Below are 69,371 nucleotides of genomic sequence, written 5' to 3'. Positions count from 1 at the left end.
CCTGGTGGAGCCATGGTTGGTGGTGATGGCTTGTGCATCACTTCCAGTGGGCACTCGCACCCAGGAGATCATATGGTCCTCCAGCCAAAGGGAAAGAGGGGGCAAGGTCCGATCCATCTCTGTGCCCTTCCTGGAACTCCCAGTGCTGATAGACTTCACTCCTATTTCAGGCCCAAAGAGGGGTCCCCAACCGCATGGTGTGAAATGTCACAAGTCTCCATATCAGGACTTCTCCAAGTCCCATCTAACAAGGAAGCTTCAGCTGAGTGAACTCCTGGGCCACATCTCTGCACTGAAACCCCTTCCAAGCCCCAAACACCGTGAGTGGTGTCACATCTGCTGGCTCGCCCCGCCAGCCGGTGCTTGGCGCCATGTGAGGATGAAGTCCCCTCTGAGGCCACCACTGGCTACCAACCCCCTGGCCCCCACCTTCCCTGCACACCACTGCCCCTAAAAAGCAAAAGCCACACGCCTTGCTCCCAGCTGCTGGAGAACAGCCAGGAACCACTTCCAGACTGCGTCACCGCGTTTGCGGCCTCTCTCGGGCTATATATAGTTGCGTGACTGCAGGTTTTTCTGGACGTTGAGTTGCTAAAGAACTAGCATTCCCCAGTCAAAGCAGAGCACGTCCCAAAGGGGAGCTGAGCTGGGAGGAGGGCGGTGCGAGCCGGAGCAATCCTGAGCATCCCCAAGGTGAGGTTTGCCTTGCTGGCAGGTATGTGCCCTGCAAAAGGCCAGCACAGGATCTCAGACCTCTCTGTCTCCTCAGTGGTGAATTGCGTGTGAGGCTGGGGAGTTTTTGCAGACCCAGTTTGGTTTTGACATAGCCAGCAGATCCGGAGAGGATGTGAACCTTGGTGCCAAAAGCTGCCTCGCAAAGAGGTCACAGCAAACAGAGAGGGAGAAACCGCACAGCGCAACCCCAGCCTTTCCAGCCACTGTGGTCTGCAGGTTTTTTATGAGAGTCTGAGCTCAGAGAAACACTGACTCAACCACTACAACGTCCCTCTCTTCCTCTGGAAGCCCTGAGCGCTCCAGACTGGCCTGCAGCACGGCAGGGGACGGCATGATTACGTCTCTGTGCATCCCACTGGGTCCATTTGGCTCAGGCACAGCAGTGGGCTGCTAGACCTTGTGAGGCTCCTTCTGCTTCTCTCCGACACCTAGGAAGATCCTGAGATGGGACACATGTCCAGGAAATACCACGGATAGGATATGGGCTCTACCAAATCCAATGTCCTAGCTCAAAAGAGGACCACTCTCGGACATTTGTGGGAAGGTAGAAGAGATCCTATGAATCTCCTCTTTCCCAGAGACATTGTGAGCACTTCCTCTCCAGGCATTGCTTTATCTGTAAGCTCTATGCAGTTCCAGCAAGGAATCCAAAAGCAACACACACTGTGTAACCCATTGCTCTTTAGGCCATAGTGTCCTGGTGCACCAGCTCCTGCAGCAGCCATTGGTCAAGCCTACCCTCTACCAGACCTGTTCCTCACACTGCTGTGTGTTTACTCCACCCGTGATCGTACCCACTGCTTCGTAAGGCCATGCTGTGAGCAGCTCAGTGAAATGACCCAGACTAAAAAGCAACTCCAAAAAGCGCAAGAACAGAAGAAGCCAGTGTGGTGATCCATGGCCTTAGACACAGCTCAGCCACCTACTTCCAGCCTTCTGGAACTCAAATAGCTGCTTGTTGGAGTTACTCATGTGAGAAGGTGCAGCAGTCCTGGAGTGTTGCCCGAGTGAGCTCGGTCATGTTGACCTCAACATGGTGTTGCAGAATACTTCAGATTGGAAAGGACCTCAGGAGATCTCCACTACAACCTTCTGCTCGAAGCAAGGTCACCTATGAGATCACATTGTCTGCTGGGGAGCTCGCAAACCTCAGAGGATGAAGACTGCATGGCTTCTCTGGGCAACCTGCTGATGTTTGGCTGCCTTCATGGAGAAAAAAGGGTATCTTTGTCACCAATCTGGACTTCTCTTGATTAACCTTATGCCCACTGTTTCTCCTCCTGTCACCGTACACCGCTCCAAAGAGTCTGGCTCCATCTTGTCAATCAGCTCCTCATAGGTACTAGAAGGCTGCTGTTAGATCCCCCTGAGCTCTTCACTTCTCAAGGATACATCTTCCACCGCTGCCTTCCTTTCCAGCTGAGAGGAAGCAACAGTCCTCTCCAGCTGTCCTGAGCTCTTGTGACCCTCTTCATCCCAATCCCACTAAACATGAAGGTGGATGAGCGGATCACATCCTATCGCACTCTGGACTGCTCTAAGAATCGGGAACGATAAATCAACAGAATTAGCTCAGTCCAAGATGTTCCCATCCCTCTGCTAACACGTGATAGCACAGGGCTATGAATACTGCTAGCCTGTGACACCTCTGAAGCCCAAAAAAAGCCACTTTCTGTAAGAACTCAAATTTCTTTAGGGAAGCAGAGATATTTTGTAGTTAAAACAATGGACAAGGAGGCTCGATAGGTCTCAGGTAAATCCCTGAATCCCACCGTGCCTTAATTTTCAATGCTGCTTCTACAGGAGCCAAAGCTGAATGACCCAAGCATCTGCACAGAAATGCAAGTGCTACCCAACCAGCCCTTTCCCCAGCTGAGTTGTCTGCCCCATGCTCTGATCTCATAGTCCCTCAGCACAAGCCAAAGCCAAGAGTTAGTCCTTGCATAGTTAAGCCTCTTCAGAAGGTGAGCTGCATTTTTTTCCAGGTTGAACTCAGGATTAAGAGGGGTTGGAGACACCAGGAGTTAGTTACCTGGATCAGAAGAAAACCCGTGCATCGCCATTGTCAACCATCAGTCCCTATGCCTACAATAGTGTCCCTACGATGCCTCCTCAACAAGTGTTGACCAAGGCCAACCCTGGTTCACAGCGACAGCAGTACTAGAGATGACAGCTGTGGACAGGTAGGTGGGAGACTATAAGTGAGCAGGGACACAGAAGGTGTGATGGAAACAGGCTGAGAGCAGTGAGGAGAACAGGCAGCGTGAGGAGGAATAGGAGAAAACCAGAGCTGACTGGGCAAGGACCATGAGCTCTGGATCTGCTGGAGAGGACCAACTTCCACAACAGAAGGCCATTTGTAAGCCTGCATAAAGGTGAGAGCAAGCCAGGAAGTCTTTGGAAGTCACCAGCAAGACTTAAAGAGGGTCAGAAGATCGTAGGTCTCATCTCGAGCTACTCATTAGCCACAAGGACTCTGGCCTTTCAGCCAGGCTAATTACTGATTGCTCAAAGGAGAATGCTTCCCACAGCTGCTAAACCTGCTGACGCTGGGCCTGGATGTCTTCTATTCTGGGAAGGGGGAGTGGAGTCTCCTAGTGTGAACTTGTGGAGCTGGGCAAAGCCACACTGGAGCAGAGATAAAGTCAAGGACAGCTGCAGCTGCTTGGCAATCGTTCAAAATGAGCCACGAGTCAGCGACTTGGCTATTCTGGGACGAGCTGAGGAGCCAGCACTGGGGAGGACAAATCCATAGCCTGCTAGCACATAAGTGGACTGCAGCAAGCTCAGATTTGAGCAACGCCCAGCACGGAGGCAGAGCAGATACACGTTTGTTGGAGACCTGATCAGGGACCTACAAAACCCTGTCCCTGGTGACTGGCGAGGAGCCATGGCTGCATATCTGACCGGGAATTTGTCTACAACATGGGCCACAGAGGGTCCTCAAAAGTCACAGGGAGAAACAGGTTCTTCAAGGACTTTGTAACGTCCCCAGTTACCTGAAATTGGATCAAAGCCTTATCCCAGGGCTGGTGCACGCGAGCTCAACTGCTGCCAAAGCTTGTTGTGAACCTGGTGGAGGTCTCCCAAGTGGAAGTGTTATTGGGGATGGGTTGTTTCACCGGATGAAGCCTGTGAGATTCCCTGGGTCTGAAACCACTGACCCAGAGAAATTATCTCAACTCTTTGCCTAAACCAGGAGCCTGAAAGGTTTATGTGCTGCAGTTCCCAGGTTTTGGATGGATGCTCTGATGCGTCCCAGTGAAGTTCTGTTCCCTGCCTCCAGTATTCACATTCTGACCCAGGACAGCATGGCTGGGGCTGACCTGACCCCACTGCACAAGCCCAGTGCAGCTCACCTCCAGAGATGCAAGACTCAGCCAGACAATTAAGCTCTTTGCAAGCTCACCCAAAGGACACCAGACCTTTTGAGGTCACTCTTTGCATATGCTGGAAAGCAGATATTATCTCATTAGGCAAATATTTATGATCAATATTGTCCACTCCCTGGCAATGAAGAGCATCACTTGGAGCAAGAAGCTCTCCAGGGATGGTTAGAAAGGACGCGAGTTGACAGAAGAGCCTGGGCTGAGCATGAACCTCTGCTCACCTGGCTTGAAAACATCTACATTTATTCTAAAATTTTTTTTCACGATTCACCAAGAGATTAATTAGCTGCTTGGAAACCAAAGACATTAATTATTGATTATGCAAAAGATTTTGTTCATCACAGTTGCTGAGCTTGTCAGTGCTGGGATACCAGACGACTGAGGACATCAGGATGGTGAGGACCTCTGGATGAGCCCTGGAGAGTAAATTTGCCTCCTGCTTCCCATGGTGAGCCAGTATGGTAGCACGCCTCGAAAAAAGGAGCCAGTGTGCCAGCGAGAGCCCAACGCAATGCACCATTCACTCACCTGGAGGGGACAGGGGGCCGAGGCAGAGGACAATGTGACCCAAACAGCGACAGATCTGGGACCCCCTGTGAGCCACGGCACCCTAGCTGATGGATGGGGCTGTCCTCAGGATGTGCAGAGGGGAAACCATTCGCCATTGCCTCGCCCTCACAGCCACGCGCCAGTTTGGCCGCTGCACCTAACACACGCCGGGTGGAGAAGGGTGCCGGTGGGCTCCTCCTCGCCGCAGCTCCTCAAGCAGCGCGCTGGCAGGCAGAGCGAGCCGGCAGCCGCAGCGAGAGGTGAGACGCGATGAGCTGCGGGTGGCAGTGATAAACCTCCTGCAACGCCTGGCAATTAATCTTGCTAGCAGTGAGTCAGAGTCACCCAGAGCTTCCTCCCCTCGCCCAGAACCAGCCGCCGCCATCTCCAGATGCTCTCGGCTCGCAGGACCTGCAAATGCCGCCGGGCACGGTGGTTTTTTTGTGCTGTGCCATCACTTGAGAGCCCTGCCTGCAGAAAGGTGCCGGCCCCTCCTCCAGATCGTTCTGCCGCATCTGAGGGGACCGAGACCACCGATATGCGTGTGCACCGGCATACCTCAGCAGAGGAGCAGGGTGTTTTAATCCCGGCTTCTCTGGCCATCAGGAAAGTGAAAGCAAGGTGCCATCCTCGTGATAAAGCTTCATATAAAAAGGTGTCAAAAGCGAGTTGGCGGGAGGAGGTGGGGAGGACTGTAGGCATTTAAATAAAGACCCCAGGAAGAAGCAGGCAGGTCACCAGGAAAATGCCTGCGCCGACTGACCCCCCCAAACCTGTGGGGCTCCCCAAAGTTTGCCAAGCTTTCCCAGGGAAAAGCCTCTTCCCACCTTGCCCTAGGCATGAATGCAGTTTGCAGTTTTAACAGCAGATGTCTCTCCTATTATGATTTATAAAAATGCTTAAAATAAATAATGCAAACATATTTACAGGAATGAATTCCCGCTTCTGAGTGCGTTTGTCACTCGGAGGCTGTGGAGCAGGAGGGACTGGCCGCCTGAGCGCCTCCCGCTCCACTTCCCCACTGCCCCCACGCCAACCCCCCTCCCGCCGACAGCCAGGCGGCTGCCAGGAGCCCAGGGTAGGGCAGCCAAACCCCAAATCCCCCCCATCCCAAGCCGCGGGTCTGGGCCCACACCAGCGTTTCAATACAAATGTTGTATAATCAACGTGTTAAATATTTAAAATGGTCGTGCGGGAGAGCTGCCCGGCGGTGCCTGATTTCACACATCCTGACAATTTCACGGACCTCTGGGCTTACGTTTCTTGGCAAATAATGAAAGGCTGCTGAGCCCCCTTCCTCGAAGGGCACGTTGGGGAGGTTTGCCCTGGCCGCAACTCCTTCAAACGCGATGCGACTTCTGCAGCGCCTTTCCCACCTCTGCGCCCAGCCATGTCCAATGCTTTTAAGCGTGACCTTCGCGCGGGGCGGATGCAGCCGTCACGCTGCCGAGGTGACTCAAAGGCAGAGCGGGGGGCCGGGGAGGGGGGGACGGCCAGGGGCAGCTGCCAGCAGAGCCGCTGCTTCCAACAGAGCAACTTTCGCATAGCCGTTCCTGCAGCCCCAGCGCTGCGTGCACACAAAGAGCCAGGCGTACCTGCCTGCGTGGCGGTGATGCGAGCGGCCCAATTACAGCTCCGCACCCAGCCTGGCCGTTTCCATAGCTTCACAGCGCAGCACTTCTCTCTCCCGAGGCCATCGGAGCAGGACCCAGCATCTTATCAGCGATCATCCTGCGACGCAGCTCTCCTCCGGGCCCTACCTGCCGACGGCTGGGCTCGCTAGCAACGCAGGATAATCTCTTTTCCCACCAGAGCCGCACCATGATTTCTTCCCGCTGTAATTTTGTCTTGCATCCAAAGCCACTTGCATAACCAGTGCTGAGGAAGCAGAGCACAAGGCAGGGCATCCACGCAAGCTCCCTGGGGCAGGGGATGGGGCACGAGGCTGTCCCAGCCCGGAGGACACCCCAAGCAGCTCTGGTGCTCTGGTCCTGCCTAAGGACGGGCAAGAGGAGCTGTCCAAAAGGACTCGTGGGTCTCCCTGGCCAAACCCCACCTCAGAGAGAGGAGACAATCCTGTGGCCTGCAACGCTGAGCCGGGAGGATGGGGAGACAGGGGGCAGGAGCTTCCCCTGAGGTGGGCCAGATCCACAGAACCATACCCTGACAGAACGGGCACAGAAATTTGGCTGAAAGCCTGTTCCAGAAGGACATGGGCTGTCTGGGGCCTCCTGAGCTGGTGACGTGCTCAGGGTCCTGTTTGCTCACAGGTTCCTTCTGCTGGGAGCAGGAGGGCTGGGCATGCAGGGCCATGGGGTGTCTCCGCTGGGACCCATGAGCAGAGAGGACAAGCAGGGGTAGCATCAGCTGCGTGCACAAACACGTTCCCAGTGGGGGCCCTACGCCCTGCCCTGCCTCAGCCACAGCCAGTGCTGTCGGTCGATAAGCGACCCTGCCTGTAGTTAGCTCCAGAACCGGATCCGCAGGCCAAGCCGGCAGGGTGACCCACCCGGCACGAGCAAGTCGAGCCCCCGTCCTGGCCAGAGGACCATGGCCACACTGCCAGCCGTCCCACCAAGCACAGCCCCGCAGGGTGGTAGCAGCACACAAAACAAAGGTTGCTCGGTGCCCTGTACCCTCTGGGTGATGATGTAGGAAAAGCAGATCCTGTCATGGGTCTGTCCCCGGCTTCCCAACCAGGCGGCCGGGCTGGAATTGTTCACACTAATAGTTTATCCACTGAAATCTCTGGTTTCAGAGAGATTGTAATAAGTTGTGAGTTTGGACTCCATTTGAAAGACAAGGAGCATCTGTTATCTGGAACAAGCAAAGTGCTCCTTTTTGACTTCCGTGGTTTTAGAGGAACTTTTCACTTGTAATTAATCTAGAAATGTAGTTACCATCAGCAGTGGGTAAAACCAAGGGCCTCCTCCTGTCCCAGCAACACTTTTTTGTTTCAGAAAGAATATCTAGAACAGGTCATTCTGTGTTGACCCAAAGTGATTTCTTTCTCCTAGGTTTTTGATTTAGCAGCCAAAACAATACAACCCCACTGATTCTCACAGCCCAAGTACACTTCTTGCCACACATCAACTGCCAGCTTGAAATTTTCCATGCTTTGCGGCTGAGTCAGACTACATTTTTCTTTCCAAAATTTCAGCAAAAACTCATTTCTGAGAATACAGTTTGCCTGACCAGCAGGACCACGAAGCTTTCCCACTGCCGCACCTGAAATCAGGAATGAGACAAGTGCACGGTGCCTAAATGGGGCTGCCCCGTTTCCTGAGGAGCTGCACGCACGTTTGGGTGAATGATCAGCCTCTGGAAACGGTTGTTTGCAGATGAGTTTTGCAGACTGCTGATGCCACAGAATATGCTCAGCCTCTGGAAAACAGCTCCTCCGGCAGAGTAGGCTGCAGGGACCAGAGGTGCCAGCTGTGCCGGGGCGGACGAAGGTCCGAGCATCACCATGCCTGGCAGCCGATGTTTAGGAAGGGCACACAGGGCGAGTGGGTACGAGATGCTCCCAGCCCTGGGGATGCGTGGCCCAAGGACGTGGCAAGATGGAGTTGGGATGTTTGTGTTTTCTCTGCTTTCTTGCTTTTATTTCCTCTCATTTCTCTGTGCCAGCTTTGAAAGCTGTACGTGTAAGAATTCCAAGCCTAGTGCTAATTCACCCGCTTCACCCCTAGCCACCAAAACACCCACACCAGTGCACACTCCTGGCTCCCTCCTTGGGGCAAACAGAGGTGATGATGGCCCTTCACACACGGATGCTGCAGAGGACAGCTTCCTCCAGGTCCTCCTGCCCTCGGAAGGACTTCATCTCCCAGCAGAGCCCAACAAGCAGGTGGAGGAAGAGGCAGGGGCTGCCCGCTGCAGGTGAGCGATGGCTCATCACGACCAAACGAATCCTCAGGACCCTGCAGGAGGAACAGGACAAGGCTGACAAACTCAGGCATGCTCACGCCCTAACACAGTCGTGGATGCCGCGGGAGAGACGGCCACGGTGTTTTTCTGAGCTGTATCCCCAAATTGCCCTGTGCAGCATGCCAGCCCTGCGCCTGACCTTTGGGAGGGCCACAGAGGGCAGGACTCGGGGCAGGCCTCCCGCTCCCCACTCCCCGCTGCTGGGCTGGCAGCCCTCTCACGCCGGGCAGCACAGGCACGTCTACCCCTGCCTGGGCCGGCTGCGCTCGCCTAGCCAAGGCGGGACGGGCTGTGACCCGATTTCTCTTCAGTGGGAGGAACAAACCGGCTCCCAGGCAGCAAACGCAACAGCGCAGGCTGTGCTGGGTGTCAGCTCGGCTCTGCTCGGCTCAGACACAGCTCGGGACAACCAGTGAACTCCTCTGAGACAGCCAGAGCAGCAGAGATGGCAAGTTAGGTCCGTTTCCCTCTCCTCCTGGAGCTCTGCCACCTCCGAAGAAGGGAAAAGTTGCCAAAAAAATGCGACTGGAATACGAATATGATGTTCAGACTGCGGCAGCGGCTGTAACCCAGCTTGAACTCTCCAGCCGCAAAGGTCCACCTCGCGCTGCAGGCGGAGGGGATGACGGCCAGCCCTGGCTGACAAACCCTCACTGCAGCCCCGGCCCTCTGCCACCAGCCCACAGACCTCCCTCCAGCCCCCCGCTCCCCTGCCCGCAGAGCTCTCCTACTGCCCTGTGCGCACGCCCGCGTAGCGGCCAAGGCCCTTGGCGTCCCCGTGGCACCGCAGAGGTTGCTGGCAGAGTCCGTCCCAGCAGACGCTGAAGGAGAGGGAGTATCCCACGTGTGGTCATGCCTGGGAGTGGTCCAGGCCCTCGGGTTTGGTGTGGTCTCGCATCCGTAATGAGGTGTGCAGGGTGTAGCAGCCACACGCATCACGATGGAGAGCAGAGCCAGGGATGCAGATGTGAGAAATCTATTGCCTCCAAGGACAGGGCACTGCCCCAGCTGGGGAGCACGAGCATGGAGACTGGATGGGACACTCCTGCCCAGGGAGCTGTGTCTGGACACTCCTGCCTCCTGCATTTCGGCTCTGAAGGGGGCCAGAATCCCCAGGAAAGGCTTCGGCAAGGCTGCCATGCGCCATGTCCAGTGGAGAAGGACCAGCTTGCTCTCCTCACGCTTGGCTGCCTTTGCGTGGGCATTACCACCCCGCGCTTACCCAGCCCAGGTACTGCAGAGCCCGGCTGAAGAGCTTCCTCTGGTCTGCTAACCTCAACACACCAGAGTAGCAATTTGGGATGAGGCCAAAGAGCTGCACTGGGTGCATGGCATCCGCAGAGCAAGACCGAGGTCCCTGGGATGCAGCGTCCATGTGTTGCACCTACACATGAGCCAGACCTTGCTTGTAGGGGCTGCACCTGTTCTAGTCACATTTTGGGGGGCATCTTTCCCCTCTTTGGCGATGACTGGGCTGGGACTTGTCCATGGCTAGAAGGATGCTCTGTGGTGCTGTGGGCAGCAGGGGCTTTGCCCAGGTCTAGGTGGTGCCTGTTCCTGGTGTGGGAGGTGGGACTGAGCAGGGCTTTGCTCTCCAACCTGGGAAAGTCAGCAATGGCGAGGGAAAAGAAGAAAAACAGGCACAAAGAAAAGCTGGTGCAGATCTGCTCAGCCAGGGCTGTGGCAGCATCAGGATCCATGTACAGAGCTGGCTTCCCCAAGTTTAGGAGGCTGAGAGATGCATGGAATAAATTACTTGTGACACTGACTCCTACACTTCCAGACTCACGCGGGATTTAGCCACAGACTCCCCGTTAAGTCAGCTCCAGTTATTAAGGTCAGAAGAAGTCGGGTGGCTAAATCCTATCTGGGGGCTGTGGCAGGACGGGGTTGTGCCAGCCCACGGAGGCATCCCCACGCTCCCGCTCTGTTTTGCTGCCCGTTTCTGAGCGGTTTCACTTATCTCTTTCCTCCTCTACTACCTGAGGTTTAAGATGCTGCGGGGAGATGTCTCCACTAACCACAGTTATATTTCTGGCAGTTATATTTCATTACCGTCTCTCTTCCCACTAATCCTCCCCAGCTTTCGTCGCTGTTATTTTTATTATGATTATTTTCTCAACCCCTTTGTTTCCAGTTGTGCTTAACCTGGCCATGTCCCTTTAAATACCAGGGCCCGGGCAGGACGGGGATCAGTCCTTTGACAGGAGCTAAAGTCCTGTTTGATCTGGATTAGATGCTGATTTTGCTTACCAGACTAAAGAGCGCAGGGACCACGCAGCGCCTGTGTTTGCACAAACCTGCCCGGTTGCATTCCTCCTCCTCCCCGCGTCCAGCCGAAGGGGCGAGCACCCGGCTGTGCACACAGCTTGAAATCCAAGCGGATAAACGGTCACTTTGTCTGGAGATGTGAGAAAATGGAGGTGGGACGACGGAGTCGGCAGCTCTGCACGGGGCTGGAGAGACGCCCGTGGGCATCCCACAGCCCTCGGCAGACACCGGGTCGCTCATCCCGGAGGGCCCAGCTCTGCTCTTGCTGCCCACAACACAGACCAGGGCTTAATTGTGGTGTCCGGGGTCCCTAAGGACCCATCTCATGATGGGACCGGACAGGATGTGGGGGCACCGCGACTTCCGCTGTGCCCCATACCCAGCAGATTGTGTGTTCTCCAAGGGCTCCCATCGCTGTCGTGTCCCTTCTTCACTCCCACCTCCTGCATCTTCTCCTGCCCTTTTCTCTCATCTCTGCATGAAGGACAAGGGTTTTCTCTTTCCCTGCAGTCTCTCATCCCTCATGTCCTGCCCTGCCCTGGCCCCTTCTCCCAGTTTCATCTCCCCCAGGCTCTCAGGAGCGGCTCAGCCCTGGCTGCCATGCTCCTGCTTCTCCTGCAAGGGGCCACAGCCGAACCGGGCTCCAGGAGAGAAGTCAGGGGCCACCAGTCAGCTCGGGCGTTTCATGGACCAGAGCTGGGGAGGGCCATGGAGCCCCCATTACACATGCACGTCCTGGCAGCAAAGCCAATTTGTACCTCTCCCCACAGCTGTCTCGGTGGAGAAATGTCAGGACACACCGCAAGGCAGCGACCCACGCTCCGGTGGGAGCCCTCAGGCCAAGCAGAGCAGGCGGGAGCCGGGGCGGGGTGCGGCCTAGCAAGGCAAGGTGGAAGGGTGTTGGTGGTTGTGGGCATCCGGAGGGTCACAGCTGAGACGTGCTGAGCTGTGCTGAGCGCTCTGGCTCGCTGCCGGGGTCCAGCTCTGTGGGAGAGACGTGCGGGACCTGCGAGTCTGTCACGGGCTCTGGTCTCCTGGCTGGTCCACTCCCGAAGCTGGAAAACAAAATCTGCTGGAGGTGGGCCTGCTCCATGGCCGTGCCACTGCTGGAGGTATCATTACCCACAACAGATGGAGCTTTAAAAACAACAGGGCCAGCAAGTGAGATAAAATGCAGAAATTAATGACTGTAAAGGTCAAGCCGGATGTACTCGTGGAGGCCCCGATCCTCGGCTCCTGGAGCTCCTCGGAAGGCAAGAGGGCACTGGCATGTTCCCCAGGACAAGAGGGTCCCCCCCCGCCATGGCAAGGGCAGATGAGGAGATGCAGGAACCCAGGGCTGTCCAGGGCTCTGCCAGGGCAAAATGATGCTGTGTTACGGTTCATGCAGGTAAGAGAGAGGGAGATATTTCCCATGGTTTTGTTCCTGTCCATGGGGAACCCTCATGGCGGAAGGTGGCCTTGTGAAACACCCTGGGCATCATTTCTCTTCCACTAGCAGGAGAATAGGCAAACCCAGCACGTAGGTGGCACCAGTTGGCACACTGAGGAAAAGGGACTGAATAATTTGAGAGATCTCATCCATGCTTGCCCTGTTCTCCTATCCTTCCTGGGTTTGGTATAACCTGCTCTACGCACTCGTTGGCTCATGGGTTTGACCATGAGACACAGGTCAGCATCTCCTCCAGCCCCAGGAGGCCGACCCTAGGCTCACTTGGGCTCAGGGCAAGGGGGCTGTGTGATGGGACAGGCTTGGGGCGTGGTGTCCAGCCAGGTCACCTGCAGGAGAAACCAACTGAAGGGGCGCAAAGACTTAGGACATGCTGTCTAGCCAAGGCCAGCCGCAGGAGAAGCCAGCCCAAGTGTCTGAAAGGCAAGGCAGGACAGGGCAGGGCACCCTTCCTGCCCCGTGGGCATCTCCTCCTCCAGCCCTGGGTCAGAAGCGCGAGAGGGGCTGCAGGACTGGCTGGGGGGCAAGGACAGGGCAGCCTGGTCTTGTGTTCTGGATACCGATGGTACCAGCCCCACAGCTTCATGAGCACTACGTCTCCATTTCAGTGGGGGCAGACATAACACCCCAGAGAGATGCTTCACCAGGGCTGTCAACACAAGTGCCTGGCCAAGGGGGAAGCAGGTTCCAGGCTGCAAACGCCTTCCTGTTTGGACTGGTACCTGTCCCTGCTGCTAAGCCCCTGCTCAGCGCCATCATTCACCCATCGGCTGAAGGCTAACGCCGCGCCAGCCGCTCTCTCCCTTGCCTGATAACACAGTGTCTTGCACTGCGTAGCCTCCTTCTGCTGCCACAGGCCGACCTATTTCTCACAAATCCTGACTGCTCTGGCCTTAAAACATCTTGACGCAGTGCTGAAACCAGCCTTGGCACAGCAGCAAGTTCCCGATTAAGTGGGAGCTGCCGCGGCTTGGCGTGGGCTTTGCAGCCAGCAGACACTGACTGGAAGAGCAGAGCAACTGCGGTGTGGCTCAGATTGGGGGGCACTCATCAGGAATGTTCAGGCCTTGTTCTTGGTTAAAAGGAAACACGCCATGGCTCAGCCAGGTAGTCCTTGTTTCCCACAGCCATGGGGTGCTGGAAGTTGAGGCTGAAGGAGCTGAGGATGGCAGAGGTGTCCTCCTTCATGCAAGCAAAACCAGCACATCCCAAGTACCCATTCACTCTATGGGATGCGGGAATGGGAGCTGAGACCCCAGACCGAGACAGCTTCCTCCTCAGCGTCGCTGAGCTGCAGGCGGGCTGCCATGTCCAGTGGCACACAGGTCTGCAGGGCAGGAGGATGTCGGGCGGTTTCTGTGCAGCCCCAGCTACAGAAACCACCCGGTGATGCCTGCAGCAATGTCCCCAGCCTCCCGCAGAGCCGCAGCAGGGCGGCCAGCCAGGGCACCGGGCCAGCGGAGCCACAGCTTTGCCTCGCTGGGGACACAGCGCATCCCAGGGTGGGCTGGCGGGATGCAGGAATGGGTGTTGGCTCCCACCTTCGAGATCCTTTCCAAGGATGCTGCTGGGCAAACATCCTCCTGCCCTGGCTCAGGCGCAGGGAGATCTCAGCACACGGTGGTAGGTCAGGAAGTCCAGACATCCCAGAGGTGAAGTGATGTGGACGTCAAGCCTTTGGATGACCCCTCCCATGGTTCCTCTTCCATGAGAAAAGCCGTTTTCAGGCTTGATCTGGTACAGACACAGCAACAGCACAGCATCCCGGAGTCCTGGTGGGACCTTCCTGCCCCCTGTCCCACACCTTAGCACGGGAAGTTTCTGGTGCTTGTTTCCAGCGGAGAAGCTACGAAGAGACGAGGAATCCCTAGCCTGAATTTGAAAAATGCACAACTATTCAGAAGAACTTCAGCCAGGGATGAAAATTGGGTCGGAAAGCTCCCAGGAGCCGTGTGACATGGGGAAGGTCACCTGGCCGGCTGCAGGGAGCTGAACTGGGGAGATTTCTTTGGATTAATGCTCCCAAGCAGGCCACCCAGCAGCCCCAGGCTCCAGCCATGAAAACGATCAGACAGCTCGAGCAAAGCCAGCCATGCAGCAGTGAGCATCGCCCACAGCTGCCAGTGCCTGGTGAGGGACGGTTCCCCTCGGTGGGCCTGTGCTGGTCTCGTCCAGCTGTGGTGGGGCTGCCAAAACCCCCAACCAAGCTGGTGTCAGCACAGCACCAGGACATGCTGGGGAGCATCCGCAGATGGCCCAGCCTTGCAGGATGTGCTTAGACATCTCTGTGCCTGGCGTGGGGGCTGGCCAGACCCCGCCTTGGCCCCACAGTCCCCGGGCTGTGCAGTGTCTCCACCAAGCAAGCCTGAGCTGATCCCACCACCCCAACCCTCTGCCACCCTCTTGCCTCAGGGTGAACCACTTTGTCACCCAGCAGCACCCAGGACTGATGGCCATTCCCGTCCCACCACCAAGGCTCTCACAGCCCCCTTTGCCAAGACCCCAGCCCCTTGTTGTCCCTCCAACCCCCTCCCCGCAGCTCCGAGCCCCTGCGGGGACCGTGGCTGGCCCCAGCAGCGGGAGCAGGCTGTTGGCCGGGAGGTCACGCCTGGCTGGCGGCACTCGCAGCAAGCCCGCCATCCGGCTCAGCTGAAGCACATTTTGTTCAGCACTTCCTGCATCCTGCCCCATGCTCGCGCCGGGGGGGGGGGCAGGTCAGCCTGGGGTCAGGCCGCTAATTACAGCCTGAGAGACAGCGGGACGGGGCGGCCGCCAGCCCACCACGCCGGGCTGCACCCCAGCACAGGGGAAGTGGTGGGTCCCACTGTGGAGAGGGATGAGAGATACCCCACTGCTGAGCCCGGCACCCCGCAAAGGTGCTGGGGTGCCCCTACGGCAGGACAGGACACGCCTCTGGCACCAGCACAGAGGTTGCAGCTCCTGCTGCCAGCTCTGCTGCAGCTCACCCAGGACCCAGGGCCGCGGACGCAGTCTTCTCAAGCCAGGCCAGCTCCAATCACCGCTGCCATCGCCGCTGCGTCAGCCCCTCACCGGCATCTGTCCTCTCCTGGCATCGCTTCCAGGTGTTTTCCCCCATGGGGCTGCCGAGGGCAAGGAGGGGCTCGGACACGGCCGTGCCCTCTGGGACAGCACACCATAGGGCAGCAGCAGGTTTCCTTGCCCTTCTGCTAACTCTGTTTAACAAAGATGTTAATTAAAAGCGACCCTAGGCCAGCCCTTGCGGTAGCGCCCAAAGCTCTCCCTCAGCACCGTGCTGAGCTCCTCATCGTCATCCCATGCTCCCTGTGCCGCCTGGCTGCCCTGGGGATGGGCGGATGCTCCATCCCCATCACCATCAGCTCTGGTTGCCCCACCAGCAGCTGGGCAGGCGGTGGGGCCAGCAGCATCGTGGCAGCTGAGCGTGGTGAAGAGGATGGGCTTCAACCTCAGGGGATGCCTGAGGTCCTGCCTGCCTGGGCAGGAGCTCGTTAGGCAAAGCTCGTTGGTGAGCACAGGGCCATCCACCTCCACGCACACCTGGGAGGCACGGGTGCAGCCCAGCATGGGAGTGAGGTGGAAGTGGGATGGAGGGGCCACTCCACAGCCCCAGCACCCCATCTCCCACCTCCCCACTATCCCACCCTCCCACCCCACTCATAGGCAAGGTTTTAATCCCACCCTCTACCTGGCTTCTTCCTTTCTCCCAAACCTGTTTTCCCTCATCCCTCGTGGGAAGCCCCTGGTCTCCTAATCCCCTGCTCAGGCGCTGTAACAGGCTGATGGTGGGGTCACCATCCCTGGAGGTGTTCAAAGAACGTGTAGACATGGCACTCCAGGACATGGTTTAGTGGACATGGTGGTGTTGGGTTCATGGTTGGACTTGGTGATCTTGGAGATCTCTTCCAACCTTAAAGATTCTACTATTCTATAACGCCCACATCCTCCCTGCAAGCACCATGTGCCCCGCTGTCGCTCTCCTCCCTGCCAGTGCTCACCTCCCCTGCGAATGCCCATGGTCCCTGCAAAAGCCCAGGGTCCCTGCAAATGCCCACTTCCCTGGCCAACGCCCTGGCTGGAGGTGCACGCAGGCGCTGGCAGCGTTGCCACGGTGCGGCAGCAACGGTGAGGGCTCTGGCAGGGCGTCGGTCCCAAATCCACCCACCTGCACGGTTCCCCTCCATGCTCCCTGCCCATGGGGACTGGGGGCTGCCCTGTGCCTCCTTGGAGCTCTCGGGCTGCCACCATGCGCCACGTCGGTGTGGTGCCCATGGAGTGATGCCCTGCGGCTCCCTGGGGCGTTCACACAGCCCCAGTCAGCAGCCACAGCCGTAAAACCCCGCCAGCCTCCTTTTTCCCAGAACACCCCTCCACCACCGCCGTGTTCCTGCTCGGCGATTTTGGCTGTTGCCCCAGCAGCGTGAACTGGGAACCAGCTCACAGCAGCCCCTTGCCAGTGCTGCCCCAGTTGCTGCATGGGCTGGGCACCCCACGCCACGCCAGCCCACGCCATGCCACACCACCCCACGCCACCCCACACCACCCCATGCCATACCATGCAGCACCACGCCACCCCATGCCATGCCATGCCATGCCACACGCCGCAGCACTCCTGGAGCGTGAGCAGGCTCCGTCTGTCCCCTCAGGCCTTCAGCTGGCCTGGCTCCATCGTCATTACCGTCAGCTCCGGTTGTCCCCTCCAAAAACCCCAGGCGTGACCTGGGTGCCCAGGGCCCGGCTCCAGCCCCCAGGAGCTGCTGGCGCGGCGGGGCGGAAGGCGGCTGGAGAGGGCATTTGGGGCAGTTTCCCCAAGGACTTTCTGCTGAGTCCCGGCAGGGATGAAGCCCACGCATCGCCGGCACCCCCCCTGCTCCTCTGGGCACACATCTGGTCAGCAGATGCTGGCCCAAATGCTGGCTGGAGCCAGGGACAAAGGCCACGGCCACCTCCTCCCAGCCAGCACTGCTGGGTCCAGGCAAATCTGCCTCTTCCCCGAGGCTGGGACGCTCCCGGGGGCTGGAAGGGGACACGCAGCCCACCTGCCCGGCATGATGCCAAGCACAGCATCCCAAGCGCCGGCAGCGACCCGGTCCTCGGCCGAGCCCATCCGACATCCCCTCCACCCCAGCCAGCTCCTGCTGACCACGCGCCGGCGCCGGGCCAGCCTGGAAAACCCGCACCAGATGCTCAGCCTCCCGAGCTCGCTCGCCTTTGGGAGCGGGTTTTGGACTCGTCATGACAAAACGAGCCCCACCGCGGTTCTCCGCGGCACGTTAACGGCAGTGTCCTACCAGAACAAATGGCGCCATGCAGCCCAGTAAAACTCCAGGCAGGTCAAGCTGGGAAATATCCCCAGCAGGAGCCAGAGCTGGCTCAGCCCAGCCACGGCTACGATTAACCGCGTGGATTTAGCAGCCAGGACGATTCCAGCTCGGCTCTTCGCACTGTCCTTCCCGGGCCGGCCGTCGACGCACTCCGGCATCACCACCGGCAAGGTCCCCCCGGCAGCACCGCGGCCAGCAAGACTGTCCCGCCAGCGGCACTGGGGGCCCGGGCGGCTGGCAGGAGGGGTGGGAGAAATAACAAAGCTGTAAATCATGACACAAAACATGCATTCATTTTATTCACAAAAACAGCCTGGATCGCTAAAACATTACAAACAGCATTTCAATTTAATGATGTAGAGCTGGAGAGACGGGGATGCGAACAGAAGAGAAATATCACTTTTCGTAACTGCTTCAGCACAGCTCCTGCAATATTATTTTTATTTTGATTTTAACTTCAGTTAAGTTTACAAAAATTACTTCTAGGAGTAAACCGTTGCAATTAGGAGGATTTTTTCTGTACGCAGTGTTTCTCGTTCTATATTAATAAACTAACAATGACTTTTTTTTTCTTTTTTTTTTTTAATTCTTTTTTCTGTTTTCAAAGACCGCCAGTTGTGTAGCAATTGTTTTCTTCCACCTTTGATACTGAACCTCTTGCGGGTTGAACGTACGAAGGTGAACGGCTAGGAAAAGGGATACTACATCGCTTCAAACATATTCTCATTTATAAACATGAAGTTGAGGCATTCTAGAAACTATCCACTCTATGGTATGATGGGAAAGAATCAAATAAAAAGTATAAATGAGGGTGCAATTAAACAACTGTGCTAAATTACAGTAGTGCTTATTAGTAACTAGATTTTAAAAGGTTACTGTAAATTTACATTCCCTACACAAGTACTGCATCTTTCACACATAAACAACATCAACACCAAAACACAGAAAGAAACTGATTGTCCATACTCTGCCTAGTAAGTCTTGGTACTTTACAGATCCGTTGTTTTTTTCTTTTAATTATTTTTTATTTGAAAAGCAGTTAAATGTCTGACTAGGACTAGAAGATGTTAAAACGAACGCAAAAAAAAAAAATTATAAAAACAGGAATGAGATTTGCGAGAAAATATTTTTGGTTCTAAAGAGACACAGGTGCATCCATTCATTTCAGCCAAAAATCCCTTGCCTGAGACAACACAAGCAAGCAGTGACATTGCACTTGGATGACAAAGCTTTGGGATTCCCGTTCCTACTGGAACCATCGGAACGCGGCTCCTGTAGGAAGCATCACCTTCTGGAAAGGAAGAGAGACAGGGAGGGGAGACAGAAGAAGGGACAAGGCGTTAGGTCGGGTCCGGCGCCAGGGTTGTGCCCCACGTTCGGCCATCCCCGTCCCGCTCACCGGCCTCCACGCCGACCCAGCCCGGGTGCAGCATCCCCCGGGCGCAACCGCGCATCCCAAGGTTTCCAGCCCACCGGCAAATGCCGGGATGCCAGCCAGAGGGAGATCGGGGTCCGCCGCCGCCGGCCTCCCCCTCCCCGGCAGGGCAGCCGGTGCAGCAGCTCGGCCATTGTTCCCACGTCCCCACGCCACGGCCCGCACAATGGTGTGGCCCCGACTTCCCCTCCGGCCGATAGCGAGCACAATGGCTGGGCTGCGGTGAGCCAGCATGGCCCCCTCGCCGCCAGCCCCCGCCTCCCCTGCCACGGACGGACACCCGGCAGACAGGAGCCCAGGCGACAGATGGGTTTCGGAGGGCATTTGGAGGGAAACTGAGGCAGGCAGTGAGCTGGTTGGGCTTGGGGCCACTAGACCCCGGAGCCGCCCAGGGCACAAGGGACATCGTCCCGCTGCCACCCAGCCACAATGTCCCCAACAGAGAAGCCCTAGGCACCACCGGGGACTTCTCGGCATCTCTCAGGGGAAGTGGGATGAGTCCCACCAGGCTCAATCCCACACGGAACAAAGCACAGAACGAGACCTCTTTGAAGCCACCTCCAGGAAAGGCAATTTGGCGCAACAGCCCCAAGGCTCTGTGGTCCTCCGGAAGGAGAACCTGGGACATTTCCCAGCTAGATGGGCTGGGAAGCCCATGCAACGCTCACGAGACCATGGGTGGAGTATGGAAGGACCACAATGTCTCTCAATGAAAGCCTCCAAGCTAACACAGCCAAGCCATGTTAGCCATCAGATAGGGCCACATGGTCACCAAGAGGACATGCCTCAGAGGGCACTTCGGTTCCTGTATCTCCAAACAAGCAAGAGACACCAACGGGAAACAAGCCACAGGCTGTGGGAACGAGCGCGGGGCAGCAGGTTGGGCTGCCATGGGGCAATGTAGGGGACCGGCAGCCCCAGCACCAGCTGGCGTTGAGCTCGTGTGCAGGGCTAAGGTATCTTATGTGTTGTCCCAAGAGCCAAGACCGTACCACACTCAGGTCCCCAACCCCACACAGGAGCCAGTCGACTCTCATTGGGTCCTCCTCTCGGATCAAGGCACCCACCGAGCCTCAATGAGTAACCAGGGCAACATCTCCCACCACTCCTGAGGGAGGGACACCAAAGTGCTCACTTCCACAAGCACCATGACCCAAACATGGGGCCAGGGGAGCAGGAAGAAGGGTGAGAATGGGCAAGAGATGGTGGTGCCCAGTTAGGCTGCTGACAGACCGCACCTTCTCCTGCTCCCAGCCTGTGTGGGGTCCTCGCGGCACATTGAGCTGGGGCAGTCAACGAGCAGAGAGCTGCAGGCATCACCACTTCCCCAAAGATCTTTGCAATATGGCATCAGGCATCTGGGACAGACACAAGTGCCTCCAGCCAGCACTGCGAGGGGCTGTGGCACAGTATGTTGGCCATGATGGATCCCACCCAAGATGCCGGATGCAGAACCAGCGGGGCAGAGCATGGCAGACTCACCAGCAAGGGCCATCTACTCAGATATGTCATCCCAGGAGAGAGGAACGAGGAGTGAGGGGCCTCCTAATGGGTCTGCAAAGAAATGTCTGAAACCAGTCACCTTAAACACCTCTGCCTCTTCTTTCTTTAAGGAAGATGGACAACCAGCTCTGATGTGGATGCGCAAGACAGATAGCCCCTCATCCCCACAATCCCAGAATCATTTGAGTTGGAAGGGATCTTCAAACACCATCCAGTCAAACCCCCCTTGCTCTGGGCAGGGACATCTTCACCAGATCAGGTTCCTCAAAGCCCCATCCAACCTGACTTGAACCCCTCCAGTGATGGGGCATCCACAACTTCTCTGGGTGACCTATTCAGTGTTTCACCACCCTCATCACAAAACATTTCCTCCTTACGTCCAATCTAACCTCTTCCAGTTTAACACCGCTGCCCTTGTCCTGTCACAACAGGCCTCGGTGAAAAGTCTCTGTCCATGACACGTGCATGAGGGTGCAGTGACCCTCACACCAGCTCTAGCTGGGGCACCAAGGCCCTTCACCAACACTTCTCCAGAGGGAGGACAGCTCTTTTGAGTCAAATCCCGACTATTCATGGCCTTCATGTGCCATGTGCCACCTACAGCTCTGGGGACAAGCGCAGGTTGACCTGTCCAGGGCTGGCCACTAGCCCCCACAGCGTTACCCGGGGTTGCTGGGGCTGGCAGAACCCGGAGGAGCCTGGTTGGTGCAGGGATGTGCTACTGCCTGCTCCGAGCATCCAACCTGCCTCATCAATCCTAGAGCTTCAGTGGCCACCACTGCAGTGGGACACCAGTGGCGACCAGTTGTTCGGGCTCCATAGATGTGCAGATAAAGCTTAACAGTGGCAGAGGGATGTAGCCCATTTTTCTATGCCGTCATAAAGGTTTAATACTATTTTTTTTTTACTGCTTGATTTTAGATCAATGTTTAATCACAGCTGTGGCGCCTATCCGGACTCTCTGAAGATGCTCCTCCGGACGCACCAGGCTGGCAGACCACGGTCACTGCCAGCTGCTCCCATCCCAGGCAACGGCGCAGCTCCTCGCAGAGGGGCACGCTGCTTCGCAAAGCCCTGTGAATTATTCAGCCCCATATAAAGCACCATCGAATGGCCCGTCCTGTCCCGGTACCACCACGGTGTGATGGGACACCACCAGGATCAGTGGTCTATGGAGCTGCCGAGCTGGCAGCAGCTCTGCGTCCTGGCCACCACCACCTCCAGACGGGTCTCCACCACAAGGCAGGTGCGGGCAGTTGCTCTAGGGTTGGCCCAACACAACGCATTACCAAGGCTGGTTGACACAGGGCGAGGTTTAACGACCCAGTCACTGACCTCGGGACATCAGTCGGGGTCCGAGCATCCCTGTCTCAGCCACATATGGCCACATATAGCCTTGTTCAACCCCACCAAGGTCAACCCATAGCGCAAGTGGATATCCTGAGAGAGGGAAGGATCTGCTCTGAAAAGGGGATGGTGATGCCCTGGAGCGACCCACATCTGCCCAGGCGTCCACCACCACCAGCACAACATCTCCTTTCAGCCTCAACACACCTATGGTTGAGCCCAGGAGGGAAGGGGACCTATCTTTGGTGGGGCCCAACTCTGTCACGTGAAGAGCCCTATTTCAGCAGCTCCAACGTCTCAGCCAGCCATGGGATGGGGAAACCACTCAAGGGGGTGACCACTTCATGGGCTCCCAGCGCTATTTATCATTCCTGGGCCCAGTGCAGCGCCAGGAGAAGGGAGCGACTCCTCCAGCTGCTGTGAGCTCCGAGTCTATTGACCCACTAAAGCGGGACTCTTTGGAAGATATGAACTTTTTTTTTTCCCTTTCTCCCTTTTTCCAGATCACTGACTCAGCAAATTAGAACAAGAATATAATTTAGCAATACAGCGGTTTTTGAAAGACACAGTCCCCCTCTCCTCATCCCCACCGCCCAAATAGATTTTTTTTCCCCTTCACTATTCATTCAGAGCCAATGCTAATTGAAAAATGTAGAACGTGGCAAAGGGAACCATGGGTTGTCTCGTTGGGCCGACCAGAGAAGAGGATGGGCAATGCCTGCGTGCCAGGATGCGCGGTCCAGGTGATGGCCGGGTGACTTTTTAGCCTTTGCTGGCTCTGGAGATGCGCTCACTGGCAGGAAGAAGCACGCCGGCAACGCTGACAGTGGGATCAGCTCTTGGAAAAATCAAACACGCCTTAAGCACGACATGTGGGGGTCTTGGCCCCGAGCACTACGAGTGTGCAGCAAGAGGTAGGCTCTGCTGGAGCGGCGTGCCCACAGGCCACCCCCGCACTGCGTCCCAGAGCCACCAGCACCTAGCCCTCAACCCCGCCACGCCACGCCACACCACGCCACGCGACGCCACCAGCAGCTGCCCTTCGCTCCAGCTGAATTTCGGACTCACATGATGACCGAGTCACTGGACGCCAGCAGATTTGGCAAGGTGGCACCCCCAACACAATGGCGGCTTGCAGCGGCTCTCCTCCAAGGCAGGGGCAGGGACCGCGGTGGGCAGCGACAGCCTGAGCACCACCCCAAAGCCGCACATCAGGGGGATCCGGGCGTCCCCGCGCTCGGCAGGAGCGGCAGGAGCAGGGGTGCTCCCAGCTCGGCCGGGTGCCAAAGCACCTGCAGCTGTTTACCACCCAAAACCACAGATGGCCGTGCTCCTGCTCCAGCTGCCCCATGGCCACGGGTTTAACCGTCACTGATGACCCCCAAGCTCTGCCCCAAAAAGCCACCTCCTGCCTCCCTGTCCTCTGACCCGACTGCCGGGTGAGAAGGCTCTCCTGGCTCGGGGAGCTGCAGCCCACCCAGGAGCAGGGACAGCGGCACTGAAACTCAAGCAGAGTCCTGCCGCCGCCCGCACCTGCAAGGGGGAGAGCGAAACCCAGCGCCCGGGGACCCTGGAGAGAGACCCCAGCCAACCAACCCCAGTACGTAAGGGAGGGCAGGGACTGGGGGCACTGGGCACACATCTCACGGTGAGAACTGTTAATGGAAAAGGGAAAAATAAAAAAGTAAGAAGTACCAGGTGTTTTATTATCTAGGGCAAGATCCGAACCCAGGAGCGCAGCCCGAGGAGGGGTTAGGGTGCCTGAGAGGGGCCGGTTACCTCCAGTGCTGCAGAAGGCTTCTTTTTGAGTTCTTCACATTTTCGGAATTTGCAAATCTGGTGGCCAGTTTTGCGATTCCTACAACTGCTGCACTGCTCGCAGTTTATCCGTCTTCGGCAGGGCGGGCACATGCCGCATCTTTTCCGTTTCTTTTTCCCCGAATTGATGGCAGATGCCAACTCATTCTGCATGGGATACTCTGCCAAGCCAGCCATATGGAGCGCGCTCTCTGCCAGAAACACGCCGGCAGGGGTCATAATGAAAAGGCCTGGGTTGATGGGAAAAGCCCCCAGGTAGGGAAAATCAGAGGGGCCATTCATTGTCTCTGCAGCCGAGACTGCCTCCATGTCAGAGATACCAGTCCCGTGCTCGCTCGCCAGAGGAAGATGCTCCTGTACCACCCTTTTGAGCATTTCCGTCGACTGAGCAAACTGTTGTAGGGCGGTCTGTCCTTCTGAGGAGATCTCTGACACCCGGTCTAATTTGCTCAGCATGCTAGAGATGTTTTTGTGCTTTGAGGTAGAATGACTTTTATCCACAGCTGCGTCGTTGCCGTTAGCTAAGGAGTTGCCTTTCTCTGAATGTTCGCTTACCGAGCTGCTGCTACCAAAGGTGGAATAGTGGGAGAGCGGACGGGACTTCTTAAGACTTTTGTTCAAAGGTTCACTTATTATTCCACTTTTGTTCCTCCTCTCGGAGCTGACAGGGGGGTGAGAGTCATCTTGGTTATTTTTTTCCGTCTCTGGCTTGTTCCCAGTGTCTTGATGGGAGCCCAAATTTGACATGGTGCCCGGAGCACAACAAAACCAAACCCAAAATTAAAAAAAAAACAAACTAAAAAAAAAAACAAACTAAAAAAAAAAAAAAAACCAACCCCAAAACCCCACCCCCAACGCCAAAGCAAAAGACCCCCCAAAACCCTTCCGGAAGCACCAGCTCGCCAGCCCGGGGACAGCTCAGATGGGTACGCGCATCAACGGAGCGTTGCCTGTGGAGGCCTTCGATCTCAGTGCAGAGACATAGTCTGCGGCTCCGGCACACAGCACGCGGCTCTGCAAGTGGAAAAGAAAAGAGAGTTAGCACTGGCGAGAGCCAAGGGGCTTTTCAAAGCAGCTCTTCCTCCCCCCGCCACCAAAGTCTCGGCGCCGCGAACAAAGAGACTCCAGGGAATGGACCTCGCTGGAGATCCGTTCCGCTGCTCTCCAAAAGCGTCGCCGTCCAGGCAGAGACGGGGGTCACGGGGAACGTCCCGGCCTGGTGGCAACGGCACTGCGGCGCTCAAAGGCTCTCTGTGCCCAGCTCTCCACCCCCGGGACTGCACCCCAGGGAAGTCACGGGGCTCATCTCCCGCTCTGCTCCAGCAACATGCAGCCCCCACACCGGATGGGACCGCAGATGCCCACGGAATGTTCCCACGTCGGCAGTCGGAGCTCATGCGAGGGGCGCCTGGTCCCACCCTGCCGGGTGCCACGGTGCAGGTTGTGGGGCTGCGCCCAGATCCCACAGCCCCCTGGACGATGCTGCTCACCCAGCTCAGGCCAGGCTGCGCTCCTCACCCTCCTCCTCCTCTTCCTCCTCCTCCTGGACTCTTGTCCCCGGGCCAGCACTGCACAGCAGCACTGGGCAGGGAAAGGAAGCCACATGGGGAGCTGAACGTCCACCTCCAAACCCCACCATGAGCTGCAGCGTCCACCTCCAAACCCCACCAAGATCTGCAGTGTCCATCTCCAAACCCCATGGGCAGCCCTGATGTCCACCTCCAAACCCCACAGGGAGCTGCAGCATGCACTCCCAAATCCCAGGAGAAGCCACAGCGTCCACCTTCAAACCCTATCAGGAGCCACGGTGTCCACCTCCAAGCCCCATTGCTGACATCCTGCCACGGCCCAGCGTGCCCTGCCCGCACGCCCACGGCGGGCACCCGGCTGCTCCGGCGGAGGCATGGGCTCAGCAGCGACGGCAAGAGCCCCCAGTTCGGTGCCGCTCCCCGGCGCAGGGGCGATGCTGTCGTCCTTGGGGCGGCGCTGGGGCAGCTGGGCCCAGTGTGGCTGCAAACACTTGTTGTTGTGAAATTCCTCCTCCTCCCCTCCCGAGCACGCACGCACGCACAGGCACCGCCGGAGTAATCAGGCTTTAGAGGAGAAAAGCTGCAGGGCTTAGCGGAGCGGGAACCCTTGTCCCCACCCCAGTGGCAGCTGGGGGAGGGCAGCGCAGGGAGGAGGCTCCTCGCCCGCCCCATCCCTCCATCCCGTTATCCCAGCAGCCTCCTCTGCGGAGTCCAGGCGGTGATGTGGCCACGTGCCGAAAGCTCTGCCAGGACGCCAGGTCCTGCTCATCCTTCGTCCTTCGCGTCCCCTTCGTCACAGTCGGGACCAACGCAACCCCAGCAACCCCGCCACAGCCCAGGACCCTTCCCCTCGGGCATCACCGTTAAAACGCTGACGGAGGCAAGGCCCCACGCCAGCCACCGCGGTAGCGACAGAGGACGCCGGCCCGTCTCACCCCGCTGCCTGCGGAGAAACCCCCTCCCTGCCCTCGCACTAAAAACCGCTTGCTTCAGCGGCTGCGGGATTTCAGACGCAGCGCTGATCGATGCAGGGCTCAGGTTCCAGCCTGCAGCTCACCAGGCCACGCGGGTAGGGAAGGCTGCGGCGGCAGGACGGACTGCCCTTCCCCGAACACTGCGCCCCACGCCGGGCAGGGGGACGCCGGGCAGTGGCGAGGCCGGGGCACAACCTAAATGGGTGCTGAGGGTGGGGGAGTCACTGCCGTGCGGCTGGGGCACCGTTCCCGGCAGCTGGGGAGGCGGGGGACGCAGCCCTGGAAGCGTTAGGACGGGTCACACCTTAACGCCGAAAGCAACAGTGCTGGGGCCGGTGCAGGGAGCGCGGCAGGAAAAGCGCCGGACGGGAGGATGTGAGATAAAGCTGCCCGGTGCGTTATCTCGCACCCGCCCGCCGCTGCCTTTCCTGCGGCCCTGCACCTCTTCCGCCCCGCTCAGCTGCCGAGCAGGGATCCAGCCCGGGCACTGCCAGCCCAGGATTTACCCACCTGCCCGCTCGCCTTGCGGCGTTGCAACTGCCAAGCCGCCGCGGCATTAACCGGAGTCTCCAGCCACGGGCAGGAGCACGTCTCGCATCGCTCCAGCAAAAAGCCCACGTTGTGCCCGCGTGGCGCTTGCTGCCACACCGAGGGGTCCCCCCCACCCCACGGCACAGGGCAGCGGGGCCCAGGTGCCGAAGCAGGGAGGCTGTGGGCTGCTGGTCGCCATCTCCATCAGCTCACATCTTCCTCTGCAGCCAGCCGAGGCCCTGCCACCCTGCTCCGCCCGGGGCTGACGGCTGCAGAGCCCGGAGCGCGGTGCCCACCAGCACCCGCTGCTGCGGCAGGCGGCACTGCAGGACGAGGCCACCCCAGCCCACCCAATGCAGCTCCACTGTCACCCAACGGGGACAAGGGCCGCACAGCCCTGTCCCCTCTCAGCCCCAGCGGTGCAAGGCAGTGCGTAGCTGCTGGCGCAGGGTGCTGTGCCAAGCCGTGCCGAGCCGTGCCGAGCAGCACCGCCGCACAATCCTGCCATTGTCCCAGCCGATACTTGGCCTCCACCAGCTCCCGCCATCTGCAACCGCCCGGCGCTGCCCTCCAGCTCCCTGGGCTTCGCGCTCCTCCGCGTGGCATCGCTGCCATGCCAGGCAGGACGGGGCTGTCCCCACGTTGTCCCTCTCCAGGGACCCCAGGACCTGCTTGCAGTGGGGTGCCCGGCCGATGTGCACAAAGGAGGTGTCCCCCCACCCCGACCGCGCGGGGCCACCCAGCACAGCAGACATCTCAGCTGCTCCTCGCCAGCCTCCGCCCGGCACGTTGCTAATTGCAGTGGGTGGGGGGGGGGGGAATTAATGATCTTTAATCCCTTCTTTATGATTGACCCGAGTAAAGACCGCGAGGGCCCCCCCGTCCCCTTTCTGCCCCTTTTCCGGCCCCCGGCCCCTGGGGCAGGCGCCGGGGCAGCGTCATCTGGGTCCCTGTCAGAAGGTGCTTAGCCCCGGCCGCAGCATTACAGGGCACGTGATGGGCTCCCTCGCCCGGGTCTGCGCACCGGCCGGCTTAGCGGCCTGGAGGGACGCCAGGGTTCAAGGGGACGCCACCAAGGTCGAGAGGCCCCAACCTACACCGGGGGGGGGGTCCCCGGCGCCTTTGCAGGACCCTGCTCCCCTCGCTGCGAGGTACAGGCTGACCCACGGCCATGGGAAGGGGACGGTGACTGGCAAGCTACAGCACCCAGGCAAGGCTGTCACTTGGATGTCACCCACTTCGTGCTCCTCGCTCCCAAAATCCCGTGCCCCCCCAGCCCAGGATGCTCGGCCAGGAGTGGGAGGAAAGGGAGCTCAGCACCCGGCTCTGCCCAGGGTTCCCGCATCCCGGCACACAGGCTGACCGTGGGGACAGCGCTGCTGTAGTCCTAGCCACTCCGAAAAAAAATAAAGGTTGGAGAAGGATCTCTGGGAGTCCAGCACCAGGAGGACCCATGGCCAGCTGGCAGCCCAAGCGTCTCCCTGACTGCGGGCACCATTTACCGTCGGAGAGGAGCTTCGCTTCTCCTAAAAAAATGACGAGCCGCGATTTCCAGCCCCCTCCCCGCTGTTATTTCAGCGCATCGCTGGAAAGCCGGCAGCTCCTGCTGACGTACAAAGTCTCGTCTTCAAGAAAGAACTTCTGCTTTCCTTTAATTTTAAATAAATCAGCCTCCTCCCGGAAAAGGCGCCGATCGGTCAGCCGTGCACAGATGCGGCCGTAAAGGGAGAAGAAAGAAGCAAAGCCAAAGCCGAGCTGCTCCCGGGCTCCACAGACAAAGAGAGAAAATAAAAGTTCAGCTTTTTTCTAATCCCTGGGTGCTGGGTGGGCACCGGGGGCGGCGGCTTTGTCCACCCGGAGCAGACGGAGGATGGAAGGGACCCTGGAGTCTTTTCAGCCTGGAGAAAGGCAGTAATTGTCCCCTCCGCCGGGTTTTTGTCCCCGCTTCCTCCCCCTTACCACGCGGCTGCCCACCCAGCACGGCCCCCACCTCGCTGGTGAAGCCCTGGTGATGGACAGACGGACGGATGGACAGACAGACTCAGCCACGCCGTGGGCAAACCTAAGGAGGGCACCCACTACCGACGCTCCTCCTCTCCAAGGCATCCCAGGAAGGATGTAGGCCGACGGAGGTCGCAGCCAGAGGCACCCTCCCGGCTGGAGGGACCGCTCCAGAGAGGGGCCAGAGGCGGGCCCCATGCTCCTCAACCACTCTGGCCAACAGCCATGGACAGGACCTCGTGGTGGCCAGGACTGCGGGGCCATGGGTGGTGGGAGCAACGCATGGGAAGCCCCAAGACACCGCTGAGACATCCTGGTCTGAAACACACCCTGGGATGAGAAAAGCCAGAAGGTCGGGCAGGACCACCGCCTCGTAGCATTGTCATGGGTGAGAGGGCCCAGCTGTGACCCAGCTCAAAGGCTCAGGAGAACGAGCACCACCAGAACAAGGTTCAAAGCAGCTCCAACACCCATCTCAGCTCCCAGGGACCCACCTTCCACAGCACATCTGAACCCGCTGCTCCCTCCACCTGGTCACACTGGTCAACTGAAAGCTGGAGGTGATGCCTCATCACAGCCTCATCAACCAAAAGTCAGGCAGCAGGCGCCAGACCAAAGGGCTACTGGACCTCTCCCCACCGCACGAGGAAGCACCATCAATTCCTGAGCTGCCAGGGACTCAGGCAGGCCAGAGCCGGCCATGGGGACTGCGGCAGGGCAGGGACCCACGGCAGCACCACCTCTGCGCTGCTGCCTCTGCCAAAGCCAGGTGGAGAGTGAAGGTGAACATCTCTGCAAGACACCCACTCAGGGAGATAACCAGGCATAGGCACCCTGTGGCAAAGACAAGGACGTCCATCCATCCTTCAGCTACGCTGTTTGCAAGCCATCACCCAACAGCCCCCGAGCTCTGCTCTTCGTTCATTCTCCCAAAAACTGGTCCAGCCAGAAGATCAACTCCCAGCCGCACCATGGACGTTATCATCACATTTTCTCCAGACACCGAGAGGACACCCAGGCCTGGGGGAGGTTTGGGCAGCGTTGGAAATGCAAAGCCTCACCCTGGGCGTTTGCAGGTTAAGTCAGAGGTAGGACGGGTCGCCAGATGGACAACCCCCTTGGAGGTAGCTCATCGCCCGTGCTCCAGAACATCCTTCCGAGGGCCGGTTGTGGCAGCCACTCTGCGCATCTCTGCCACCGAGGTGGCACTGAGGGACGTTAAGGAGGCAACTCCTGAATTAAAAAGGTTACGGAAGATTAAATCCAGCATCTGGAGATAGCCCTGGAAGCAGATGGCGAATCATCGTGGCGCACGGAACGGCTTTCACCCGTCTCCTCCTTGCAGGCAGCCCCTCTGCTCTGGCAGGGCCTCCCGAGAGCGGCTCTGGCTGCACACACAAGGGCCAGGGACGGGCCAGCCACGCAGGGACGCCCGGCTCGGGCAAACGCACCCAAGCAACACAGAGCCTATCGCCAACGTGCCCCGGATTTCCACGGAGAGGTCAAGGATTTCCCCAGGGACACCATCCTTGAACCTCACCCTGCAGCCAGCCCTGTGCCACCCCGGTGAACCGCAACGCCGGCACAGCCAAGAGCCACCGCCGCGGGGACCGACGGGCACGCAGGTCTGCCCCACGCCACCCGGCTGGGAAACGCAGCCGCGTCCTGCCTCGGCGGGGTGGTGGTGGTTGCGGATTAAGGAGTCTTAAATGTCAGACGACCAGGCGCTCCCTGGAAATCCACTTATCTCCGCTGCCACTCGGAGCGGCCGGAGCCGGGCGGTTATGGAGATAACGCGATTTGAAGCGTCCGCCCGAGCGCTGCGGGGCTGCGGGTGCCCTGCGGACAACGCCAGGTGCCTCCTCCCCCAGCTGCTGCCCACGGAGCCGGGTGCGTGCGTGACGGCCACGCTGCTCAGCCCCCCCGGGGCCCACCTGCGCCACCCCTCCGCTCCCCCAATTCAGGGGGACGAGGGAGGCTTGGCACCATCCACCCCCCTGCCTCCCCGTGCCAGAGCTGCGCCAATTCGCTGCCCAAATCCTAAACCGACTGTAACTAAAACCTACCAGATTGAGCCTCGGGAAGCGCCCCCCCACCCCCTCCTGCTCCCCCCCCTCCAAATGGGATTGAACAGATCTGCGCTCGCACGCGCCCAGCTCGCAGCCAAGCAGCATCTGACATTCACGCGCCGTGGCACGGCTGCTGCCGCTCGCCCACTCCCCCGCCTTGGCATCGCCCGTGCCTGGCGTCCCCCCCGGGGCTGCCGCACCACTCCGTGCCCAGCAGAACCCCCTGCTCTCTCCAAATGCCCCCCCCCCAAACCCTCCCGGAGGGACCGCAGCTCCTTGGGCCAGCCAGTCCCTGGTGTCCCCCCACCAAGGGGGGTCCCCAAGGTGATTTCAGGGCTGTGACCAGGCTGAACGACGACCCAGGGAATGACGGCAGTGCCCGGCAGCAGAACAACCACCCCGGCAGGAGCCCCAAGAGCCCCCGTGAAGGGTCGTGGGGGTCCACGCCAGGCTGTGCCCCACGGAGAACAGCATGCAGCCCACCCAGGCCAGGCTGAGACGCGTGAACCGCTCCCTCTAACAGATGGGGCGATTACAGCGTGAATTGCTTGGGGTCTCACTGATAACCAGGTCACAGAGAGACCGATGGGCAGGCACGGAGCTCCAAGAAATTAATTAAAAATAGGAAAAAAAGTTGTAGGCACAGATGCATGGGAATATCGGATGAAGAGCCCCAAACCCATCAGTGCCACCTCCAACGGTGCCCAAACCCGCTAGTGGCACCTCCAAGAGCAACCCCAGCCCGGAGAGATCCCCCCCCGCTCACGCTCTGAGCTCTCCCAAAACCTCACCCCTGCTCATCCCGCCCGGCGAGTCCACGGCAGCAGAGCCCAAACCGAGGGGCTGCTCCAGACCCCAGGAGAGCCGGCAGCAGGAAGGGCGGGCGCGCCCGTGTCACCATCACCACAAGAAGCGTGCCGGCAGCGGGAGCAGGCACTCGAGCACGCCAAGGCCAGCTCAGCGCGTCTGAGCTTGGGCGGACCAAGCCAGCACAGGGACCAGAGGCAGGAGCCGTGCAAGCAGGGGTGCGGTGAGCACCAGCCTGGCCAGCGCTCGGCGAGCTGAAGACGACACCGGCACACAAGAGACATCTCCGTCACTCACACGAAAAACCACCCCGGAGGGCTGCGTCCCCACTGCTTCTGCACCAGTGGGGTTAAGGCGTGCGATCCCCTCCCCGAGCCCCCGACGTGCGCCCGCTCCCGAAGGCGATCGAATCGCTTTTACCGCCGGGAAGGCGGCGGCACCGTCAGAAAGCCGCCCAGGTCCGCCAACGGCAGATATTGACAGATGTCTAAGAGGACGGCAAATAATCCCGTCTTCCTCTGGGAGGATTCGGGTCGCCCTCGCCCTCGCCTGGGGTTTATCCATTGTCTGGATCTGCCGGCGGTTGTTATTTTTGGTCAGCGCTGCGTTTTGCTTGGCCTCACTGGCAGGAGGGAAATTGGAGGAAGAAGAGGAAAGGGAGGAAGGCCGCCTGGCCAGGGATGGGGAGAAGAAGACCGGCTCAGCTTTGGAAGGGGGATGCGCAGACCTCGGGGAACCCGCGTTGGTCTCCTCCCGGTCCCGCAGCCTCACTGAGAACAGCCAAAGCTCACCACAGTGATGGGACTGGCAAGGCAGGCGGTGAGGGCAGCGTGGTGTGGCCGACAATGGGGGTGCCCAGGCGAATTCCTCCCAGTAACCCCAGTGAACTGGAGAGCGGTGAGAGGTTTTGGGGAGCAGGTCTCGCTGCCCGGTGGCCAGCGTCCTCCTGTGCAGGCAGCAGTCAGGGTCGTCTCTACCAGCAAAGGGAAGGGCAGGGGAGCTCCGGCAGTGACCGGCAAGCAGAGCCTGCAGGCCCACGCAGGCCTCGGGTCCACCCTGATGGCCAAAAAGGCTGGGGACCCTCAGGAGAGCCGGTCTCCACCCAGCTTGGGCTGGCTGACACCGGAGGATGCTGCTCCCAGGGCTCAGCTGGCTCCCAGGATCGGGATCCGCACCCATCCCTCCAAGTTGGGTACAACGGGAGGCGTGGGCAGAGCCCGGCCACGAGGCATCCACCAGCTCCCAGGGAGAAGAGCACAGCCATGCCCCGAGACTTTGCGCTTCTCCCCGTCTCCCCGGCAGCGATCCGCGGAGCATTCCCGCGTGTCAGCAAGGAAGGGCTCGCCGTCCTTCCATGCGTCACCCTTCCACCGCCACCCGGTCTGCCTGCGAAGCACCAAGACAACAAAAAGCCACCTCCCCGCTCGCCGGGCTCTCGCTCCTGCAAAGAGATGGAGGGCACGCTGCGCAGAACAGCCTCTCCGGAGCTTTCCCCGCGCTCAGCGCCGCTTGTCACTCAAGCAAACCCCATGGCCTTTAAGCTGCCAAGGTACCAGAGCCGCTCCGGAATCGGAGTTCGCTCAGCTCCTGCCCTGGAGCAAGGAATCTGAAACGCTGCCACTGGAAACGAAACAGAGCATCCGTCATTCTACTTGCCAGGAATATATCCAGCCCCAAAAAAAAGGAAACACTGCCTGCTGAAGAGCCAGCAACAAAAGCCCTCGATTTCACTGGCGCAACAGAGCCCAGCGTCGGGCATTCCCACCCAGGGCCCGATTCTCTGCTAAATCCAACGTCACCCAGAAAATGAACCGAGCGGCAGAGTCGGGTGAGGGCTGGAGGGGCCGGAGCCGTTCCGGGGCCGGGAGGAGGGTGCTGGGTGTGGCGCTGGGACCGGCGGACCCAACCCAGGATGCTCCAAGGAAAAATCCGCAGGTTTGGATAAAAAGGAGGCAGGTGGCCAAGGCAGGGTTGAGGAGGGGACGCGAGCTCTCTTCCGTCGCTACCAAACCAGCGCATCCGAGGGAAAGCCACCCTGCACACGAGCCGTCCCGGCCAGGCACCTCGCCACCCCTCCGGCCATTCCCAGTCGCATCCCGAGGAAAAGGAGCAGCGCGTTCCCAGCCAGCCCAGCCCCCAGCCCAGGCACGCCAACCCAAATATCTGCGAGAGGCGCTCCCCTCCATGGGAACGGCGACTCGGCGCAGAGTTCACATGCCCCAGCAGTGCCGGATTAAACTCCCAAACTCCAGGGGAATACCCCTGAGGCTGTCTGAAGATAAGCTCGGAGCTAGACTGCTCTCAGGAAACGCAGGAACTGGGAAAGAGCGAGCTGCTTTTTCCCTTTTAAACCCAGAATAACGCACAGCACAGGCTAGCTCAGACGCAAGCGCTCGCCCGAGCTCACTGCTGTGCACCCCAGGAACTTCCCACTCCCCGGCACGACCAGGAGGTGACCCCAGCGCCGAGCCAGATCCTGCCGGAGGTGGTGAGGACGGAACTGGAGAGCCCAGGACAAGTGAAAGCAGCGCTGGCGAGCTGAACGCAGCGTGCCGGGCTCTGCGTGCCAGGCTGGGAGATGCTCAGCAGAAGGACGGTGTTAGAGAGCCGGGCAGAGGGAAGCTGCCACCGCAAGGCCAGTGAGGCGCAGAGGACGGGGACACCTCCAGGACCCTCCACAGGTGGTCCATCATTTCAGTTCACCCCGGGAAACACTGGTTCCACCAGTTCTCAGGGCTCCTGCGACCCTCACCACCCTTCCCCTCCCCTTCAGCATCTCCAAGATGTGTGGTCATAGCACCAGACCCCGATCTCCCAAGCCGTCTGCATGCTCAAGGGCAAGTGCAGTCCAGGAAACCACGCTGGCGCAGCGCCCAATGCGATGGGTGAGCTGGAGCATCCCAGGATGAAGAGGAAGGAGACGATGCTCCTCCCTTTCGTACCTGACGGAGTCCAGGGAGCAACCAGCTCCTCATCCTCCAGGAGAGTGGAGCTGCAGGGAGGGTCAGAACCACGTCCTGGCGCTGGGGCACCCCAAGGTGAGAGAGCGGGAACAGCCCTGTCCCGGCTGACAGGACGAGACGCCGTGACGCCAGCTTCGATGGCGACCAACTGTGATGCTGTAAGCGAGAAGTTCAACCTTCAACTAGGACCACGGTTGGGAAGGAGACCTGCACCGAACGCACATGATGCTCTCAGATGGGCAAACGTGTCTGAGGCCAGAGCAGCACAGGCGATGCGCCAACCCAAGCTAAGCTCTCCTTCAGAGGAGATGTCTAACAGCTCTTGGTTCTTGATGCTTCTTCAAGAATCAGCCCAAGAGGAAGTGGTGTCTTCCATCCCTGTAGCATGCTGGCAGAGGATGAAAGGACAGCAGTCCTGTGCAAGCTGATGGGAAGAGTCATTAGGAAAGCCGTTACGAAGAAACTGTTGGGACAAGAGGTCCTGTCTCACGGATGCGGTGGCACAGCAGGAAAGGGTTGAACCAACAAGACCCAGCTTCTGTCTTTGACCAATTACCAGTTTGGGTGCAGAAAGCAACTGGACCACTACAAAACACTTGGATTTTCACTGGGAGCCTTGCGCACAGCCACAAAACCGAGCTGTGGCCGTTCAGTATATGAAGGGGGGGTATAAGAAAGATGGAGAAAGGCTTTTTACCAGGGGTTGTCATGACAGGACAAGGGGCAATAGCTTTAAACTGAAAGACAGCGGAGTTAGGCTGGACATGAGGAAGAGATTTTTTTATGATGAGGGTGGTGAAGCACTGGAACAGGTCACCCAGAGAAGCTGTGAATGCTCCATCATTGGAACTACTCAAGGCCAGGTTGGACGGGGCTCTGAGAGACCTGGTTTGGTGGAAGGTGGTCGTGCCCAGGGCAGAGGGGTTGGAACTGAATGGTCTTTGAAGGTCCCTTCCAACCCAAACCACCCCGATTCTACCATAATTTAACTATCAGCACTGTGCTTTAACAAAAAAGCACAAGTGAGAAGGGTGAAGCTGGCAGATCTCAAAGAACCGGCCACCAGACAGTTGGAAAGCAGAGCTGGGGCCCTAGGAAGGAGAAAGCCATGACAGCAGCCATGACAAGAGTCAGGGCAGGGGGACCCTCAGATGAAACAGCTGCAGGACACACAGTACAAAACAGAGGGGTTCACTCTGCATGAGACCTCCAGGAGAGTGGCTATGGGAAAAGCCCTCTACAAGATGTCACAGCACTGAAGAAGATGGGGAAGAACTGCAAGAGTGACTCTTGAGCATGAAGGAAACACCACGTGGGGGGAGCTGGGAAGGGCTCGATGTGGTGAGCCTTGACTAATCAAAGAGATTGATTAAAGGGTGTAAGCATCCTTCTGCACTCACTGGTCCTTAGCCCCAGGCTCTGTGGGTCTGCAACTAAAACTGGAGCTATGCTTCTCATTTCCTCATTTCCCCAAAAGCTGAGGAACAAGGAGGCAAGGTGGAATGGCAGGGAACATCAGTCCTCTGACAGGGGGTCAGCAAATCCAAGGCGTCCAGTCCTACGTGATGTGAAGCTGAGCCACAGCACCCAGAGGCGGAAGACCTTCCTTCCGGGGTTTGCAGAGAAAGAGGCACGTTTTTACCCCAACCATGCCCTTGGATGATTCATCAGAGCCAAAACCGTGCACCAAGGGCTGCAGCCGTCACCGTCCCTGCGGCCAGCACCCATGGGGGATTTGGGCCGGGGGTCTCCGGAGGACGGCCGCAGAAATCGTTGTGTCCCCCAGCGGGCGGCCCCACTCCGGCTCAAGGGGTTTAAGCTCAAACTAGTGCAAGTCCCCCCTGCAGACCCCCGAGGCGTAAGGCTCCCTGAGCTCTTAATGGGCTTACGGAGCTGCTGGGACCAGCGCGGCTCCCCCAGGGCCAGGGCTGGGGGGACTTAAAGGAGCCGCCAGCCAGCAGCCCCCCGCAGCACCGCCAACACCAGCCGTCCCTGGCACGGCAGGGGCCACCCGCTAGCCCCGTCCTGGCCGGGCTATCGCTGACGGCACCGAGCGCTCAGCCCCGTCCCAAATCCCACACGCCCTTCTCCAGGCAAGCGTCCCTCGCTCAGTTTCCAGGACGAAGGCGGATGCGTGCCCCCCCCCCTCCAAGCTGCCCCGGCCCCACAGCAGCTCTAATCCCCCCACTCCGGGCCACCACCAGCTCCCCAGGGACGAGAGGAACAGCCTGGGTAAAGCGTGGGACGCAGACAAGCTGGTGGCAGAGGGCACACCAGCACCCTGCACTGACCCCGTGCCCGCACCCGCGCCCCGCACCGGCACCCGTGACTTCACCGACCCCGTGCCCATGCCTGCACCCCACACCGGCACGCCACGTCCGCTCTCTGCTGCTCACCCCACACCTCTGCCCAGGATCTTGCCCTGTGCCTGCCCCGATGCCAGGCACCCCGCAGCATCACGCAGGGCCACGTTAAGCCCACGCAGCAGGACCGGGGGTGCCTGGCATTGGGGCAGGATCGGGGCAGGACCGGCCGCAGGTTCCCCCATCTCTCAGGGGCACAGACCCCCCTCAAACTCAGGCTGGGGGTGACAGGAGCACGTGCCACCACGCTCGGTGACGATGGAGGGACCTGCACGCCGTCCCACGCCATCCACAGGAAATACACTTTTTCCAGGCTTGGAACAAGCAGAGGGGACTGGGAACGACAGCCGGTGGGAGCGGGGCCATCCAGGGAAAATCCCACTGGCAAAACCCCATCCCCAACCAGGCCGGCTGCGCTCCGGGAGACACAGCCCTGCCCTCCTGTGTCATCATATTCCGGAGCCTGGGCTCCGGCGCGTGAGTTTGTGCCTCTGGGTACTTTCAGAGGGGAAATATATTTAAAAAAAAGCAAAAAAAACCCAAGCACGCAACTAAGCTCCTGTGATTTCCGTATCAGCTGCTGTACACGCACACGGCATGGAAAAATCCTTCGGAAATTTCTGCTAAAAATCAAAAAAAAATAAAGGAGAACCCGCAGAAGGCTGAGCTCGCCAGCCACAACGCGCCAGGAGGGGCTGACAGAGCTGTTACGGTCTATTGGGCCAATAATCCGCAAACTGAGACGGATTTATTGTACATGGCAGATCCTAACAGCTCCGAAGAAACCATCACTGGCTCCCAGTGCTTAAAATTCACTTTCTTGAGGGGGAAAAAAGGGCCAAAACATGGCTTTCTGAGATAAAATGTGTGGTTGTACCATTCTGTGACAGACAGAAGCCTGTGCAAACACATATACGGGGCTTTTTTTTCTTGATATATAAATAAATAAAATATCTCCTCTTCCACAGCGAGCGCGGCTGCGTTGCCCGGCTCGGAGCGCTGCCGTTGCCACCGGATTACCCGGCTTGGTTTCACCTCCCTTAGCAAGACGCATTTGCAGGGATGTTGTTTCCGCCCCGATGTTGCTGCCGAACGCACGGGAAGAGAAAAATTAACCTAATCAGAGCCAACTCCAGCCCCTGCACCCGTCTGGGTGCTGGGTGCGTTCGGGTCCCCGCTCCTTCGAAGGCACAAGGCTCCGAGAAGCGAGATGCCGGAGTGGAGAGCAGGCTCTTCCCATCGGCACAACACTGCGTTGGCAAGCTGGAATGGGAGATTATTAAAAAAAAAAAGAAAAAAAAAAAAGAACGAAGGGCAGAGCCGGCGCTTTCCCTTGCAGCTTTGTTTCTGGGAGGCCGCGAGCCTGAGCCAGCGCAGAGGAGCGGGACCAGCCCAAGCCCGGCGGTAATTGCAGCGTCTGTTCAAATCGCCGCGACGCTGGAAATCACGCTGGGCCCGGCTGAGAGCTTACCGCCCGGCTGAGCGTATCAGACGGGGATCAAAGAGGCTCAGCTAACGGGTTTAGCGCGCGGCTCGTCCCAGCCAGCGCTGCCGCGAGGCGGGGAGGCCAGGCTCCCCCTCATCCCGGGGGGTCCGGCATGGGGAGCTCGTGGGTGCCCACGGGAGCGAGCATCCCTCGGCGAGGCGATGCCTGAGGGGGGATGTCCGGCCCTGAAACCCCCCAGCATCACGTCTGGTTGGGCAACGCCATGTGCTCGCCCTACCTGCACCCCAAAACCATCCCTGGGTGGGGTACGAGCGGCGGGGTGCAGGAGCAGCATTTGGCTGGGCTCGGAGACACGGAGGATGGGTGCAGGCGGGGGGGACGCAAGGGGTGCCCCAGCTCCAGCCCGCCGCAGTGAGCAGCGCAGGGAGTGATGTGCCGGGATGTGCCAGGACTGACCGGCTTGGCTCCAGGGAGGGAGCGGAGCGGAGTAATTAGAGAGGAGACCGTGAGTCAGCACACGCCGCGTAACCTCGCCGAGGCCGACAATGAGGCAAAAGATGGCAGTTCCGACCCAGAGCGCCGGCTTAAAGAGCGCGTTTTGGGCCGCAGGACACAGCAGCGCCCAGAGACTGCAGGACTGGGCACCCGCCCCGCAAACCAGGCCACCCCACAGCCGCCATCCGGCTGCCACCACCCAACTCCCTTCTCCAAAACCATCGCACGCAGAGCCCACAGCCCCTACGGGAGCAAGGTAGCGGGGTGCGCTTCCAAAAAAACCCAGCGTTATGGAGGGAAGACACCGGCCAGCCTCTCCCCCAGCACCCGGGCCGGCCGAGGAGCGGGGTTCAGCCGGGCTTGGCAGCTAACCCCGCTCCAGATGCCCCGGGAAGAAGAGCAGTCGGTGGCAGCGACTCTCCCGGCACACTCCGGGATGGATATTAAGGGCGAGGTTTGGCTTGGAAGCAAATCCCAGCTCCGGCCACAGGCTCGTCATTCCTTTTTTTGAGGGGGGTCCGTCAGGGTGGCAGGCAGGTAGGGCCTTGCCACACAGCAGCCCTCGGCGAGGAGAGTTTAATTAACCTCAGGAAGCGATCGTTAAACGGCCGGCCCGGGGAATCGATGCGGAAGGGGCGGCTTGCCGCCCAGGGACCATCTGCTCTGGGTAGGGACGGGGGCCCCGCGTCCCCCGCTCCCGCTGCCACTTGCCCCGCGCCTGCCGGGAAGCCGCCGCCGGGGGCAGCTGGTTTGGGGGCCCAATCCTGGGCGTCACACCGGCTGCGCTGCCCCCCAGCAGCATCCCCCCACCTCTCGCCTCGACCCTCACTTCCCGTAAAGCCCCAGGTCCTGGAGCCACGTGATTTCCTATGCGTTGCAGACCCCCCCGCTCCGGAACAAAGTCCGGCCGGGGGCCCCGCCAGAGGGTCCCTCCGGAGCAAGGCAGTCCCCGCAGCCAGCCTGCGGCTGAAGGAGAACTGGGGAGTGATGCAGCCAAGCAGCCCCCTCACCTCACAGCTGTTTTCACCCGTGAAATGAGTTTGGTGCAGTCTCAGCCCCTGAGGGCACAGAGGGGTTGCATGTTTTGGAGCACCCGGCCTCTCACACACACCTACAGCCAGAATCCCAGGGGAATCCCGGCGTCACTCAGGGCCCCAGCCGCCCTGCCCGTCTGGGCAGGGATGCCCCATGCCGCCCGGCGGGAGAGCAGCCAGACAACCAAACCCCCGCGGGCAGGAGGCAGCGGGGGGACCCTCGCAAGTGCTGCACTGCAGGAGGGAAACTGAGGCAGGGAAGGGCTGGGATGCACCCACGTGCTTGGTGCCAGCTTTTCGCACTACTCCCCATCCCACAGCCACCCCGGTATGCGCGCGCGGAGGGGGACAGGGAGCAGAGAGGTTTTGCTGTGTCCAGTGACGAAGTCGGCCGCGACGCACAGTGCCTGCCCATGCTCCGACAACAGCCTCTGCCCCTCCAGCACCCACCTGCAGCTCCGAACCCCGCAGGCAGCCCCGGGCCTTCTCCAACCCTGTCCTTCCAAGTTCCTCCTTAGTCGCTTTTATTTCTGCCCAACAAATAACTGATGCCCAGGGGCAGCGGGGACGGACGGGGTGCACCTGCTCCCAAGGGATCCAGCTCCCCGCTCCAAGGCACCAACCCCAATCCTGGGATTGGGGTCCCTGAACAGGTTTGGGATGGGCGCAGGGAAACCCCTGGCCCCTCACCCCCCGGTCACCCCCCAGGGGAGCTTTGGGGGCAGCTGGGGACACAGCCAGCAGCAGCATCCCAGGGCAAAGCCACCCAGGGGAGGGAAGAGCAGGATTTTGTCCTCCAGGGTGGGATTTGGCGAGACCCATGTCCCCAGCGGTGTCACTCCTCCCTCTCCTGCGTGGGGACCTTCTGCCACCATCACACCCTGCTCACCACATCCCAGAAAGCCCGTGGGGACACGGCACTGGCACGGCCCCACTGGGGGATGGCAGGGAGAGCCCAGCCCCACAGCGGGGAGTGCTGGCGATGCCAATGCCGGGCACACAGCCACGGGCACCCTCCTCCTGGTCCGGATCTGTCCCCAGCCCCCCAGGAGGAGAGGGGACACCTCCAAGGAGGAGGAGGGCTGCAACCCATGGGAAGGAAGGAAACGTTGTGAGGAGGCCGCCGGTGCCAGCAGAGCAGGCACTGTGGCAGGGACGGCACAAGGGAAACTGAGGCAGGGAAGGGCTGAGATGCACCCATGGTGCCAGCAGAGAGACCCGGAGTCAGCTTCTCCTGCTACGCCCCATCCCGCAGTCACCCTGGTACGCGTGCGCACGGAGGGGGACAGGGAGCAAGGAGGAACAGGAGGAACAACCGTCCTGGGCACCACCAGCCCCCAGCGCTGCAGCCCGGGGTGCACCGTGGGAGCGCATCCTCCGTGGCTGCACGCTGCCCGTTGGTCTCACCGCCCCGGATCCGACCCTGCAGGCTGCAAAAGGCCCGAGCGAGCGGCGGCTAGCCCCACCAGCACCACCCCAGCGTGGCACTTCCCAGCTCCAGGGACCGTGCTCAGCCCCCCGAGCTGGCACTTGACCCCCAAGATGGTGCTCAGCCCCTCAAACTGGGGCTGGACCCCAGAACCAGCACGCAGCCCCCTCAAACCACTGCTGAACCCATAAGCTGATGCTCAGCCCACCCCCAAACTGGCACTCAGCCCCTGAGCCAGTGCTCAGCGCCCTGAAACAGTGCTAGCCCCCCAAACAGGTGCTCAGCCCCCCAAGCCGGTGCTGAACTCCTGAGGGGGTGTGCAGTCCCCTGAACCAGCATGTGACCCTTGAGCTCGTGCTCAGCCCCCCAGATTGGTGCTCGACCCCCAAATCAGTGCTCAGACCCCAAACTGGCGCTTAGGCTCCCAAAACGGCGTGTGACACCCAAGCCGGTGCTCAGCCCCTCAAAATGGTGCTCAGCTCCCCAAATCGACGCTCAACCCCCCCAAACTGGTGCTTGACCATTGAGCTGGTGCTCAGCCCCCCAGAACGGTGGTCAACCCCCACGTTGGTCCTCAGCCCCCATAAAACGATGGTTGACCCTCATGCTGGTGCATAGCCCCCAAACGGGTGCTTGATCACCAAGCTGGTGCCCAGCCCGCCAGACTGGTGCTCAGCCCCCCGCAAAAAGACCCAGCCCCAACGGCGGGGTCAATCCCACCAGGAGGTGCGGGAAGCAGGGATGGTCCCACTCCACCTCCCGCAGCACCCATGGGAGCTGGGCTCCCAGGAGAGGAATTCCCTGGGGCCAGTCCTGCCCTGGGCAGGCAGGGAGAAGGGATGGGGACATGGCTCCCCAATCTCCTTTGCCCCCGGCTCCCAGCATCGCCCCCCTCCATCACCAAGGGGGCATGGGAGCACCTTGGCAGGGAAGTCGGTCCCCTCCCAGCCGCCTCTCCCGGCTGTGGAAGGGGACAGGTCCCCAGCGCAGCGGGGATGCTCAGGGTCCCGGTGGGGACCCCCTTCCACATGTGTGTCCCCCCTTCAAAAATCCCCTCCCCATAACCCGCTGCCGGTTCCAGCCGCCTCCAGCCAGCACCAGCCACGGGCAGCCTGGCGCCTGGGGACACGCGGGGACCTGCCACTGGCCCCCCACATCCCCCATCTCTGGCACCTCCGGCCCTGCAGACACAGCCCCCACCACCACCCCAGCCCCCGACCCCCCACCCCTAAACTGCCAGCCACATGAATTCATCCCATTTTAACCTTCACAGGGCATCAGCATGGTGGGGGGGAAACCCACACCACCTTTTGTCCTTTTTTTTTTTTTTTTGGGGTCTTAATCTTTACCTGGGGTCATATTTACTAATCCTTTTGCTAATCCCCCAACGCCTTCACAAAGAAAAAAAGCCTCATCCTCCGCCGGCCTGAGACACGGCATCCACCAGCCGCTCCGGGCAGGAGCTGGGCTGGGGACACCCAGAGTGCACGCCGAGACCCCTGGGTGCCGGCGGCCTGGCACTCAAGGTGACACTGCTTTTTTCCCAGCGAGGCGGCCAATTTGTGGTTTTCAAGGGGTTTTTAGGGAAGGAACCCGAATGTGAGGATGGGGAGCAGGGAGGCGAGGCGGCGGCGGGGAGATGAAGGCAGAGCCCGCGGGTCTGGGCTCCACTCACGGGAATATTTAGGGAAAGGAGGCAAAACCATTGCTTAGAAAGGATTCGGTGGAAAACCCCGGTGCGTGGGGACCCCCGGGAGGACCCCCCGCCGCTGGCCCTGCCGGACACATGGGACCCCAAACCGTGGCGGTGCCGGGGGCGCGGGCAGCAGCGCTGCCCTTCTGTGCCTCAGTTTCCCCACGTGTGGAGGTGAGGGGTCGGCCCCTCTCCCCGGGAATCCAGGACAAGGGGTCCTGCAGAGGGGGGTGACGGGGGTCCATGCAGACCTGCCCTTCTCCAGCCAACCTCCCACCGCCGCCGCACTGCTGTTGCACCAGGGCCGCCCCCCGCCACCCGCAGCCCTACCCTGGCCCCCGCACCCCACTGGCCCTCGCGCCCCGCCGGCTAACCGGTTACGGCAGCGCAGCCGAGACAGCGCACGTTTGGCCGCGGCCGGCACCTCGTCGCGCCAGGCTGGAATTTGCAAGCTGTCCTGACGCATTACAGCACGAATGCCCGGCGTCCGGCTCGCAGCCCTGCCGGGGCTGTGCCGGGCCATGAGAGCGCCATGGCACCCTCGCCAGGGACAGCTGTCTCCACCGGCGGCCAGAGCCACCCTCATCATCCTCACCTCCCCCGCTCATTTTTCTCCCCGGCTTCAAGCAGCTCCTTGGGCAGAGCAGGGAGACGCCACCACCGCAGCAAGGCAGGGGACACCAGGGACGCGGGAAGCAGCGGGTCCCCGCTAACGCGGCAGGCAGGTGGCCTTGGCAGCACCGCTGGCGCAGAGCCCTTTCCGGCGGGCAGCCTGGCGTGCGGGTTTGGGGTGCAGAGGAGACAGGGTGGAATGGAAGGACGGGGTGCGGGGCTCGGGGGACATCCCGCTCGCCGGCACCTGCCCGCGCTCGCCCCTCGCCCAGGCGCCCAGCGATGCTCTCGCAGCCCAGGGCCGACCCGCAACGGGACACATCCAGCCCGCGGCCCGGGCTCCATCGCAGGCAGCGCGTGGCACACGGCAGTGGGACGCCCGTGGGAGGAGGGAGCGGCAACAGCCGGTTGGAATGGGAGTGTGAAGAAACGCCTCTTGCGTGCTCTGTCCGGAGCCAGCTAACGAGGCCATATTTGAAATGCTTCGCATACCTCCGGCCATCAGATTAGCGAGACGCAGAAGGTAAAGCAGAGGGCAAGGGGAGCGCTCCCCGCGCCTGCGATCCCCGGTCGCTCGCTCCCACGGGAGGCAGGAACCGGGGAAAAGCTCCCGGCTGGCAGCGGGGTGCAGGGATGGAGAGCGGCCACGGGGACCCTGGGAGGGCCGGGTGCCTGGGATCTCCCTCCCAGCTGACGTCCCAGTTGGATGGGGCACAGACGGAGGACGGGAAGGTGGGGAAGGACAACCCAGCCCCTGAATTCGGTGGGGAAGGACAACCCAGCCCCTGGATTCGGCCTCCACAAGCCTGCGGCCACATCCCAGCCACTCCCACCCCTCACTTCCCTGTGGCCCAGTCCAGACCCGGACCTGCTGAAAGACCTTTCGGCACATGAAAGGGGCTCATGGCAGAGATGGAGAGAGACTTTTTACCAGGGCCTGCAGCAAACAGGACAAGGGGCAGCGGTTTTAAGTCAACAGAGGGCAAGGTTAGGTTGGACATAAGGAAGAAATGTTGTACGAGGGTGGTGAGACACTGGCTGTCCAAAGGAGTTGTGGAGTTGGAAGAATTCAAGGTCCAGTTGGACATGGCTTTGAGCAACCCAATCTAGGGGAAGGTGCCCCTAGATCTTCTAGGGTGGGTTGGAGTAGATGATCTTGGAAGGTCCCTTCCAACCCAAACCGTTCTGCGAGTCTACAAAAGGAGGTAAGGCCCCCACACAGCCTCCAAGCAACATCCACAGGCACAGCTCATTCACTCTCCCTCGACCTGGACCCAAACCCAAAGACAGACTCTGACAAAGCAGAGGGCAGAGCGCTGGTCTGCCCCTCCCATGGCTGGAGACCTCTGCCCATCAGACTCTTGAGCCATCCCTGGGACATCAGCGCTCCTTGGGCATGAATGGTCCCCCCTGCCCACGCTCCAGCTCCAGGAACCCACCCCCGCACAGCAAGCGGGCAGAGCGGAGAAGAGCCCACGGGACACAGAGGCAGCAGAGCTGGAAGCACCCGGATCTGCAAACCCTTGGGACCGTTCAGGGTCAGGCCCTTCCAGTGAGAACCCCCCAGCCTTCAGGATGAGAGGCTCAGGACTCAGATTTGGACCCCAAACTGCTTTTCTCAGCCAGTCTCTGAGGGAGATAAAGAGGCACCAAAGCCACATGGGCAAGTCCCAGCAAACATAAGTGAGAACCGACGACCCTAGGACCCTTGGGGGGCACCAAGAGACCTCCTGGGGTCCAAGTGGATGGAGTTGGGTTGCTCATTTGGGCACAGCCAAAGACTCTGAAGAGGAAGATTGTGGGAGATGAATATTGCCCAGATATTCCTAGGAAGAGCTGAAGCAGAGACACAAACTCAAGGCGGGTTCACAAAACAAAAAACAACAGACCCATCAAGCCGCCGCCATGGGTGAGACCAAGGCAACCTTCCAACAGCAGGCAGCCACCAGAGAACCAAGGGATGATGACCAGACACAGAAGCACCAGAGGACGCTGGAGGTGAACGTGCCGAATCTCCCCACGCCAGAGCACAAACCCAACCCTTGCTCAAGCCTGGGCCATCCCCAGGAAGCCCACCAAGTGCTGCCACCGCAGTGTTTCAGCAACCCACTGCGGAGCCACCCGGGGTCCGGTGTCAGGAAGGTGACAACCAGACCCTTGGGAGGAAGCCCATCTCGGAAGTGACCCAGAAATGACCGCCTGTGTCTGCACCGCAGCGCAGGTCCCATCCGTCACCCCTGCTGAAGACGCGTATCGCGGCACTGACACGCGGCAGAGCCAGCGCCCCGAGCCCTTTTCCAGTTCCCACCTCTCTGGGCCAGGAGAGCACAGATGGAAATGCACATCCGCCTTGGAAAACTGGAAAACGGCATTTTCCATCCTCACTACCAGTTCCAGGGCGGAGGCCAACAAGCACCTTCCCACGCCTGGGCCACTACGCCATAGGCGTCGCTCTGTGGAGGTGATGAGTCCTCCTCCTCCCAGCGCCGCGGGTGTCCGAGGTCACGCGACGGAAGACACTTTGGTACAAGTGACGCTGTTCAACGACAAGGACACAGAGCTGGACCCACAAATCCCGAGGGAAGACCACGGCCTGGGAGCCAAGCCTTCACCAGGCGCACGCAGCAGGGCCATCACTCCGGTCCCTTTTCCGTGCCCTAATGATGGATGGGTGGAAAACGGAGCCACCACGGCAGCCTCACGAGAGCCTCCTGACCTCACAAATCCTTTTATTCCCGTAATAACAGGCTGCCACCCACGTGCGCAAGGCTGTCAGCTCAAGCCCTCAGTGCCCTCCAACCTGCTCGCAAGGCATGGGGAAAGATGAGCCCAGAGGAAACCACTTCAAAGGCGTCACCAGTGCACCCCAGCACCCCAAAAGGAGAGAATACTGGGCAGGGCAAGGACCCGCTCTGTGGCACGGTCACCCGGCGGCTCCCCCGGCACAGGGAGGCACAGCCCAGCTCCCCGCCGAGACAGACCCTCTCTCCGGTGAAGGCAAAGCCCGCTGTGGGCCTGCTCCTGCCCTGCTCCCCACGGCAGAGCCACCCCTGAGCGGGAGCATCCATTTCCTTCCCGCTGACCTGGGCCCGGGATTTCCCAGACAGTTCCTCCCGGAGCTGGTTCCTCCTCCAGCCACCCCTGGGCTCCACAGCATCCTCCCCCTGCCGCTCCCACACCGCCACCCCGCTTAATCAAATCCCAGAAGGGTGGGAAGGGAGCTCCAAAGCCCACCCAGTCCAACCCCCCTGCCAGGAGCAGGGACATCTCCAACCAGATCAGGTTGCTCACAGCCCCGTCCAACCTGGCCTGGAAGGTTTCCAGGGATGGGGCTTCCGCCACCTCTCTGGGCAACCTGGGCCAGTGCCTCACACACTGGCTGCCACCAGCATCTCCATCCCTTCCCCAGCCACCACAGCCCGTCCCCACATCCCCACCAGGGTGGGGGACAACGACACCCAGCCACGCGAGCCCCCCAAACCTCCCTGCCCCGGCTCTCCACAGAGGGGTGGCAGTGAGGGGCAGCGGGGATAACTGGGGGTCCCTCCTGGGTGGGGGGCCCTGCAAGACCCCCCACACTCCCAGGAGCCAAAGTCAAGTCAGGGGAAAAGAAGGGGAAAAGGAAAAAAACCCCGGCGCTTTGGAGCGCAATATTTTAGTTGAGCAACAGAGCATGAGTAAAGGAGGGAGCTTTTCGTGGTCTGCTGAGTTTAAGCTATGAGCTGGAAGTTTAACTATTAATACACTACATCAAGGGTCGCTCCTGCGGCCGGGCCTTGGGGAAAACAAACGTGCCGGCGGGGCGAGGAGAGGCAGGGGAGCGGCCCGCTTCTGCCACCCTGGGGAATGGCCCTGCTCGGGGCGGGGGTCTGGGAAACGCCGGGGTCGGATCCAGATCCAGCCTCGGCTGAGCCTCCAACGGCCACGGCGGGATCCAGGCGCCCAGGATCTGGCCCTGCTCCTGGCCCTCCGAGCAGGAGCTTTGGCACAGGGGACAGTTTTGGGGGAGGGTATGCCACCCCCAAGTCCCGCAGTGTCCCCAGGTCCCAGGTCAGCAGCACCCACGTCGCCGACACCTGCCCATCCCCAGCCAGGACCGGCCCCGCCGACACAGGGGGATGCTGGTGGGCAAGGGACCCCGGCGGCGTGGGATCCCCAAAACACCCCCACAGCATCCCCCCCACCGCCTGCCTTCACTGAGGAGGAGGAAGAGGAGAGCCAGGCTGAATTTTGGGGAGCACGACGCCCAGACCCCTCTCCTCTGTCCGCCCACCGTCACGCTGCGGGCAGCAGGCGCCCGCATCGCCGCCACAAAATCCATGTCAAGGACGAGCCAGCCGCCTCCCGCCTCCTTCCCACCCAGGCGAGGGCTGGGGGGAGGCGTGCGCGGCGCTCGGCACAAACACCCCCCAAACCCCCTGCCTGCACCCCCCAGCCCTGGCCAACAAACAGGCAAAGCCCCCTCCCTGGCCACGAGGCCACCAAATCCCGGACGGCGCCGGATAGCCGCGGCGGGGGGCCGGGAGGAACTTCTGAGCGCCACTGGCGAGTCCTTTGTTACTTTGCTTTTGTTGTCACACGCCGGCACGTCCTCGTCCCCATCGTCCCGTCCTCATCCCCCCCGCCCCGCCGCCCCACGCCCCGACGCCGGCCCCAAGGTCAGGGCGTGACATCTGCCAGCTCGCCGCGCGGCATCGGCGGAGCGACGCCGGTACCGGCGTCCCCGGGTTTGCCGGGCCTCGGCCGGGTATCGGCCCAGGAGCCAGAGCCGCCACGCGCCGTGGTGACACTTTTCGGGTTCGAGGCTCAGCCCACGTGACGCCGCGACCGATTTGAATTCGATGCGGTGGCAAGAGCCGGCGGCGTCGCTGGGGAAGGCGAGAGCTGGCGTCCTCGCCCAGGCTGGATGCCGGGAACTGGGGGTGCCGCTAACGGCGACAGCTCTGCAAAGCTTTTCTGGATCGGAATTTTAAGGAGAGTCGGACAGACGGACGGAGAAGGGTTTCCACGCCTACGAGCGCTCCCACCGAGCAGTACTTTTGGGGGGGTCACCACCTCACATTCCTGTCCAACCCCTCCGCGTCTCAACCCCGCTGCCCTCGCGGGGAGGGGGAACGCAGCTCAGCTCCCCGGGGAGCGGCAAGGGGGCCGGCGGCGGGGGGGTCCGTCCATCCGCCACCCCAGGTGCAGCCCCACCGCCGGGCAAGGGGCCTGGGGGGGGAGAACGGACAAAGCGGCACAAAGGGGCTGCTGACACAGCAAGGGCCCCGTTTCCAGAGAAACAAAACTTCCGCCAGCTCCGGCCTCGCGCCCCAGGTAGCCAGGCTTGTGCATCCCCCCGCCTTTCCCCAAATCCTGCCCCAGACCTCCCATCCCTGCAGGACCTCAGCCCCCCAGCCACCCCCAAATCTTCCTCCCCGCCCCTCGCTGGGGTCGGTTCGCGGGGAGCGGGGGGTAAAGGTTGGCCAGCCGGGGTCAGGGGCGACGGCGCAGCGCGCGCATGTGATCCGTTATCGCAGGATGTGTGCGCAGCTTTGTTTACGCGTGGGACGCGGAGCGGGGTGGGCGGCAGCGCTTTGGTCCCCCCCCTCCTCCATCCCCCAGCCCACCCCCCGGCCTCCTGCTGTCCCCCCCTCATCAATCATCCCAGCGAAGAATAAACCGACCCGAAGCAAACACGGGCCCGCACGAAGGACGTTGCCGGTTGCGGGATGCAGGGGGAAAAAAAAATAGTAGGAATAAAAATAAAATAAGAAGGAAAAAAAAAACAAAACACCACCGTGGGGTTCGGTGGAGTTTGGTGCCGTAATCCCAGGTTTCGGGCATCGTTCGCAAACCCCCCGCTGGCTTCGGGGCTGGCGGCACCCACGCCAGGCGCATACGAGGGACACGACGCGGGGCGATGTGGGGGGGATCTTGGGTAGCGGGGTGCGTGGGGGAGTGAGAATCCCACCTGACGGGGAAGTGGGGGGAATGGCTTGGGAAAGGCGGGGGGGGGATAATAAAGTTGGGTTAGTTGTCGCACATGGCTGGGCGATGGCGAGCGGCGCCGCTCCCACGGCCGGTCACGGGTGGAGGAGCCGAGCCGCGTAGCCCCGGGGCGGGGGGGGGAAGAACGAACGCACGCGGGGAACCCAGCACGGAGGGGCCGCTACAAGCGACAGCCCCCCCACTCCCCACCCCCCCACGCGAGATCCGTGCCCCCCCCCCCGCCCCCATTGTCACCCGGGAAACCAGCGGCGGCCCGGGGCGGGGGGGGGGGTGGCCCCCATCTCTCCCCCAGCGCATCGCCGCCGGGTGCAGGGATGCGGGGAAAAAAGGGGAACAGGGGGGCAGGGGATTCAGCCGCATCGAGAGGAAAAAAAAAGCCAACAACAAAAAAAAACCAACTTTACCGGTTCCTCGGCGCCCACCCGCGGGAGCGGCGCGCAGGCAGCCCCGGCCGGGCCCCGGCACGGGCAGGCGGCCAGCCCCCGGTAACGGCGCCGGGCGGAGCGGGGCCGCCCCCCGCCAAACTTTTTCTTCTCCCCCCTCCCTTTTCCCCACCACCCACCCCCCCGCCCCGCAATTTCACCCACGCAGCCCCCCAGCCCCCCTTCAACTCCGCCGGAGCGGCTCCGGGGGGCACCGGCGGCCCGGGAGGGAGCGGGGGGAGGGCAGGGAGAGGGGAGGGGGGGGGGTCCGGGGGGGTCGGCACCTGCCCGGTGCCGGGGGAGCCCGGGGCGCGGTGCCCCGCCGCCGCACACCCACCTCCACATCGCCGCTCGCTCTGGGAGTGCTCAGCCCCCGAACCGCGCTGCGCCGCGCCGCCGCTGCCCGCGGCTGCCGGCAAAACCCGGACCGGACCGGACCGCCCAGCCCCCGCCGCTCCGCCGCTCCGCCGCGCCGCGCCGCGCCGCGCGCGCCCCCCGCCGCCCCACGCGCGCACATCCCACCCCCCCACCGCCACCACCTCCCGCCTCGGCTCGGCTCGCCCGACCCCCGGCGCCGTGTCACTCCCCGCCGCTCTTCCCCCGTGGGTGTCACCCCGCTGGGCCCCGCCACGTGCTGTCCGCCCCCACGGGTGTCACCGTGGTGTGCCCCCCCCACCCTGTGTCCCATCTGCCCCCCCCACGGGTCTCACCCCGCTGTGACTCCCCTATCTTGTGTGCCCCTCCCCGTCCCGGGTGTCACCGTGGTGTGCCACTCCACCCCACTCCGTGTTCCAGCCGCCCCCACGGGTGTCACCGTGATGTGCCCCTCGTGTCCCATCTGCCCCCCACCGGTGTCACCGTGGTTTGCCCCTCGCATCGCAGCTGCCCCCCACCAGTGTCACTGTGGTGTACTCCTCGTGTCCCAGCCAGCCCCACGGGTGTCACCATGATGTGCCCCTCCTGTCCCAGCTGTCCCCCACGGGTGTCACCGTGGTGTGCTCCGTGTCCCATCTGTCTCCCCACGGGTCTCATGGTCTCATCCTGCTGTGACTCCCCTGTCTCATCTGCCCCGCCCCTTCCCGGGTGTCACCGTGGTGTGTCCCTCGTGTCCTGCCTGCCCACACGAGTGTCATCACGGTGTGTCCCTCGTGTCCCATTATGCCCCCCACGGGTGTCACCGTGGTGTGCCCCCTGTGTCCTACCTAGCCCACATGGGTGTCACCCCGCTGTGTCCCCCGTGGGCCGTCCACTCCCACGGATGTCGCTGTGATGTGCTCCCCCCCAGGTCCTAGCCAACCCCACGAGTGTTATCGCAGTGTGTCCGCCCCTGCTGTGTCCCATCCACCCCCACGGGTGTCACCTCACTGTGCCCTCCCTCGTGTCCCACCAGCACCCACTGGACGTCACCACGGTATGCCCACCCCCAAGTCCCACCCACCCCCACGGGTGTCACTCCGCTGCGCTCCCCCGTGTCCCGCCCGCCCCGCCCACCGCGTGCCCCGTGGGGCGTCACCCCACCCACCCACGAAGCTCCACCTCGGCGGCCGGCCCCCATCCCTCCGCCCCCCGCCGTAGGGTGCCCCACGGGCTGCGGCTGGCAGCGGGGTGCCGAAGCGAGGGACCCCCCCGAGGTTTGGTCCCCGTGGGGGGGGGACGGGGACACTTGGCCCAGAAGTTTTCTGCTCAACTTTTTGAGAGGAATTTTTTTTTTTTTATGCTGCTGAGGGGGAGATTTATTTATTTTTTTTTCCCCTTTGAGGGGTGGACACGGAAAAATTGGAAGTTTAAAAAAATTCATTAAACCCCCACTCCTCAGCCGAGAGCAGCTTTCCAGGGACAAACAGCCCAAAAAAAACCCCGCCACCCACAATTCCCGCAGCCTTTTCGGCTGCCAGCGAAATACCCAAACCTCCCGAAAGCAGAAACCCTGACAAAAATGAAACTGGGTTTGTGTTGCCGTTGATTTTTTTTTTTTTTTCACAGGAATGCGAAATCGCTTCCCACCCCGCTCCTGCCTCGAAACGAAACAAAAAAAATCTGAGAAGGGGTGAGGGGGGGGAGGACGAGCAGCGAGGATGCGCTGTTTGTATTTGATCCACGTCTCGTTAATTATGCGCCTTTCGTGTGCTTCGAGACTGGGATTTTCAAACGCCGTGACGATGCTCCGGCTTCCCAAAAATCTCCCTCCCGGGGGCAGGGGGGCAGCGATGGGGGGGCACTGCCCCCTCCTCCTACGCACCCCTTGTGCCTGCTCCCCAGCTGGCATCGCCGCCGGCCCCACCTTGGCACCCTCCAGCCAAGCGTTCCTTGCCCACCTGCCCCCGCCACTTGGCCTCTTGCCCCCTCCCCAAAAAGAGGCAATAGAAGCGCCTCGTGCCAGGAACACGGGATGCAGGTGGCACCCATGACGTGGGCGCAGGGACGGCATCCCAGCCACCACAGCCTGGCCGCGGCGACGCCGGCAACGCTGCCCTGTGTGCCACACCTCACCCAGGTGGGCTTCGCCCGGGAGGCTTTGCCCTTTTTTTGGCTGTTTTTAAGGATCCGGGGGGGTCCCGGGTGGCACCATGAGATGCAGGGCTGAGCCTGACTCCTTGCGGAGGCACAGGGTCGGGAATAACTTGGGGTGTGGGGAGACCAGAATAACACGGGACGCAGAGGTGATGCTGGGCAGGACGACCCTGCAACGATGAGGTGGGGGTCACCCAAAAATACCCAACCCACCCCCCACCAGCCCAGCCGCTACCACCCAAGTGGGTCACAGAGCTGGCACTCGCTTGTCACCTCCTCCTCCCCACGCGTGGGGTGTCTTCCAGTGGAGGGGACCCAAATCCAGTCCGGACACCGCTCCAGGAGTCCCAGATCTCGTTGACATCCCTGATTTTGGGGAGGGGGTGGCTGGATCTCTTCAGCTGCCGGGATGGAGGAACCTGGTGGAACCCAGCACTGGGACACGGAACATGCTCCTCTGGATGCTATGCCAGGACACCCCCCGCCCTGGCAAGCTGGGGTCACCTGGCATGGACCCCTTAATTTTTTTTAGAAACCAAATTGCTCTCCTTGGCTCTGATCATGCTGGAAAAAAAGCGGAGCTGGAGCAGCAGGCATTTTTGGGGTGCCAATCTCTGAGAGCGTGCATCGGGGTGACCCACCGCCGCACCCGGTGTGCCCAGGCAAGCCCGGGGGACACGACACCCCCTCATCCCCTGCCTGGGGGGCCACAGGTGTCCCCACCTTCCCAGCCTTGGGTCCCAGGAAGGGGGTGACGCGAGCGGCAGCAGGGTGACCGGAGCGGCACACGGCCCCGCGCCGGCCCCCGCCGCCCCTTCACCGAGGCTCCATCCACGTTAATTTTTAACCCCACCTGTCTCCCACGTGGCGGGCGCTGGTGGCAGCGGCTCGCCCTGGCCCCGCTCTACTCGGGACGTGGGGCAGCGCAGACACCGGCCACCCCTTCCTGGAAAAGGGCTTGGGGGGGGGGACACACGAGCCCCTGCCGCCCACGGGGTAGCTAGATGGTTCCTGCCCCCCGTGGGAGCCCAGCCTGCGTCCCCGGTGGGCTCTGGGGAGGAGGACGCGGGGGTGCGCGGGACGCTGGCCGTCGCAGCTGGGGGGGCCACGGTCCGGGCTGTCCCCCCGGCTCCTCCGCAAACGGCGGCCGCTGCCCGGGAATGTCCTGGCAGGAGGGACCCGGGCCTCAATGCAAACAGACGCCGCGGCGGCGCTTGGGAAAAGGGCAGGAAGCCGCTTTCCCTCTGCCCTCTCCCACCCCGGCGCGGCTGGGAGAACTGGGGGGGCTGCCGAGCGTCCACCCCCAGCCCGGCAGGGCGAAACACACAGCCCCCTCCCCAAATCATCCCCTTCTGGGGGCTGGGGAGCTGCTCACACTGGTGCCCGGGGACACCGCGCCCCTTGGGTGCCCCAGACGCCCAGCCTCTGCCAGGCGAAGGGCAAGTGGGTGCAGAGGGTCCCCGCCGCGGGGCTGGGGGTCGGGTGGGCTGCCAGGCCTGCGTGCCACAAGGACACCCGATCCGCAGCGTTTCCACCTCCGGGGACCCTGGCAGGCGTTGGATTTTTGGGGTTTTTTTTTTTCAGGGTTTTTTTTTTGAGCCAGGGATTCGCCTGGAATTCAGACGCCCACGTGGTCCAAAATAGCCGCGCTCCAGCATCCGGAGCGCCCTGCAAAAGCCATCTGCCTGCGCGGGCCGGGCAGGCGGCTGCGGGCTGGGGCACGGCACGCGGCTCCGATCCCAGCCTGGCCAGCCAGAGAGGGACAGGCGAGCGACGTTGGGCCCGGGTCGCGTTAACGCGGGAGCTTTCCTAGCCCCTGCAGATTTTTGGCTCACCCCAAGTTGTGGCTCAGCAGCCAGGTCTGGGGAGACACCAGTGGCATGAAAACGCCTGTTCTCAGACCAGCGGTTGCTCTCCAGGTGGGAGCTGAAATGCAGAGCTCAGCGGGAAAATTATCCCTGCTCTGCTTGTGCTCTGCCACGTTTCATCTCCTGGCCAGCCCTGTGTCACCATCTCAAATCCAGCATCAGTCCCGTGGCAGGACAGGACCCTCCAGCCCCAGCACCTGGGAGGAGAGCGCACCTGGTCGCCCTGGTCCCTCCTCACAAGCCTCCACCGCGCGGCTGGACGGGGCTTTCCAAACCGCTTCCCCATGCCGCAGCCATCCACCCGAGGGGTCAGGGCAACCTCCTGCCCTTGGGCTGCTCTCCTCCGCCCAGCTCCCCCATCTGAGACCCGAGGAGCAACCTCACCTGCCGCAGCGGTCCCCCAAACCTGCCGCCCTGCTCTCCGCTCCCATTCGCCGCCCATGAAAGGCATCGGCGGCAGCGTGCAATCGATGCTATTGAAAGAAGCTGACAGATCAGACTCTACGGGTACAGGAAGCTATCCCCCCTTGATCACCTGAACGCCATCCATCACCCAGGCAATGCCACCTCCGCAGCCCGTAACGGATTGGAAGATGTCAAAAGGACCTCTTACACCCAGATGACTCTTTCTCCAGGCAGGAAAATCAGGGGCTGAGATGTAAATGTGTGTTTCTCACATCACGTGCTTAACCGCCTAGGATGCCTCCTCTCCTTGTATCATCTTCGAGGGACCCCTCAACATCAGAGTTCACCCACAAGGGCAGCACCAGGTTCTTGGCCAAGCTGAGGTACGCGAGGGTCCTGCCAAGGTCTTCTGGGAGATACCTTGTGCTGCCGCCTCGGAAGCAGGAGTGCCAGGGAGCACTCACCCGCTGCTCCTGCTGTCGGAGCAGCCACCTCTTCACCAGGAAGCCCTCCGCGACCTGGCCGGGAGTGTGTGTCCCTTACTGGCGATGGACCAGCAGCTCCTCCTCACTGCCCCATCCCACTTTGCTGCTGGTCCTCCCTGTACTCCCCACACGCAGGGGAGGCCTCTCCAGCTCCCCAGGGATGCCTGGCGTCAAAACACCTGGCGGGTGGAGAAGAGCTAGGCCCAAAGCTCTGACTTGCAACTCTGGGGCCAACACAACCCGAGCAACCACGGCAAAGAGCCAGCCTGGAGTTGGATGGGAACAAACCACCATCTCCTTACCTAGGAAGACCAACTGGACTTGTCAAGAGGAAAGAAATTCATCTACATCTCACACATATGGTCTCATCCTAATGGATATGTATGAGCATAAGGAAGAAGAATAACCTTCTGGTTCGGCTAAGGGCTTGGCAGTTGAGATTTCGCGATGCTATTCTCAGCGCTGTCCACACCTTGCTCCAAAGCCTTGGAAAACTCTTTCTCCATCCTCAGGCCTCGCGTTTCCATCTGGAAACGTGGATGCCCTCTATTTTGCGCTCGCCGTGAAGCAGAGAGGAGGGACATTTGAGATGCGTCTCCCTCCTTGGATGACTCTCCTGGGAGCCCGGGACCACTTGCCGGGCTGCCAGCCAGGCAGGAGGCAGCGGGCTGCTGGTGGAAACGCGTTGTTTGGCAGCGGACATGCACCCAGAAGCGTGTTCCTGCCCGCTCAAGGAGGACGGTGCACACCACTGGGACCGGTGGCCTTGCCCAAGGTGTTCCAGGGGATGGAAGGTGCTCCAGTGGCCCATGGCACATGGCCAGGCTGGAGCTGGGAGATGTCAACCGGCTTCCCAGAGGCGGATGAGGTGTCTTCCCACCTCCTCCCCGCTGCTGGGAGACTCAGTGTCCAGCCGTGCCCGTGCTGGGCAGCATCACCCACCTCCACACCCTGCCGCTCCCAGCCCTGCGGTCGCCACGGACCTGTGGGTGGACCAAGGATGTCCCTCCTCATCCTGCCCCTCCAGCCCCCGTGCTCCCCTGGCCTGGCGCTGGCTGGGACTGCGTTCCTGGGATGGATGCCGGCACAGGCTACCTCCTCCATCTCCTCCTCCTCCTCCTCCTCCTCCCGCAGGTCATTTCTGCTGGAGCCTTGGCCCTGCAAGGAGAACACAGAGCGGCCGTAAATCCCTCCCTGCAGCCCAGGGCTCTGCCAAACTCTCCCTTCCACCCAAATTTATGGAAAAGCCGGTCCCTGCCAGCGAAGCGCAGCACAATGGCAAGGAAGAGTGGGCAGAAGGGGGTCCCGCAGCCCCTGCCGCTGACAGCCCTTCTCTTTCTCTTCCTCGGGCCATCACCTGTGGGACGGACATGTCCCTGCACAGGGGCACAGCTTGCCTCCCCCCATCCCGCTCCCCCGCAAACCCCGGTCCCCTCCAGGAGTGCCCTGGTGAGCAGAGGGTTCCGAAGGAAGGGAGACCCTCCGCGGACAGGCACAGGGGAGCCCAGACACTGCCTTGTGCCACCCCCTTCCCCCTTGTGCCCCTGGGAGTGGGCAGGGGGTAAGCCCCGATGCGGGCAGGGGAAGGCGAAGGGTTCAGGGAGGGGGGTGAGAGCCAGGAGCTGAGCATCAGCAGGGATTTCATCGTGGTAGCAAAGGTCACCGCGCCCCAGCCCCTTCCTCAGCTGCCGCAGCAGAGGCAGCGCTGACAGTATTTGCATTTCCTGATGGCTGCGCGCTGAAATTTGCAGTCTTAATGGTGCATTAATGCCGGCTCCTGCATTTCATTACTTCTGCGAGTAAGAAAAGCCACAAAGCGAAGATAAAAATCCCCCTCTGCTTGGCCAGGCCAGCCCAGCCACTGCGTGCCTGCTCCTTCCCGCCGGCCACCCATGCCCAGCCATCAGCGTCTGCAGAAATCCCACCAAAAAGCTGTCACACCTTGCCTCCGTTGATCCTGAACCCCGGGACGCCCCTTCCGCGGCACAGCCCGGGAGCCCAGGCTCCCCGACGCAGGCACCGGCCCAGCCAGGCTTGCCGGGACCCCGCGAACACCCGGGGGTGCTTTGGGGAACGCGTTCCTCGGCCGCCCTCACCGCCACGGCTTGCGCGGGAGGGAGCAGGCGCAGGGCAAGCACCGGGTGACTGTCCCCACACCCAGCCCAGCCCAGCATTCCCGCTTGCTCTCCCCAGCCTGGTTTCCATCTGGCCGGCCAGCCAGGCCCAGGCAGGCCTGCCCTGCCTTTCCCGGCCGTAAAAACAACGGGGCAGTGGAAATATTTCGGAAACACCTTTTACAGTTCTCCTGACAGGGCTGCAGTTAACCCCGACGGAGCTGGATGCCGTCAGGAAAAGCCATTTCATTCCAGCCAAATTATTTTGCAGGAAAAGGCCGCTCTCAGTGCCGTTTTTAACGCGGATGACTTCAGCGTCGTTCCCTCGGACTCTGCCATCTTTTCCCATTCTCACGTTCTGCAGTGACCCAGGGCTCTGGCGTTTTTCTGGATCCAACCCTTTCCCCTCGCTTCGCGTTCGGCGATTTCAGCTCCTTGGGGTTCCCCCCTCCTGCCGCCTGGTTTTGCAGGGCTGTGCCGCTGCTCCCTCCATTCGTGGCTCGAGGTTTGGGAGCCCAGCCCCTGCCGCCGCCCTCCAGCTATTTTCAAAGGCACCTACGGAACGTTAGGTCACAGCGACTAAAATAGCAGATTCTGGCCCGCGGCGGGCAGATGAGCGCATTTCATCCAGCCCTCGCCCCAGTCCCCAGAGCCCCTGGGGTCCTTTTGCTCTGCACCAACCAGGCAGACGACATCCGCGCAGGGCGAAGCCAGGGAGCTCGGCTCCTCGGGCACCGGCCTGGCCTCCGGCAGGTCCCAGCCCCCTCGGCCGCTCCTGGAGACGGCGGCGCCCAGGACGTGACATTCCCGTCGTTTTATCTTCACGCATGGGCGGCTCTCCACCAGCGCCTGCTCTGCCCGCAGCAAAAGGCCAAACTCTTCCACCACCTGGCACGCAAGGCGAGATGGGGGCAAAGCCGGGCTGAGAGCGCACGTGTCCCACAGCAGCCAGGAAAAGCGGACGCTCGGCCCCCAGCACCCGGCTTGAGCCCGCAGCGAGGTCCCCAGGAAGGGACAAACACTTTCCAGCAGTGGAAACCACGTTCCTCCAAGTGACGCCCTGGCTGTGGGGTCAGATTTACAGGGTGCAGCCAGGTCCTCGTCCCAGGAGCGGTGCTTTGGCCGCTGCGTGCTCTCGGGCCAGTCTGGGGATGGGCACACAGGACCCTACCCACACACGGCACCAGCGGAACGTACCGGCTGCCCCGAGGCGTGCGTGACCTCCGGGAGGGGACCGCCGTGCACCCTAGCCGACGCTCCACGGAGATCTGGCTGCTGACACTCGGTCCAGCTCACAGGTGACCCCAGCATAGTGCTGAGGAGGACGCCCCTCTGTCCCCCACTCCCCCCAGCTGGACTATCTCCCCATACTTGGGTCGGTGCCCTGTGAGATTTTTCTGCTGACCACTCCCTCCTTCCTGAGAGCTCAGCATCCTCAACGGGTGCTTCAGAAGCAATCAAAAATCGCTATTTTTTGCCTTTGGGAAAATTCAGCAGCAATTCAGAGAAGAGCCTGGGATTGGGGCCATCTGCATTCGACATCGGTTCCCACCCATGGCGCACGTGGCTCGACTGAGTCCCCAAATCAGCCTGTGCCTCAGTTTCCCACCTTTATGAAACAGAGAGGCCGTTTCTTTAGCTGTGCCCCCCCCATCCTCCCTTTGCAAACCCTCACCGTGGGGACTGGCAGCATCCTGGCTGCGGGAATGAACCCTTCGGGCATCCGGCTGCCGTGGGGCAATCCGACTGTGAGTTTCCAGCAGCTGAGGGGTTGCCTGAATGGGACAGGGGGCTCAGCGAGGAGGCAAGGGATGGAGGGGGTGTCCCCCCGTGGCTCGGCTGTCCCAGGAAGGACGAGAAAAGGCACTGAGTCACACCAGCTCTTCAAAATCCAGTATTTCCCTCCGTGCATCTGTACCCAAGCAAATGGCAGGGCTGGATGATGCGAGGACTCTCCGTCGCTCTCACGAACACTGTTTCCAGTTTCATTTCCCTCCCTTTCCTCTCTGGTCCCGGCCAAAAACCATCTCCTCCTGCCTCGACTGTCGCCCCTTCCAGTGTCGGCAGCTCGCGGAGCCCAGGCGCGCGGTCCCTCGGAGAGCCCCTGCAGCAAGGGCAGGGCGGGGTGATGGGTGCTCGGGGTTCATGGGTGCTCATTCCACTCAGCTTCCCGAGGGACTCCCAGCGTTCAGGGACCAAGAGAGCACCTCCCATCGAGGCGAGGGGGAGATGCCGGGGCACCCCTGTCAAGAGTCCCAGAGGGGATTCCCGAATGTGAATTTTGTGTGGATTTTGCTAGGCTGGCTGCTAACTCCAGGCTCAGCAGCCCTGGTCCCTTTGTGTTTGACCTCCCCAAAATGGCCCCCATCTCCAGAAAGGGCGAAGGGCTCCACTCCGGCTGAGGCACAGGGAGGTTCGGTGCATCCCGGTGGGATGTCTCTGGGAAGATGGGAAAGTGTCTGCCCTCCCTGAAGCTGGGAGCAAAGCGGGGAGCCGCTCCCTAAATGTGGGGAAGCCCAGACCTCACCTCCCGTCACCAATGGTCTGGGGTCTGGAGCCCCCGCGGGAGGGATCTGTAGGCTTCAACGGCAAGGGGCTGCCCTGCCCCTCCCAGAAGCTAAGCTCCCGGGGCACTGGTGGCTCGTCCCCACCGCGGGGACATCCCGGCTGAGTCGGGGGGGAAGCAGAGGCAGAGCCCCCTGTCCCTCGTGGAACAGGGATGGAGGAACCGGCGGAGTTGCCATGGAGATTTTCCTCCCTAGCAGATGCTCTGGGCAGGTGCAAGAAGAGGCTCTGCCCCCCTCGCTGTGCGGCACAATGCCAGCCGCATCCCGCGGAAGTGGGAAGCCTGCGCGACCGCCCGCCTGCCAGCCCAACGGCCACCGCCAGCCCCACCACCACCACCCGCCTCCCAGCGAGGCGCGGGGAAACCAAGTCACCTTCCACAGCCGCCCCACGGCCCCAGCTTCGCCTCCCCTGGCCCCAGCCACATATGACGAGACCACATGCAGGGGTGCCCTGACCCACCCTTGGTGGTACCCGTCACCCCCGATGCGATGGGGGCCTGGTCCCACGTGAGCAGTCAGCCAGAGCCTGCCCCTCCGGCCGGTCCCTGGGAGCTGAGGGACACTGCTGGCCTTGAGGAGCATTCCGGCAGGAGATGGGTGATGCCCTGGCCCCGTGCTGGGGGCTGCCAGGGGGGACGGGTGACCCACAGCTCCAAATGCAGCCGGGGACCCCCCAGCTCCCCACCTCTCCTGCTGCTCCCAACACTTCTCCCTCCTCGGTCCCTCCACCTACACAATCCTCTGAAGTTCTCAGTGCTGTGGTGTTGGATGCTCAAAAATCCCCCTTCCCCGGCTATTTCACAAAGGCTGCCTTGAAAAAAAGCCCTCGCCGGTGCTCTCAATGTGCAGCAAAGAGCAGCTCCTCCGGCGGGACCTTTATTAGGAGCTCCCTCACGCCAGGCTCCAGTCGGCCTTGTTTTTCAACTGCTTGCGTCGCCAGTTGCAACGCGGCGGAGGCGAGCGGTGGCCGCATTTCCAAAGCGTTACCCACACAATCAAAAGCTGCTCTATTAAGCCGGTGGCGAGCGTTTCCGTGGTACCAAAAAAGCCGCCGGTTTGTGTACCTAGCGCAAAGGCTGCGTTTCAAAACACGCCCGGGTCGCTCTCCCACTTGCGCCGAGACCCAGGGAGGAGATAATGGAGGTAGTGTTTGGACGGATTTCGGTGCTATCACGGAAATCACGCAAGCCAGCAATCCTCCTGCAGCTGCACGACGGCTGCAGCACCCCCCCCCCAGCGCCGCGGGGCGATGGCAGGCCCAGCCATGCTGCGGGGGCCGCTGGGATAAAGCCGAGTGAAGCCCCCAGCTCCACGGGTCGGTTCCCTTCCTGAAATCCCAAAGGCACGAAGGGCGGTGGGGTGCCACTGCGCCTAGCCCGGGGATGGCAGAGCCGGGGCTGCAGCACCCAGTTCACCATGGGCGGCGGGCGCACGCACACCCTTGGGAGATGCTGGTGGGGCCACAGGCCGGGCGGGCGCAGCGGAGGGCGATGCTGCGGGACGGCGGGGTGGTGCAGGGAGGCGGGGCGTGCCTGGGGCAGCGGTGCCCACCATGACGGTGGGGCAGTGCAGGGGTTATGTCTGTTGTGGTGACCCCCAGTGCCGTGTCCCTGTGCCCGGTGCCCAGCACGGTGCTGGTGTGGTGCTGCTTGGCGCTGTGCCTGGTTCGATGCCCGGTTGGGTGCCTGGTGGGGCAGTACCCAGTTTGCCCAGCACGGTGCCCAGTTAGGTTTTGTGCCCAGCACAGTGCCTGGTTCTGTGCCACTGTGCCCAGTTTGGTGCTGGCACCATTCTGCCTGCTGTGGTGCCTGGTCCAGTGCCCAGTTTGATGCCCAGTTTGGTGCTCGGTGTGGTGCCCAGCCCAGTGCCCAGTTCTTCGCCTGGGCCAGTGCCCAGTTCAGTGCTCACTGCAGTGATGCCCAGCGCGGTGCCCGGTTCAGTTGCCCAGTTCAGTGCCCTGTTTGGTGCTCAGCACGGTGCCTGGTCTGGTGCCCGGTTCTGTGCTTGGTTGTTTGCCCAGTCCATTGCCCAGTCTGGCTACCCAGTTAGTTGCTTCGCCCACTGACCAGTCAATTGCCCAGTTGGTTCCTGGTCTTGTTGCCCAGCCCAGTGCCCAGTCAGTTGCTCCATACGGGCTGCTTGGTCAGTTGCCTGGTCTGGTTGCCCAGTCAATTGCCCAGTCAGTTGCCCGGCCCAGTTTCCTGGTACTGGTTGCCTTGCTCAATGCCTGGTCCAGTTGCATGATCCGGTCACCCAGTTGGTTGCCTGGTCTGGCTGCCCGGTCAGTTGCCCAGTCCAGTTGCTCGGTTGGTTGCCTGGTTGGTTGCCCAGTTGGTTGCCTGGTCCGGTTGTCCAGTACCAGTTGCCTGTGCCAGTTGCCTGGTCAGTTGCCCAGTCCGGTCACCTAGCCCAGTGTCTGGTCAGTTGCCTGGTACAGGTTGCCTGGGCAGTTGCCTCGTCTGGTGCCTGGTCCAGTTGCCCAGCCCAGCACCACATCAGTTGCCTGGTACTGGTTGCCCAGTTCAGTGCCCAGTCCGGTTGTCCAGTCCGTCGCCTGGCCCATTCAACCAGTCCGGTGCCCAGTCTGGTGCCCAGTCCAGTTGCCCAGTCCAGTGCCCGGCTGGTTGCCTGGTACTGGTTCCTCAGTTGGTTGTTCTGTCCGGTAGCTCAGTTAGTTGCCCAGTTTGGTTGCCCGGCCCAGTGCCTGGACGGTTGCCCAGTACAGTTGCCTGGTCCAGTGCTTGGTCAGTTGCCTGGTACCAGTTGCCTGGTTGGTTCCCCTGTCCAGTTGCTCAGTTGATTGCCCAGTCCGGTTGACCAGTCAGTTGCCTGGTACTGGTTGCCTGGTTAGTTGCCAAGTCTGTTGCCTGGTCCATTCACCCAGTCCAGTGCCTGGTCAGTTGCCTGGTATCAGTTGCCCAGTCTGGTTGCCCAGTCCAGTGCCCAGTAAGTTGCCTGGTCCGGTTGCCCAACCCAGTGCCCGATCAGTTGCTGGGTCCAGTTGCTCAGTCCGGCTGCCCAGTCAGATGTCCAGTCCGGTTGCCTGGCCCAGTGCCCAGCCCAGTGCCCAGTCAGTTGCCTGGTACTGGCTGCGGGGCTGGTCGCACGGTCCGGTTGCCCGGTCGGTTGCCGGGCCCGGTCGCCCAGCGCGGTAGCCCGGCCCCGCCCGCCGGCCGGCGGTGCGGCTCCGCGGCGCGGTCCATGCCGGCTCTTCGGGGCAGCGCGGCGCGGGCGGGTGCGCGGTGCCACCGCCGGGGCTCCCCGGGCCGCCGCCGCCGCCGCCCGACATTGGCTGGAAAGTGGAGCAGCGCGGCGGGGCCGGTCGATGCGGATCGATCGCGGCGCGGGCGGCACCGCGCCGCGGCACCCGGGCCCCCCCCCTCCCCGCCCGGCCCCCCCGCCCCCCGGTCCCCCCGCCCGGTGTCGCCCCGCAGCCCGGGGGCTCGGCCCCGGGGGGGGATGCGCGGCCGGGGGCTGGGCGCCGAGAGCCCAGGCCCGGGAGGAGCCGGGGAGCGGAGGGTGAAACGGGTCTCCGGGAGCCGGCAGCGAGTTTGGCCGGGGTGACTCTGTGCTGTGCCCCCCGAGGGACACGGACGGAATCAGCCCCCACCCCAAACCCAGCCCCCCACCTCCCTTCCTCCGGCAGAAGGCACCGTTTCCCTCGGGATGTCCCTTTCCCCCAGTTCACCCAACCGTTTCGGAGCCGGTGGCAGGAGTCGACCCTCCCGCCCGTCCCCTTCCACACCCCCAGGCCCGGCCACTGGGCCACTGTTTTGGGCAGGTGTCCCCAAAACACCGGGACCCAGGAGCAAAGAGCCCCAGCATCCCAAAGAGCTCCAGCATCCCAAAGAGCTCCAGCATCCCAGCATCCCGGAGCAAAGCTACTCCAACCCCCAGCGCTGGGACGAGGACACGGGGCGGTTGCGCCCACACAGGCCCCTCGCATTCGCCCCATCCCTGCCAGCTCGGAGCATCTGCCGTCGGCCAGAGCTGGCGAGGACTTCGCTCCAGCTGCTGCTTTCAGGCTGCTGCACGGGGCGGGGGGGACGACGTTGCCCGAAGTTTCCTTCCTGGCGGCCGGAAAACCTTTTTTTAATATAGGAAACCAAAGAGCTGGCACGTTGTGCACATGCGCCGCGGCCAGCGCAGCCCAGCTCATGGCTTGCAACCGCCCGGGAGGGCTGGCTGCACCCCTGCTCTTTGTCCTTCCCTGCCAGTGCCAATTTTGGGGGCCAAGGACACGGCGGCGGCGTGAAACGATGGTGTCGCACACCTCCCTGTCTTCCTCAGGGTGGGAGGATGCGCCAAATCACGACGGCTGTCCCCCAGCACCGGAGCGGGGAGAGCTGCTGGTTTTTTCCCAGCTTGCCTTTAATTAATGGCCGAAGGAGCGGCCGGGGGACGGGCAGCGCTCCGGAGGGTTTAGCCTGGGAGTTCCCTGCGCTGCCTGGTCTGAAGTTACCAGGTGAGGGCAAGACCGAAGTTTTGCCAGGTTTTGCTCTTGGTTGATGGTGAGTTTCGTAATAAAGCTGAAGGGTCCTCCTGCAGCAGGCACCCCGGGGGGGCTGGTCGTCCCCTGGGCTGGGAGCATTTAAACCCGGGGGACAGAAAAGACTCGGGAAAAAAAGAAAAAATCTGCTGAATAAAATGATAAATTGTCCTCTTCCATTTGGTCTCCTTCGCTTTTTGCCCCTGTGGCATCAGCGGGCGGGCTGAGGAGGAGGTCATGCCGGGAGGGCGTAGACCCATCTTTCCCTTTTTTTTTTGTTTGTTTTTTTAAAAAAAAATGGAAAAAAAATATCCCTTGATTTGGCAACTCCTGCATGAACCAAGTTAGAATTTCACAGCCATTTAACACCTGGTTACAGCTTCTGCGGCGGAACCGCTGCCACTCCGCGCTCCACGTCTGCTCCGCGTGGCGGGATCGCGCCCCTTCCCGCCTCCGGGGCCCAGCCCTTTTTATTTCTCCTTTATCAAGCAGGGATTTAAGGCGGGGGCAGCTTTGCGTGACTTCGGCGAGGGCTTTCCCCTGCCTCTCCCCAGCTCGCACCCAGCACCGCCGCTGAGCCCCGGTCCAGCTGCCATCGCGGTCGGGTGGGAATCGACTCAAGTCCTTACACCCCCAGAGTTAATCAAAGTGCTTTGAATATGTAAATGCTGAGCGTTGTTTATCGCTGCCTCGAGCTGATGCAGCAGTTTTCCTGCGCAAAGCCCCGTTCAGATGGCAGCTCATGAAAATTCACACCAGCCTCGCAGACAGGTGACGGGTGTTATCACCCCTCCCTCCTCTTCCAGGAGGAAGAGCCATCCAGCGACATCCCCTGTGGCAGCAGGGAGCAGGGATGGGGTCGATGCTCGGGAGGAGGTCGTGGTCCACCCCGTTTCCTCCAGCCGAACATTGGACCCTCGCCACCCAGCCTCCGGATGGCGTTTGGTAGCTCAGCCAGCGATGGCTGGGTGGTGTCACTCGCTTAAATATACATGCCGCGGGCTCCAGGCGGATAAATCTGCGCAGGCAAAAATACAGTTTTACCAGGAGGCTCTTCTGCAACGCCTCCAGTGAAAAGCGATCTGTAAACTAATCGAACAATGAGCTTGATCAGGGATGTATCGCGTACGCTGGGGTCCGGAGGAGCGAGGGAGCCCAATGCCTGCGGAGGGGCATCACCGAGTCGGTCACGGCGGGGCTCCCCGGGTACCTGCATCCTCAGCAGGCCCAGGGCCAGTCAGGACAGAGGGGGAAAGGATGGACCCCCCCCATCACTGGGCTCCCCCCAGTAAGGGCATCAGTCCCTGCGGAGGGGGCTATGGGGCTGGAGGCCTCAGCTCCCCTCAAACCCACCCCTCTCACCAGGGTTGGTCCCACCCTGCTTCCCGCCAGGTTCCCGTGGGTCGGGGTGTTGCCACCGACGCCTGGAGGAGCTTTTGCTGTCCCCCCCCAGCCGGGTCCCTCCGCGGCCAAGGAGATGCCCGAGTTCTGGGTTCCCCTTGCGCAGGGCAGGGCAGCCTCCGGCAGCGCGAGCCGTGCCTGCAGCCGAGCTGCCAAGCCCAGGGGAGGCTGGGGGACAGCTGGGAGCAGGACGTGTCTCAGTCAGCCAAATTTAATCCTCCTACGTTAGCAAGGCTTAAAATAGGTTCCCTGCAGCATCCATGAGGGTGGTGAAGCTGGCCTACTCCAGCCCTCCCAAGTATTTTGGGGAGTATTGCAGACAAGCACAGCTGGGAGAAACCGTGCCGCGCTGCTCGGGCATCCTTCACCAAAGCCGTCAGGGAAATTAAACGCACCTCGCGGCACCTTCACCCCTCCAGCCTCCCACCAACGCGGGCTGCTCTCGGTTTTTTTCCCCAGCCCTCTCCCGCAGCCTGAGGGCTCCCACCCCATCTCGTTTTTCCCTACACCTCACTGGAACGATCCCTTTAGGCCAAGCCCAGCTCACAGTTCAGTCTCAGCCCACCCTCTGTCGGCTGCCGTCCCCCCAGAGATGCTGTCCCGAGAAGCGGTTGCCCATGTCCTGACCCTGCTCGGGGAATTTTGGCAGCTCTTGTGGGTAGCTGCCCCAGGGGACCAGCTCCTCTGTGGGCAGAAAGCCACGTCGGCGGCTTGAAGCAAGGCAGATGTGGACCCATGACACACTCGAGGAGCCAAGCTCTGAAGACGTGGACGTATTACCAAGTGGTCAACTTGTAGTGGGACTGTCTCTGTCCCAAGTGTGCTAGAGGTCTTCTCGACACAAAACACAAGGCCCCAGGCCACTGCAGGGCCAGCTCCCACTTTTGACCACCATCCATCCCATGGTGAGGAGCACCAGCATCTCCCTGAGCTTCCGGCTTTGCTTCCAGACTAACCACAGGTGCTCCTCAGGCAGAGACGAGCTCTTGCGGTCAACAGCAAGGTGGCTGTGCTCCCTCACCAGAGCTCCTGTCCCCGTGGGAAGGGGAACTGGCATTCACAGGGCAATGGAGGAGTCTATCGTTGGCCATCATCTTCAACCAGAGAAACGAGTGATGCTGAGCGGGAGGGGAAGGATGGACAGGTGGATGATGTATGGGAGATGTCAATGTATAGAAGAACAGATCCAGATTAGCAATGTGCCCCCTCCCTGGACATTACCTGTGTCATCCCAGCATGTGCCTGCTGGTCTGGAAGAGATCTCCCACTGCAGCCCAGCACAGCTGGAGCTCTGCCCCCACCCCCCGCCCCGGTCCATCGGGAGTCAGGACCCAAGACCAGGAGGTCTGAGAATGCCGGAGTGGGACCGTGTTCCCTTGGGCAAGTCCCTGCACCTCCCTGGGCGGGGCAGGACTTCTCGTTCCAGGAGAGGGGACCCCACCCTGGGCTGCGAGGGGGTGCTGGGTGTTAGTCTACATGCCGGTGGCTCCCGGGGACCAAGCTTCAGTGGGGTCTGTGGGCTACTGGCAGAGCCCTGCTCCTAGCCCGGGGGCTGCGTTGGCAATGCCCGTGGCCAGCGGTAGAGCTCAGTTGCCAGAGCTGGGTCCAGCCCCGTGGGCTCTGCCCTCCCCCTGCCCAGCTCCCGGCCTGGACGCCGGCTCTGCATCCCCTCCTGGGCCAGAGGCAGGGACCCCGTGGGCTCTCCCCACCTCCTGCCTTCCCACAGCCCCCAGGGATGCAGAGAAGCCGTTTTCCCGATTCTCCTTCCTCGGTGCAGCCTCTCCGTGGGCCCACGCACCAGCTGGGCCCCCCACCGTGCCGCTCCCGCCACCCCTGCTGCGCTCCTGCCTGCGCAGCGCGCATGGCCGCCGTCCTGCCTCCCCCTCGGCGGGGCTGAGCCGCGCTCGGGAGGGAGCAGGAGAAGCCCCCTCTCCCTGTTTGACCCCTGCCAGGCTGGTTTCCACCCGCCCGGCGGAGCCCCTGCCACCACGAGCTGCCCCTCCTTCATGGTGAAACCACCCGTGAACCTTCGTGGTGCGTATCCGCGTGGGGAGGAAGGATTTTATCACCAAGGCGCGGCAGCACGCCCGCTGTTCGAGCTGGCGGGGATGGCAAGCGCCGCACCAAGAGGCGGCAGATCCGCTCCTCACCAACTGCACAACCCCGGTGGTGCCTGCTCATCCGGCCCCGCTCTGGCCCCCTGCCCCAGACGTGAGGGGCTCCCCCCGCGTGGACCCTTTCTCACGGATCCGAAGGCCATTAGCAGGTAACGAAGGAGGAAAAGGAGCCTGCACGAGCTGGAAGAAGTTGGTGTGGGAAGCCAAGGGGTGCGGGAGCTCCCTGGTCCGTGGAGGAAAGGAGAAGGGCAAGGGCTTCTCCCTAGAAGGGATCAGGGCCGTCAGCGCATCGCTGGGGAGAACCTGCCATGGTGGGCATGCACACCTGCGGTCAGAAACCCCGCTGGGACGGGACAGCCGCTCGCCCAGGATGGTGCCGAACCCTCACACAGGCACCGCGGGGGCCGGCGGTGACCGCTCGGCTGGCGGCTGCCGGCACACGGGGAGAGATGGGATGCCGAGAGGCACCCTGAAACCCATGGAATGCTGGTGGCACAGGGAAAACGAGCATTTTGCTGGTAATTTAAATAAAATAAATTCTTTGCAACCTCACTAAACAAAAAATCGGTGCCCGGGACCGTGTTCAACCAAGAGGGGAGGGAGGGCTGTGTCCGAACACACGAACCAGGTCCTGTCCGGCCCCGAGGAAATCGCGTTCCGCTGGCGCCGATGCAAGGGCTGGTAGCAGGAAGGCTGTTGCCAGGACAGGCTTCCGCAAGACTTCCTCTCTCATGGCCCTTCGTTAGAGAATTAGGACGTAACGAGACGAAGGCAGCAGAGAGGAAACAAACGCCAGGGGAGCCGCTGCTGGGGGCGTTTCGGGGGCTCTGCCCTGGCCCCGTTTGCCCTCGTTAGGGAGGAAATGTGGGCAGACTCCAACGGGTGACCTACAGCTTGGGGAAAAGCGTGATGGCAGGGATGCCCGAAGCAGCTCCGCGTCCCCCAGCCGAGGGGACAGCCACGGGGACAGCCACGGGGACAGCCACACCGCCTGAGGCCCCGGCTGGGGAGGGGCTGAGCTGCGAGGTGGGTGGTGGGGAGGGTGGGTGATGGCGGAGCTGGGGGTACAGCAGAGCAGGGGTGCTCGGGCTCGTGGTCTCCACGCCAGTGTGACGGAGGGCTGATCAAAGGGGCGACAGGATTGGCACAGCCCATAGGGCGAGCGCCGCTGGCTGGACCTGTGCTGGGCCATGTCCAGCCTCAGCACCAGCGGAGGTCCAGCACCCACCCACCCATGGGAGTGGTGGGGCTGAGCTCCAAGAGGGTGGGCTGGAGCCCACGGGGCGGATGCGCTGGAGCCCCTGGG

At 61.4% G+C, this 69,371-nt stretch overlaps 1 protein-coding gene across 4 annotated transcripts; it reads right to left on the bottom strand.

Annotated features, from left to right (window-relative positions):
- Positions 1-17,916: 17,916 nt before the first annotated feature.
- On the bottom strand, positions 17,917-50,514 carry CXXC5 (CXXC finger protein 5). Of its 4 annotated transcripts, none has more exons than XR_015260149.1 (3): positions 50,446-50,514; positions 23,626-24,762; positions 17,917-18,936 (listed from the first exon to the last, which is right to left on the bottom strand). XR_015260149.1 is itself a non-coding variant. In XM_086759190.1 (3 exons), the coding sequence occupies exons 2-3, from the start codon at positions 24,493-24,495 to the stop codon at positions 18,892-18,894; spliced, it is 831 nt and encodes a 276-aa protein (XP_086615316.1). In that variant the 5' UTR covers positions 24,496-24,762; positions 50,446-50,514; the 3' UTR covers positions 17,917-18,891. The 4 variants fall into 4 exon arrangements, 3 of the variants coding, with proteins under 3 accessions (XP_086615316.1, XP_086615318.1, XP_086615317.1); XM_086759190.1 differs by having other exon boundaries at positions 23,710-24,762; XM_086759192.1 differs by lacking the exon at positions 50,446-50,514 and adding an exon at positions 26,213-26,491 and having other exon boundaries at positions 23,710-24,762.
- Positions 50,515-69,371: the final 18,857 nt, after the last annotated feature.

The sequence above is a fragment of the Chlamydotis macqueenii genome, chromosome 14 (assembly GCF_036417535.1).
Source record: "Chlamydotis macqueenii isolate bChlMac1 chromosome 14, bChlMac1.mat, whole genome shotgun sequence".
NCBI classification, from domain to species: Eukaryota; Metazoa; Chordata; class Aves; order Otidiformes; family Otididae; genus Chlamydotis; species Chlamydotis macqueenii.
The sequence above is the reverse complement of the archived record's forward strand: the minus strand, read 5'-3'. Positions and strand labels throughout refer to the sequence as shown.

Coding starts and splice junctions, on each gene's coding strand:
- CXXC5 (XM_086759190.1), bottom strand. CDS start 24,495: ATGTCAAATTTGGGCTCCCATCAAGACACTGGGAACAAGCCAGAGACG. Junction 18,937..23,709: donor AGCCTTCTGCAGCACTGGAG/GTAACCGGCCCC, acceptor CTTCCTTTCCAG/AAGGTGATGCTTCCTACAGG.